The sequence below is a fragment of the Mustela putorius genome, unplaced genomic scaffold (genome assembly GCF_011764305.1).
Source record: "Mustela putorius furo isolate JIRA1106 unplaced genomic scaffold, ASM1176430v1.1 tig00000107_pilon_pilon_pilon, whole genome shotgun sequence".
Lineage (NCBI taxonomy): Eukaryota > Metazoa > Chordata > Mammalia > Carnivora > Mustelidae > Mustela > Mustela putorius.
The window spans coordinates 3,621,903-3,693,622 of record NW_025421284.1 but is presented as its reverse complement, the minus strand read 5'-3'; the positions used below and the strand labels follow the sequence as shown (position 1 = coordinate 3,693,622).

General features: G+C 51.6%; 1 pseudogene; it reads left to right on the top strand.

The window, feature by feature from the left end:
- The first annotated feature begins 31,698 nt into the window (after nt 1-31,698).
- On the top strand, nt 31,699-58,576 carry LOC101676958 (annotated as a pseudogene).
- The last annotated feature ends 13,144 nt before the right edge of the window (nt 58,577-71,720 follow it).

Below are 71,720 nucleotides of genomic sequence, written 5' to 3'. Positions count from 1 at the left end.
GGTTAGTATTTAAATATCTGAGCAAGGGTTTGACCCATGAAGCTGCTGTCCCTGTGCAGACTGGAGTTACCGGGGGCTGGGGGGCCTCCAGGGCAGGGCAGCAGTGGAGGGCTGAGCGTGTCCACACGGGATTACAGGGAGAGCTACGTGTCCCCACCGCCTCCCCCGAAAGATAAAGCGACACAAGCTGGAGAACAAGGGTAAGATATCAGATTTTTCATTTTATCTCTCCCAACCCCCCACCTTCCACGGTATCCTGTGTTGGCTCCAAAAGCTGCACATGACGGTTGTAGAAAGGACACTCAGCTTTATTCATTAGACATCTTCCCAAATTACTGTAGATCGTTTCTCTGGAAAGAAGGAAAGCGGAGTACAGGGACATCTTCATTATTAGCTGCTCCTGGGCAGTCTGAACCAAGCCCAGTAGGTTTCCTGGGATTCTCAGGAGGCTTTGGTGTGCCAGCCTTGTGCTCTGAGATGGACAGCACATAGGGCTTCCTCAACGTATTTGCCCGTGAAATCCTTTTTCATGGAATACTATTCATATCTCAGAACACAGTATGGAAAATCCTGGTTTACTCTATTAATTTGCTTACTAAACCCTTTCTCCATGCATAAGGCAGCAGCAAACATGGTCCTTGGTCAAGTCTGAATTTGTAACAAATTCTAAATTGGCAAAGACAAATTGGTGACATTTTACCCTTGTGACATTTCTTTTTTAGGATGTGCACGAAGCAGCAGCTACCATGATACCCCAAGTGTGCTCAGAGTTTGCCTGTTCTGTGAAGTGTCTTGAGAAAAAAGTCTTTAGTTCAAAATCTATTTGCTCTACCTGATGCCAAACTCACATCATGGAGATTCCCCCAAATAATAATAGTAATAGTAATAATGATAATAATAATAATAACAAGAAGAAGAAGAAGAAGAAGCTGCATCACAGAAATAAATGAAAAAACAACAAAACCAAACCCAACCAAAATCTGCATACATGTTTTAACCTAGTATTTCACAAACATAAGTGACATCAAATTGTTTTTTGCAAAGTACAGAATCACCTCCCCACAAACTGGTCTTCTGACGCGACCTTGCTGGCAAGCAGATGTCCGCTGGAAACATCTTGGAGAAGGCGCAGTGGTCATAGCCGCCTGCCCTCGCGATGCTTAGGAAAGCTTGAAGCGGGAACAAGGGGGGGGGGGTGCTAACCATGTCATGCCGGAAACTCTTCGTGGAAGTAGAACAAAGCCGGAGATACAGTTTAACTACATTGTTTTAAACTGAGCTGCTGTGAAGCCCTTTGTTTTATGACCCGGCTGGGATGGGGGGGGGGGGTCATGGCTGAGACACACCCGGTTCTCATTGAGCTCATTAACACTGTTCAACACTCGCCCTCCTCTGTACGCAAGAAGACACTGGATCTGGGTATGGGTATTTCTAGGGTGCAGCTGTTCTATTTTACAACATAAACAAATCTCATCTCCGTCTGTTGTAGCAAACTGACTCGACCAGATACATGCGGCACTGCCATGGCCAAATTCTGAGCTTGTTCACATATTTAGGCTCTTAGACTTATTAGTAAAATAGTAAAAATTATTTGTAGTTTCATAGCATGTGAAGATTTCCTAAAAACAATCTCAAAAATCGTCTAGCTGGACGGCAATGCACAATGACTCCTTGCTTTAGTATGTTGTCCAGGGCTGACAGAGAACGCACAAGTCCTGCTCCAACGTGAGATCTTCCTTTAGATCAGGGCCCTGCAAGCCCGCAGCTCTGTTCTTCCCCTCTTAGAGTCCAGCTTTTATCACCTTTTATAAGAGTGATAATCCCAAATACCAATATGTTCTCTCCATGGTGTGATTAAGTTTAATAGATAATGGCAGTGTGGTATATCTATCTGCAGGTAGAATTGTTTTACGATATCAAAATTGTTGTTAATGTTATCACCATCATCATTACTAATATTAAAACAAGTAGTATTTGCAACAACTCAGTAATTCCAACTGTCTTAATGTAGATATTTTTAAAACTAATAACCTAAAATTATTAGGTTTGATTAAAACTTTAAATAAGAAATAAACAGTTTTTGTCTTATTTTTTTGAAAGCCAAAATGATATAAAATAATTGATAATCCTCATTCATCTAATTATGCTCCCAGAAATATATATATATAATTACAAGGAAAATAGATTTACAAAAAGGACATCAGACTGTGTACCAACCACGTACTGGGGATTTTCCAGCTGTTGTTTCTAACATGTATGAAGACCGAAGGTGTTTCCATACAAGGCACTGAGTCTTAGAGTAGGAACAGCCCGTAAGGGTGACGCTAGGACTGCAGACTCTTCGGTAGCACTGGGCTCCTTGGCCGGCAGTCTCCTGGGTGACAAAGTGTTAAATGTACTTGAAAGAACCACGGTCACCAACAGAGCCACACTGGCTAAGGTCTTAGGCTTGAACTTAACCGTATCCTTCGGTTGTCCGTTACACGAGAAGTACTCAGTCATTCCTACTTATGGTGCGACGGGGTCGCACAGGGGACGTTCTAGGTTGCGGCAAGGCTGTCTGCTGCTCTGGGCGAATGCATATCTGATCACTTTTGCTAAGAAATCATGAGGAAAGACGTCCGAGCACTTAGACCAGTGCTACACTCTCGCGACCCGTAACCCAGCCGCCATGTACCGATTGTCAGAGTCCCGCAGCCAATCTAGAAACACGATGTCCACACCAAGCAGAAGATCAAGGACGTCAACACATGCAGCGTCCGGTGGCGTTTACCGGTGCGTTTCTTCTGCTGTGACTGAACCAGGCTTGGCCTGTGTGTCCCGTTAGGTGTCCTTCTGACGGTCTCTGAAGATGACACATAAGAGGGCCGTAAACATCGTCCCTGAGCCCCGAGCCCTTCAAACCTGATGGAATTTTATCTCCCCAATGATTGTTCTTGTTACATCTTATTTATTAATAGAAAAAAACTAAATAATACTTATTAGTACTAGTTTTAAAAAAGGGCAGATCAGTAATTTTTAAAAGTAAATATCTTTCCTCATCTTCTACCCATAGACTTGTTTCGGAGCTTAACCCATTAATAATTGTAATATCTGTCCGTTCCTTGGTGTGGCCAGGTGGTGAATGAATCCAACAGCGCTCACAGAGAGGGCTTTGTCGTTGTTGTCATTTAGGAGTCATAGGGAAAAGATCATACCAGACCCATTGCTCTATGATTCAGTTTTCTCAATACTGCATTATGGATATTTCTGTGAGTCAATAGCTATACAACCCATTCTTAGTAATCGTTGTATCAAACTTCAACATAGGGGTAGATACACTTTGTTTACCCACTAGTGGATAATAAGAGATATCCTTATGGATCCATGTGGAGACATCCTTACGTATTACTGATGTTTGTATTTCTGTATTTTATGTTCCCAAAAGAAAGACTGCCAGAACAAAGAAGATGCACTTCTTAATTTAATAAATGACTCTCCGATAGACTGTAAGAATTTAAATTCCTGGTAATTTGTGAAGATGAGTGTTTCTAAGTACTCTCATTCATACTGCTTATTACTGTGCTTTAAAACATTCAGGAACTGGTGAGGTTGAATAAAAATCTCCCACTGTTGCCTTAATTCTCATTCCTGTAACAGTAGGGTTCAGCATCTTTCCTTATGCGTACCGGTCATATGGACTGCTTTTTCTGCAAGGCAACCCATCATTAAATCTATCTTGTCTTTTTCTGGATGGTCTGAGGAATCCTGATGATAGTCAGTCTTTGCCGTGTGCATACACTGCAAGCATATTCCTGGTACATTGTTTGTCTTGGACAATGTCACCTTCCGCCACTTAAAAAAAATGTGATCAGATAGATTTTTCATTTCTGCATCTTTGTTTTTTAATAACACAAATACCTCCCAAAGTGTTCTCACACTTTCTATGTATTTTTTTAAAAGATTTTATTTATTTAATTTACAGAGAGATCACAAGTAGGCAGAGAGGCAGGCAGAGAGAGAAAGAGGGAAGCAGGATCCCTGCTGAGCTGAGAGCCCGATGCGGGACTCGATCCCAGGACCCTGAGATCATGACCTGAGCTGAAGGCAGAGGCTTAACCCCTGAGCCACCCAGGCACCCTTTCTATGTATTTTTAAAAAATTTTAAAAAGATTTTCCTTAGTACATAGTATAAGTAATGATTGAGTTTTGTTTCCCTCTAAATGAGTAACTAGCTATGTTTAAACCATTTTTAGGTACCCCTTTATCATGCTCCTGAATTGAAATGTCCCTTTTGTCATACTCTGCTTCTGCTTACACTCTCCATACACACTTTCCAGTATGTTCTTTCATGCCAGTGTCAGATTTCTTGTCATGAGTATGACCTTATGTACATTATGTACATGAGAATGACCTTACGCATTAAGGCAAGTGTCTGCTAAGTATTCTGATATTTAAAATTCTACCTGGGCTCCTCGGTGTCTCAGTGGGTTAAGTGTCTGCGTTCAGCTCAGGTCATGATCCTAGGGTCCAGAACTGAGCCCTCCTTTGGGCTCTGGGCCCAGCAGGGAGCTTGTTTCTCCCTCTTCCTCTGCCGGCTTTCTTTCTCTGTCTGCTTTCTCTCTCTCTCTCTCTTTCTGTCAAATAAATAAAAATGTTTAAAAAAGAAGAAGATAAAATTCTATCATCCATTCTAAAATATTTACTTTCCCATATTGTTTCAGTCAGATTAGTCTAGGCAAATAGGACAGAAATAATCCTGAAGTTTTAATGCTTAACCAAAACACAGGTGTATCTCATTCAAATCCCCCATGGGGATGAGTTAATGCAACTCTTCTCCACTTGATGACTCCCATGGGATCCAAGCCTTCCAACTTGTGGAACCACCATTTTAAAGTGAAGCTTCTGAATTTGTCTTCACAAAAGAAGAGTTAATAGAAAACAAAACAACAACAATACACACTCAGTCCTAAGTACTCCACTGTCCAGACTGGTCATGTGGTCTCAAATCAGAGTAGAGCAGATTGTGATATGCTGATAAGCACATGGAATTTGGGTGAGCAGAACTGTCTCTGCCTCATACCTGGCCTTTTAACCCACTTTGCTCTGTTCAAAATAAACTTTTATTCTAAATAAAATTACATCACATGTGCATGTTACATGAGAAAATTAAATTTGTTTTATGATTTTAAGATTTCCTACTCGGGAAAGTGACATTTGTAGAGGAATGTCTCCCTGGCCTCTTCTATATTCTTCAATAAAATTATGGTGCACATCTTTCTTCTTTCTCACTCATCTTTTCCCTAAGTATTTTATTGTTCTCGTTCATTTAGAAAGATAAAATAATTTGTTTCTGGTTTTATTGCTAATTATTGACAGTGTAAAGGAAAACTGTGCTTTTGTTTATTTAGCTTACATCCAGCCACCTTACCAGATTGTATGATATAGTCTATAATTTTTATTAGCGTCTTTGTCTTTTTTCTGGAAAAACAATATCATCCTCAGAATTAATGTGTTTCCTGCTCTGCACTGTAGTAAGACAGTTATGTAGCATTTTTTCTTGTACGACCTCGACTCTCAGAAACAGTGTGTCACAGCTGCATTTCTTCTTTTCATTGACGGTCCCTGACAGCCACAGTAGAAAACACTGTACTCTTCCTAACTTGAGATCTCCTCCGAAGCCCTCCTGTGATCCATCATTGAGTTTTGAGCTCTGCCTCTTCCTCTGCATTCTTTCAGCTCAGACCATAGTTCCACCATTTTTACCAGATTATTAGAATAATCTTCTCATTGTCCTCTGGATGAAATCTAGTCTGCCCCTAGCACTGCGTTTCCATACCAAAATCTAACAATGATGCTCCTTTTGCTAAAATTCCAGTTGCTGACAGTCTTAAGAACAGGATTCTTAGCATTTACTCTCCATCTCCACTCATGTCCATTCACATTGGGTACTTATCTAATTTGGGGTCATTATGTCTAATTTTTTGGTCAATATGCACTCAGAGTTCTGTCAGCCTGTCACTGTGAGCATGCTTTCTCCTCAGCATAGAGGAGAAAAAGTGGTTCATTTTAGGCCATATGAGCAAGTCCTTTTTTGTCATTACAATGGCTTCTTTTTTGCAGGATTATGATGTTTTAACTGAAGTAACTTTCAAAAACCACTACAAAACCCTCTCCTCAGATTGTTAATGTTCCTCTCCGTTCTTATCATTGATGTGACTCATAATGCATAAGATGGGACCTGACCGACCACCAGATAAAGCTTTTATGAAGCACCAAGCTACTCAGTGCAACAGAGTAATGTTTCTACATTACTCTACGGAGCTTGAAGTAGCTGCTCAATTCAAAAGGTTCAGAAAATGGCATATTACAAAAGAAAAGATTGTGGACTTTGTGAAAAAGCAACTATTGTTACTTTTATAATTTTACAAAATATTATAAAATTTGAAATACAAAATTTACCTTTTCAAATTAGTTGTTGTTGTTATTTCTAAAGGAGATAGAAGTGAAAACAAAACAAGACAAAAAACCCCTTGCAAGCTTAACATTGTTAAGGCCAGATATAGAAATACACGCAGGCTTCACTTCCATCCAGAAGCAGCGGAAAATATAATCAAGATGCAGTTTCATGAATTCAGATTTTTGTGTCTTTCTTACTCATGTACTGCTAAGCACTTTCTGCCTGCCCCAGAATATGGAGGCAACAATTCTTTTCCTTTTCAGCACTTTCACTACTGGGAGGAGGAAGAAAAGCCCAGTCTCAAGCCAGTTGCCAAGGTAGCTACCGTCCATTCTGTGCCGTGTAACTCCTCTAACATCCCCCATGCTGTGCTTCTCCCAGTCGCCGGATACTCTGCCCTCCCTGAAAATTTTGAGTGAATATTTCAATATTGCTGTGATTCTGTTTTACAACAGGGCTATGAAATCTTGGCCACAGATCCATATCATCCAGTTTTTCATACGCGGAGCCTCTATGAGGATTCAAGTCCAGGGATGTCTTTCAGGAATGTACTCAGCGAGGCCCTTGTGATTAAAGATACTACAAACATGACCTTACCCTTATTCTCATCTAGAAAAGGAAGCACCAAAAATAGGCCTAGTGGCTCCCTCCAAGAGTAAAGAAAACAGTGGTATAGCTTGTCAGTTGTCATTTAGTCTTTGTTTATAGAACTTCAAGGTCACTAGAGAACCACTGATCCCTGCAGAGCTGTGTTCAACTTATTCCTCAGAAACTACGTTTGGATCCTTTAGTGGCAACTGGCTTAAAACCATTTTGCAAGACAGTCCCCTGCCTGACTTTCCTCCCCGTCTTTTCCTCGTCTTCTTTCTTCCTTGATGTTGTCATGTTCAGTTCCCAAAAAAGCACAAAATGATGGGCAAACTTGCAAGCATGACCCACAATGGAGGGTGAAAGCGTGGAGAGAGCAGGGCAGCCGGGCCTGTGTTCGCCAGGGCAGCCCCAGGCTCTGCATGGATACCGAGCCCCGAACCTTCTCCAGCAAGGTGTGAGCACCTGCCTACATTCCAGGAGGCCCATCTCACCAGAAAACCCACGAGCTTAAATGTGATACTTTGCCACTTTATGGCTCAGGCTTCTGATTCCTTCCATCTTCCCGGAAGGGGAAGTCAGCCCCATGGGAGGGTCTGACTTGGCACATGTTCCATCCCTCTTTCTCAGACTTTGGTCAAAGTAGCTAGTGTTTCTGATCAATTCCCATAACTCTTCACTGTTGGGTCGATGAACAAGTAGAGGCACAATGTGCCTCTGCTGATCATTTTAATCTAAAATGATGCCTTCTTCATCATGGATTTTTATGTTGCTGTGGTTACTGCTGCTGTTTTACTTTTGCCCTGTGATGTGATTTATCTTGCTTACCCTCTTCGGTCCCTTATTAAATTTTGCGTCCGTGTTTAGAGACTTACTCACCTCACCTCACGTGGGTCCCAGTCCTCAGATTAAGAAAAAGCCCAAGAAATGCTAAAAATGTCAAATGAATGGCCAGACTGGTTTAAAAATGTTTAAGAACAGTTAATTTTTACTTCTCATTCTTTGTTTTCATCTGCAAAAAAAATAAAAATACCTTTATTTTAGGTGAGAGGAAGGAAAAAGGATGAACAATGATCCCAGGTGGTTCCATACCCAGGTCAACACATCCAAGTAGTTTTTAAAATAAACAATAAGCTTCCCAAACAAGTATTTGGTCAGATGTGTGTTGAAAACAACTATGAAATTGATTTAGATTTTTTATGGATCTCATCAAACTTGTGGTCTCTCACTGATGAGACGGCGCTTGGAAACCATCTTCAGTGGTCCCTGCTGTGGAGGTCTGCTTTCCTCCTGGAAAACAAGTTACCAGAAGAGCATATCACGGAATTGTAAAGAAGACAGTACAGGTGCATTTCTTCTCTGTGGAGACCATTTTCATGAAAATGTAGAATGGCTTTAATTATATTCTATAAAAACTATGATAAAAAACATTCTAAAGTTTTTTTTTTAAATAAGGAAATTGTTTAATTGTCTTTTGTCTACCAAGAAATATCAAAATATGGATTTTGTGTGTGTGTGTGGAACAAGATTTTAGAACGCATCTAGCGCTGACCCATAACTTTACAGATGAGGAAACCAGGCTAAAAAGAAAGGGGCACTTTTGACTGGTTGGAGTTTTACACCTCATTAAGCAATTCCAGTTTATTCATGGAGAAGCTTAAATATCCAGTGTTTTATGGCTTAAATAGTGAAGTCTTATTTCAGTTAGTTGATTGCTGGGAGCTACTGAATATTTTACTTTTAATAGTAAATTTTCCCCTTAGAAATCATGGGAGCCAAACCATGAGAGACTGTGGACCCTGAGGAACAAACTGTAGGTTTTGGTGGGTTGGGGGAGCCTGGTGGTGGGTATTAGGGAGGCACGTACTGCATGGAGCACCGGGTGTGGTGCATAAACGGTGAATTCTGGAACACTAAAAAGAAAAATAAAAAATGAAAAAATAATTTAAAAAAAGACAAAGAGGGTACCTGGGTGGCTCAGTGGGTTAAGCCTCTGCCTTTGGCTCAGGTCATGGTCTCAGGGTCCTGGGATCGAGTCCCGCATCAGGCTCTCTGCTCCACAGGGAGCCTGCTTCCTCCTCTCTCTCTCTGCCTGCCTCTCTGCCTGCTTGTGATCTCTGTCTGTCCAATAAATAAATAAAATCTTTTTTAAAAAATAAAATTAAAATTAGAAAAGACAAAGAAAGAAAGAAAGAACAAAGAAAGAAGACATGATGCTGGCGCTTCCCCATTACGCTGTGCCTCCCCCATGGGAGGGAGCGCCTCCAGCTTTATTTCCCTCCCTCGCATTAGACTCTTTCTCCCCAAGTAGTAAAGGCTTCACGACCGGATGGAAACAGATGAAGGATCCCATTATGCTTGTTTATTTATCTCGCTCCACCAAAGTATTAGATAATGTAGCACAGTAGCGCGTTCATAGATGACAAACGGAGCGAGGCTAGCTCGTCGTCGGTCACTTCAATCTGGCCTCTGCTCTAGCCACGCCATCAAAGAGACAGAAACGAGCGGGCTCGCACTGGGGAGCGCGTTCCGTGAGGCCAGCCACCCTGAAGCCCCATGTTTCTGGCCCTTACTTCCTTCTTTTCTGATATACTTGAGAGTGACCTGCTGATGAGTATCTTTCAACATTCCTATTTTCTACATTTTAGCTCTTTCCCTCTTGAGCGTGGGTTCTTGAGCATATGTGTATGTGTAACATATTTAGTGCATATGAAGAGACATCTATTAATATAAAATATTTTCACTCTGCACTTTCGGAATAAACATTTAGGAAGTATTGCTAAAAATATTCATAGCTATAAGCCCCACTGAAGGTAGAATTTATGTCTTTTTCTGAAGACCTTCATACAGTTGCTGGCACATGGTAACCACTCCAGAAACCTTTAAGAATAAATGAATGAATATAGGCTGAATCGATGAATATCCCGACACTTCTCATCTCGTCCTTTCAGGGAGAACTTCAGTCACTTATAAAGCTAACAATTTCCGTAGATCAATGACATATTGTCACTTTATGTACCATCTTTCACGGACTTTGAAAGGCAGACAATTTTAATTTGCATTTAGACAGATCGAAGTCAGTAAAGAATAATAAAAATAAAAATATAATCAATGTGAGAATCGTTACTGAAACGATGGATTCAAGCACACACTAAGCTTTGTTGTTTCTCTCAGGTTTATCATGGTAGAACTATCTAAATAACACAGATTTGAATAACTCCCTTTTTACCGATTTGTCTTTTAGAATTCGGGAAGCATATTCTAAGGTTGTTGGACAGAGAGTACAAATCGGAAGGAGATCGAGGCAAAGTATTCTTTTAACGTCCTTGGTCCAAGCTGCCTCGCCACTGAGGAGGCGTCGGGATTCCAGGCTTGAAGCCGAGCTCTGCGGCAGCCAGGCTAGCCGCCTGACCGGTCCTGAGCCGTGCGGCCTTCCTGCAAAGTCTGCCCTTGGCTCAGAATTAAGGAGGCGCAAACGTGCTCCGTCATTGAGATCATTAATATTTCAGTGCAATACTTTTAAAAAAATATTTTAAAATCACAGCTTTAAGTAAAGGCGGGCTCAACGGAAGAGCTGACGTTTCTGACTGTCGTCCAGCCAGCAGAGAGGATTGTGCAAGCGGATGGCAAACACTAGCTGAGCTGACCAGAGTCAAGGGTGGACGAGTCGGCCTCCTGCTGCGTTCCGAGCCTCCCCACGCCAGCAGGCCACCGTGCCCCCCTCTCCCCGCTGATCAACACTTTCCTACCCAGAACCTCTCATCTGGGGCACACGCTTATTGAAAAATAATGCACATAGTATTTGTAAGCTTAGTCAAACAAATTTTGAAAATATCATCTGTGGGGAAGTATTTTAATACTTTGGCTTAAAAATGTCTTTAGAATATGAGATAAAAATATTAATTTTGTTCTACAGAATAACTCCGTCCTAACACAACCCATTATTATGTGACTTTTGGTGCGCCAGGCATCTAACTGAGCGACTCCAGCAAAAGGGCAGCATCTAATAAAATGCACAGCCGGCCCTGCCAGCCCATTGGCCGTTTCTAATTCTGAACATAAATATTCGAAGAGCTACTAGGGCAGTAGGATCTGCATTATTTCCAGCAGATAATGCATCCCTGGGACTGTCCCTATGCAGCCCCGGGAGACAGTCTACTCTCTGCTCTGGTGAAAAGATGAAGTGCGTTGAACGCGAAGACGTGTGCTGTGCTGTAGTGTGGGGGCCAAGGCCACAAAAGGTGCCCGAGGCAGGAGCAGTTGTGTCTGGGTTGCTAAGATTGCGTGCACTTGTGGGTTTTAGACACTTGGCTTCTTACAGACACGTCAGACAGAATAAAGCTGGTTGAAATGCTCATGTGTTGGTACAGCACATTCCCAGCTGCTTCTGGAAACTTCTGCAGTCTCCGCAGCCCTTCGGCAGCCCCCCGGGTGTCCTGCAGGGCGTCCAGGCTCCCTGGTCTAGGGGGCAGGTCCAGGAGTCCTCTGTGTGGCTCAGGGCTGCCATCTGCACAGGCTCTTCTGGAAGAAGGCTACACTGAGGCCACGGTGACCAGCAGCAGGCTTTGCCGGGCCGCCTGGGGACCTTGCTCTTGACGTACAAAGTTGGGGGCCCGGCCTCTTAAGCCGCTCCCTCCAGCAATTTCAGGTCTGTGCTAAGAGCGTTAAACAAATTATAGCCCTGGGGGAAACGCAGAGAGAAAGATGGAGCTCAGCCCTCCCCACGATTTAGGTTAAAAAGAAAATGAAAACACAAGAAAGACTTGGTCCAACCAGCCATGTCTACAGAAATCTTTTTTTCCCCCAAGTCCACAAGCTTCGTTACTGAACTTGCAGATGAATGTGGTTCTGGGCATCACACAGCCCCCAGCCCGTCCAGCAGGCCTCTGGGCACACGGTGCTGCCCAATTGGGGTCGACCCCAACAGGCTTTGGCGACTGCTTGTGCCCCGCACGCCCCACGGCCGTCAGACCTCTGGGGTCTGACCTCAGTGACCGGGCATGGCAGCGCCGTGCTGGGGAGGGTCTCTGCTGTCCTTACTCTGCAGGCCGGCCGTAGAGGCCCAGCTGCGGTGGGAAGCCTGCGGCCTGGCCCCACACCCTGGGGTCCCTGCTGCCTGCAGCGCAGCAGGCACAGGAGGGCCCCGGGCCGGGCTCACCCCTGGCTGGGCTCTGCTGCTCCCCTGCGGCTGAGCGTGCCCAGCTCTGGACTGGGTCGGCCACAGGGGCCCTGAGCTGCCGCGTCGGCCCTGATGTCCTCGGGCATCTCCTGGAGCAGCCCGCGTCAGCCCTGATGTCCTCGGGCATCTCCTGGAGCAGCCCAGGTGTCCGATCGCCTCCCCGGTAGCCCACCTGTTCGCTGGGGGCCACTGAAGGCTTGTGCGATACTGCTTGGAAGCGTGAGCTCGGCGGAGTCCCCGCAGCTTGCCAACCGCCGAGCCTGCCGCGGGTCTGCCTCGGACGGCCGCGCCCTGAGCAGGAGCCGCTGGCTGCATCTGTTCCCTGGAGCCACAGGAACAGAGGACCAGAGCCTGGGGGCCCGACGTCCAACATCCTGTCGTCCCAGAGCCGAGCTCCTGCCGGAGGCTGTGGAGGAGGAGCCTTCCTGCGTCCTCCAGTGGCCGTGGGTGCTGGGGTCCCTGACTCGTGGTCACAGGGCTTTATTCTCTGCCTCCGCCTTCACGTGGCCTCCGTCCGTGTCTCTACGTCCCCATGTCCTCACAGGGCCTCCTGACAGGGACACTAGATGCTGGATTCAGGCCACACCGACTCCGGCTCGACTCGGCTGGGCGCGTCTGCGAACACCCTGCTTCCCAACGGGACCCCGCGTGGGTACTGGGGGCGCTGCTTGTCCTCGCAGATGAGAACTAAATGCGCTTTTAAACCAGGCAGTGGCAATCAAGAAAAGGAATTGCGTTTTTACCCTCAGAAAATGTGAGACAATATGATTTAGAATTTGCCACTGTTTGGAGTTTTAAATACTTACCTAGTTGTTTTTCCTCTTTACTGATTAATTAATTTTGCAAGCTTATGTTTCCACAATCAGATGAAAGTATTTCGATGTCTAAGTGTTTGCTAGGTACGTAGCGGTCTTAAAACTTCTTTAAATAGAGAGCGTTCGCGTGAGGTACGCTGACGAGGGAGGGACCGGGGTCTAAGGACTTGCCCAGCCCCACGGCCCTTCCTCAGAGATGCGCTTCTTCTCCTCAGAGCCTGGAAAATCCAAACGGAATCCGTTCCCGCAAGAAGCCGGAGCGGGCTTTCTGCGCACACCTTCCTCCCACTCGGAGCAAGACCTGGCGGAGAAGGAGTGTGAGTCCCACCGGCCCGCATCGGCCAGACCCCGCCCTCGAGCGCCCTGGGCTTTGGGCTCCGAAGGCTGGCTGTCGTGTTTCAGTGACGTGAATTCCCCCACCCAGCCCGTTCCTGTGCCTCCTGCCGCGTGTCGAGAACCAGAGGCGTGGCGAGACCTGGACTAGAGGCCACGCAAGCAGAGCAGGTGTTGGCCGGCCGGCCTGTGACCGAGACACACGGGAGCCAACGGTGAGGGCTCGGGCACAAGTCACCTAATCCATTTCCCAATCCTTGGCAATTTGGAGACCCCCCAATAAAAACTAATCCAAAGATGTCTTACTTTTGGATGCTTCACGGAGCGTACGGACGTGGTGCACGCTGGGGAGGGTGAGTCTCAGGGTGTGTGGGGAAGGGCTGGCGAAGGGCTCGTTTAATTCCCAGAAAGTGTGTCTGAGCTCTGGCTTTACGTCGTGACCACAGTTGTTCTTCCGCAGACCGTCTGGACTCAGACATACCACTGCCTCGGCCTCCCTCCCAATGCCCAGACGGCCGTCCCGAAGCCTCAAGTCACCACGGGCGGTGGAACCCAGCAGGCCCCGCTGCTGCCCCACCCAGACAGCCCCCAACCCCAAGGTCTGGGAATGCAAGAGCCAGCTGAGGTCCTCGCAGTGATGCGTGAGGCTTTGCCTTGTCGCCAATCCAAAGTAAGAAAAGCTGACAGCTGGGAGGGATCCTCTCCCGAGTGGTAAACAGCCGGAGGACAGTGAGCAGATCTTGAACCAGAACGTGTGGAAGGACAGTTGGAGCCACAGGACAGGAGAACAAGTTGGAAACACCAGGAGGGAGAGGATGAGGAGGGCCAACAGGATGGCCCAGGAGAAGGAATGGGGTCCAGCGGTCGGGGGACCAGACCCCGGGGCTGCTGTAGTAGAGGTCGGAGGAAATGAGGAAGGCAGGGCTTAGGCTGTCTCTGCTTCTTCCCTGGCCACATCTGGGTGACGGCAAGGCAGAGAAGAGCTTTGGAGCCCACGGTGCTCCAGGACACTCTATGCACATGCTCAGGCAGGGGACCCCATCGTCTGGGGGAAGCCGTGGATGTGGCATCACGTTGTGCCCAGGATGGGGCTATGCTCAGCGCCTTTGTGTCCCACAGGGCCTCTTCCTCCCAGATGTCCTAACTCCCCGTTGGTCACCTACAGCGCCCCCAAGAATGAGTGTTCAATGCCCTGGACATCTACCGGATAATTCTTCTGAATTGTTTTACACGTTCCTGACCCAAGACTCAAAGGTGTTCCTTTGACCGACCAGACTAATCCACAAGTCCATGTCCTCCATGGCGCACCTGCCTCCGCACCTTCCTCCCTCCTGCCTGCGTTCCTGCCCCTCCTCCTCCCTCCCCCTCCCTCTCCCTCCCCCTCCCGCCTCCCGAAATCCCCTTTCCCTTCTCTCCTTCCTCACAGATATTTACTGAGGACCCACGTGGGCCCGGGCGCTGTTCGAGTGACTTGGAACTGCTGCCACAATGGCCACATCCACACCCATGAACTGAGCTCTAGGGCCTTGACCAAACACCCTAAACCTTAGTGCCCTGTAGGTCGGCAGCTGGACTACACACTCCCCAAGGGGTGTGGCTGTCACATTAAATTGAAACGAACCCGTCATGCACTGTCGTTTCTAATGCCTGCTCCGTAGGCCCCTGTCCTATCTGTACATGTGATTATCGGGGCGCCATGTCCTGAAACCACTGAGCGGGGCCTGGGCTTCCCTCCCCAGATGCCACCGTCCCTTAGTGCGATGCTCTGTCTTATTTCTCAACTCGACCGAGTTGCGGGGTCACAGGTGGCCCAGATAGCTAGTTAAACGTTTTTCTGAGTGTGTCTGTGAGGGGTTTCTAGATGGGGTTAGCATTTAAATCAGTAGATGAGTAAGCCGGACGGTCCCCCCCAGGGTAGGAGGGCCTCGTTCCAGCTGTTGGAGACCTGGAAAGGACCACAGGCTGCGTGACGGAGCTCGATCTCTCGGCATGACTGTCTTCAAGCTGGGACGTCAGCCTCCTCCTGCCTTCAGACCTGGGCTTGGGCTCGAACTGGGCTCTCCGCCTCTCCGCCCTGAAGGTTGGATTGCAGAGAGGCCGCTGGCTCTCCTGGGCCTCCACCCTGCCAGGTGAAGACGCTGGACTCCTCCGAGGTTGTAGGAGCCGACGCAATGGGACCGAACCCTTCGTGTAAGGACAGACAGAGTCCGTACGTCATTGCTTCTCCGGAGAGAGGTGACCCCCTACTCGGGTCACCGCGCTTTATAATCTCGGCACATGCACCCTTCCCTTGTTTCACGTTTTCATCTTTAAGTCGTCGTATAAATAATTTGCAATGATAAGCAATTTCAATCACAAGAAAAGACTTCTTCAAGATGCAGTTTCATATTTCGCCCGCGGATGTCTATAATGTCGCCCTTGGTCCGTTCCCAAACCTGTGTCGGCATGGAGAGGGCAGCACATGATCCTGCTGCGTTTTTCTTCTAGTTAGGTTTTGAAGAGTTTTTTTCCCAACACGAAAGAACGTTTTTCTCAATATATGTAACAAAAAATGAAAACCTTATGTGTATTGACTAGTAAATAGACACATTTTATTTTTTTATTTCCACATTTCACAAAAAGTTTACAAATAATGGCTTTTATTTTTATTTTGTTCAGCTTGAAAACATTGCCTTGGTGACCTAGTCTGATGTAATGCTGATTGCGTGTGGGGTCGTTGTAAGTCGGTCCTGAAACCGAGTCTTCCGCTGCGTCTTGTCGATGTGAGGAAGCGCTCGCAGTTTCGCGTGTTTACTGTTTGGGCGGCAAATACTAAGCCAAGGGATCGAGTAATCCTGGTTGTGCACAAACCAGGAGTGACGAGTTACTGTATACCGCAGGGTTTGCTGATCTTGCTACAGTCTTTGGTCGTGTGCACGTAGGGAAGTCACATGGGTTACAGGTTCTATCTGAGTCAAGTTTCGAACTGTAAACTTTGCAACGCAGGGTCTTTACCTAAGAGGGCCAAAGCCCTGATACTGTTCCTGTGCTCTGAAGACAATTGTAGGAGTTCTGTTCTTCTGATATTAAAAGTTACTTAATGCTTGTTTCCATTCAAGAAAAAGAAGAATTTTCACGTAGCAAACTCACGTTTTGATTCCATGTTTTCCAAGCTTCAAGGTCTATAGGCGAGGAATGAGTAAACCCTCTGAGTGCGCTCTCCGCTCCTACAGCGCCTGGTGCGGATCAGGGATGAGACTCCCCCGCAAACACCGACTTCGGACTGTGGACCCTCCTCTGGCACCTCCTCGCTTCCCATCACCTGGTGTTCAGCTTGTTGTCTTTGTGTGGCACACGCCCTTCAAGCGGTTCTCCGCTTGTTCAGAAGTTGTCGGCAGCTCTGTGTTTTCAGAGTAGGTAGCCCTCTGCTTTGCTCCCTCATGGCAAGTAATTTTGATTTTCGGTCTTAGGGCCACTCGTTGACAGGATAAACTGTTTTTTTCATTTCCACACCCTCTATTTCCTTCCCGGCGTTTTGTCACTTGCCTACTTTTGCCAACTTCAGAACAATGTCAAATGAATTTAGGACAAGCATCCCGGCAGCATCGCAGCAGCTGGGAAGACTCGGTCATGGGTCCGTGTGGCAGGACAGGAAGCTGCAGGTCTGGTCCCTGCGGATCGTGGGGTGGGGATTCTCCGCTGGACGGCTGCCCCGGGGAGAGCCGCACGTTTCCTCCTCGTGCGCGGACACAGGACTTGTGACAGATCCTCAGCTCTAGCTACGCGGGGGCCTCTGCACCAGTTCTGAGGTCTCAGAGCTGGCGTCTGTGGCCCATCTCAAACAGACTGTTTGCAAAACAGACTCCCGTTTCAGTGCTCTTCTGTTTACTGCTTGGGGCAGAATCGGAAAAACTCCCAAGTATCCTGAGTCTTTCTCACATCCCCGGAACGGTGGTCCAACACTTTGGTGATGCAAAAAGCCCAACGGATGTCGAGGTGAATGACGAGACGTGGATTTCATTGCTTCTTATCCTGTGGGTGACCCCATCACCCCCGCGTTCTGATCGCGTCGGGCGTCCTGAGCAGCGCCGGAGACGGTGAGGACAGATGGAATCGTGCCTGGAACGCTCAGATGGGGCAGGGCGTGCGGACACGGGGAAGCGGGCCCTAGATCCGGCTTTGGTGTCAGACTCGCGGAAGCGGCCCCGTGGCCCAGACAGTAACAGGAGGTGGAGCCGTCCCGCCGGGCTGACAATGGCAGTAAGTGCTGTGATGACGGACAGTGCAGCTGTTTCTAAATAAGTGTCTTTTCCTTTGTTCTGTGGGGGACCTGTCGCGACCACCGGCACTCCCGGACAGGGAACTGCCCACGGAAACCCACTAACGGACTGTGGGTGCATGGACGCTGGGGGCCCTGCGGGCTCTGAGCTCACGGCCCCCCAGGCCACTGTCCTGAGAGAAGCTGCGCTGGTTCCCATGTGAATTTTAACATGTGGAAAGCTGGGAATTGCTTGAAATGAAAGACGGAGACCACGGCCCGGGCGTGAGGCGCTCACCAAGGGCGGTCAGACGGGAAATCACCATCGCCACTGAAAACACGGCCCGTGCGGCAGTCCCTCGGTGCTGCGCCCGGACACCGAGTCCTCCGTGACCGGTTTTCCTGCGACCTGAGCCCGGGGCCCCTGGCCTCCAGGCCCGCCTGTCCACCCCTGCAGGCAGGACAGCCACGCCTTGCAGGGAGCTGTGAGCGCAGACCAGAAACATCTCACACTCTGGGATGCATTTGGTCTTAGTTGCCTTGTTATTGAATCGAATGTCAGCTCCCTGGTTAGAAGCTGAACTCTGAGACAACCCACCACAGCAGCAGCAAAGAGCCCTTCATTCAATTTCTAACTCAGTGAGGAAAGAAAGACAAAAGACTTCTTGCTGGTGACACATGTGGCTCCCGGGTCCCGGCGACCCCCAACAAGGATGAGCCAGTGACAGCGAGGGGGCAGGCAGGGTTCCGGATGGGGCCGGATGGCGTGGCACTGGCCTTTACAGCCCACAGGACCCCGGGCAGCGAGGAGGGGAAAGCAGAGCGGCCGCACGCAGCCTTGTGTGTCCCAGACCTCCGCGCCAGCCTGCGGGTGTGCGCCCCTGCTCTGGTATGACAGGGCCCCCACGGCTAGCGTATACACAAGCAGTCTGGGGCGAGAAAATTGAGAATGTGACCCAGTTGTGCCAAAGAAATATTCTGGATGGGTCTCCCATTTGCTCCCATATAGCTCTGAATTCTGTCTTGTCTTGTGGGAGTGATGCCTCAGGGACAGCCACTCCAAGACATCGTGAGTTTAGCCTGAATTGCTTTTATGAATCAAGGAGCAAAAACCAGAGAGAGAGAGAGACAGAGAGAGGGAGGGAGCGCTAACATGTTGTTTTTATTAAATTGAGTTTAAAGGAGCTTCTTTCAAAGATTCATGTTTACCCACATAATACCGGGCGTTAAGACCGCCCTGCCGAATGGACCACCTTTGGAATAAGTACTCCTGGAGCAGAGGGCTTTAGCACCAGTGCGTCAGACTTTCTGGCAATGCAGTGCTGCCGAAGCGTGAGTGTCTTTATTCTTTAGGGCAGGAGCAAAGAGGAACGAGGCGGGCGCCGTGGGCACCGCGGCTGGGCTCCCAGGGCGCTTGCAGGGCTCGTCCTTGAGCTGCGCCCCGCGTGCGGGAGACCGTCCCGGCAGCCCGGGTGATAGCCACACTGGAATAAACACTGGCTTTATGTGGAATAAAACTGTGCGAACATTTTGGGCGATTAAAAGATAAAACCCGTGTGGCTCACGGGACTGGAAAGGATGGCTTCTTGTGTCTTTTCTCCGGAAGAGCACTGAACATGAAAGCCGGTCCCCTCGAGACCCAGGGGAAGCTAACGGGGCTGTTCGCTGGAAGGTCCCTCGCAGGACGCCGGGCTGTTGTTCCGGAGAACAGAGCCGGAGCCCCCGCGACGTCAGCGACCCTCGTGGCCCTCGCACACCCGGCACCTCGCCCTCAACTGCAAGCTCCCACAGCCACGAGGGGCTTCGTTCTGGTTCAGAGAACAAAACCTTCATCTCAAAGTGATAATGCCTACATTTGGTTTACGTGTAACTTATCTTTTCTGATAAGCACAAACAAGTCATATTACTTTAGCATTAAAATAACGATCGTTTTATGTGCCTTCAATTCATTGTTTTAGAGCATAAGCCCACACTGAACCGTGGGGATGCTGAACTTGTATACAAACAAACGGAACAACCATTTACTTCTCTGGGCTCCTGCTGTTTCCTTCTGGGTGTGTGTGTGTGTGTGTGTGTGTGTGTGTGTGAGCCAGACGTTACCCAAAACGGACAAAACAGACCCACATAATTAAGTAACTTATCATCTTGTATAATAAAATAATAAACAGGTTTATTTAGCTGTATTAATCTTTTATTTGTTCTTAAATGTGGTGTTTACATTTAATTTCAACAAAACATACAGCATGTAATTTCAACAAAACGTGTAACAGTAACATTTTAATTTATAAAATAAACTTTGTTGATTTTGTCTTTCTCCTGCCTGTTCTCTGGGTGTACATCTCTACCCATACCTAGATCGTGTATATGTATGTGCAGGTACATGTGTGTCTGTAGGGGTGTGTGTGTGTGTGTGTGTGTGTGTGTGTGTTATATGCAGATGGGTAGGTAGACAGATGGACAGAAAGACAGACAGACCAACAGGCAGACAGACAGACAGATAGATAAGCAGACAGATAGGTAAATAGGCAGACAGGTAGATAAGCCCCTACCCTCACCCGTACCTACACCTCCGTTCCTCCGAGTACCCTGTCAAAAGTGTTGAGCATCTACGCAGAATTACTCAGTTACCAGAGTTCCTGTGTTCGGCTCGCGGGCGTCATAAACAACCAAATACACTTTGCGTGCCTTTTCCAGGGTTTCAGAAGAGTTGCGCTGGGTTCCTAATGGAAGCCACTGTTTGCTCAGATAAAGCAAATCACTCTGGGGCTTCCCAGTGCCCGGACAGGGCACGGTGCAGACGTTAAAAGATAAAAGAAAATGGAGCTGTTGGCCGAGCGTGTCAAGCCTGATGCTGTGCAGATAAGGTCCGGGTTCTCTACGGGGTCTGAAGCCAGCCTCGTGTGAGGAGCTGCAGCCCGCCCCCCCGGCGCCCCCCTGAGCCCCATCTCTGCCGAGCCCCGTGCGGTTGCCGGACGACGGGCGTCGGCTCTCTAGTACTTGCCGGTTTTCCAGGCACGGCCGGTGCACTTTTACTGATCACGCACTCGCTCAAAAAGCTCCTTCACTGAACCAACAAGCCCCTGGGGTGCGGCTTCACCTTATGTACACAGGCCGGCCCTGGCAGTTCACCGTGGTCTCCACCCTTCCCCGGCGGAGCGAGTCGGGTTCGGAACTCATCGATGCCAGGAGGGCAGAAGAGCATTAGGTCCGGGTCTGTATCCACAGGTGGGTCATTGTCACGGAGTCTACCGTACAAAGCTCCCGTCATAAAGCTGATGAGAACGAGACTCAGGAGAACGTGGCTGTATCTGCCAGATGTCACTGGGGCCGTCCAGAGAAAAAAGAATTCTGTGTCAGGATAGTACCAGCTCCTGCCTGACCCGCCAGCCTGCAGGCCTGTATGCCCTGTATGGTGCAAGCTGTCCAGGAAACCCTGGTCACCCAGAGGAGAAACGTGGTGTACCTACGGAAATTAAGTGGTCGCAAGTCAATGTACAACAGAATAATTTACATACAAGGAAACACAATGAAAGTACCGACATCCCCGCCCCAGAAACACATCCGTAGGCTTTCCCTATGGACTTTAGACTTGCTGGCTCCAGCACCGTGAGAGCCAACTATTGAAAATGAACTTGTTTTTCTAATGAAATCATATAGACCCCATAATGTTAGATCTGTGTGTATCTAGATATATAGAGAATACATAGAAATGTGTAATACATACAGATATAACTAAAGATACAGATACCGCATGGGTCCTATTTCCCTGGAGAACTTGACTGAGGGTCCTCCAAGGCTACGACTCCGTCCCTGGTGGGAAAGAGGGGTCCCAGAGGAGAAGTGGAGGTTCCTTACTGCTCTCGGACAGGTTCTGACCAGTTACAGTGCGAAGTAGCCTGTGGACTTCATAGTGGTCAGTCGGGACTCAACAAGGCCCAGGGAGAGCAATAAAGGCAAAGATGACCCATCCTCACGTCACCGCGGGCATCGACTAGATGACCCATCCTCACGTCACCGCGGGCATCGACTAGATGACCCATCCTCACGTCACCGTGGGCATCAACTAGATGACCCATCCTCAAGTCACCGTGGGCATCGACTACATGACCCATCCTCACGTCACCGTGGGCATCCACTAGATGACCCATCCTTCACGTCACCGTGGGCATCGACTAGATGACCCATCCTCACGTCACCGCGGGCATCGACTACATGACCCATCCTCACGTCACCGCGGGCATCGACTAGATGACCCATCCTCACGTCACCGCGGGCATCGACTAGATGACCCATCCTCACGTCACCGTGGGCATCGACTAGATGACCCATCCTCACGTCACGGTGGGCATCGACTACATGACCCATCCTCACGTCACCGTGGGCATCGACTAGATGACCCATCCTCACGTCACCACGGGCATCGACTAGATGACCCATCCTCACGTCACCGCGGGCATCGACTAGATGACCCATCCTCACGTCACCGTGGGCATCGACTAGATGACCCATCCTCACGTCACCGTGGGCATCGACTAGATGACCCATCCTCACGTCACGGTGGGCATCGACTACATGACCCATCCTCACGTCACCGTGGGCATCGACTAGATGACCCATCCTCACGTCACCGTGGGCATCGACTACATGACCCATCCTCACGTCACCGTGGGCATCGACTACATGACCCATCCTCACGTCACCGTGGGCATCGACCTGATGACCCATCCTCACGTCACCGTGGGCATCGACTAGATGACCCATCCTCACGTCACCGTGGGCATCGACTAGATGACCCATCCTCACGTCATGGTGGGCATCGACTACATGACCCATCCTCACGTCACCGTGGGCATCGACTAGATGACCCATCCTCACGTCACCGTGGGCATCGACTAGATGACCCATCCTCACGTCACCGTGGGCATCGACTACATGACCCATCCTCACGTCACCATGGGCATCGACCTGATGACCCATCCTCACGTCACCGTGGGCATCGACTAGATGACCCATCCTCACGTCACCGTGGGCATCGACTAGATGACCCATCCTCACGTCACCGTGGGCATCGACTAGATGACCCATCCTTCACGTCACCGTGGGCATCAACTACATGACCAATCCTCACGTCACCGTGGGCATCGACTAGATGACCCATCCTCACGTCACTGTGGGCATCGACTAGATGACCCATTCTTCACGTCACCGTGGGCATCGACTACATGACCCATCCTCACGTCACCGTGGGCATCGACTACATGACCCATCCTCACGTCACCGTGGGCATCGACTAGATGACCCCTCCTCACGTCACCGTGGGCATCGACTAGATGACCCCTCCTCACGTCACCGTGGGCATCGACTAGATGACCCATCCTCACGTCACCGTGGGCATCGACCATGCGTTTTCATCAGACAGAGCCTGTGAGGACAGAGGAAGTGTAAGCAGAGCACCAAGTGCCACTTCCATCCTCACAGCCAAACAGAAGGCCTGCAGTAATGTCCAGGAGCCTCCACACATCCCTCCCTCTTGAGCTGGGATGCCTCAGAGATGCCTTCACATAGGATGAACTTACGGTTGACCAAAGGACAGTGTCTCCTTCCCCGTGTCCTCATTCTGGTGCACTTGCCTGGGCTTGTCAGGCTCAGCCCCCCAGGAAAGAGGCGTCTTGCCGTGAGCACCAGGGTTGACCTCCGGACACGCCTGGTTCACACAAGTCAGACGGGTCTGCTGTCTCAAGCCTGGGCTGGTCTTACCTCACACACCTGAGAGGAACTGCAAAGGTATGAGCGAGTTGTTTATTAAGAGCAAAACAGTCACAGTGACTCCAGTTTCTGTGGCCGCTGTCACAAATGAGCTCAGCCTGGGTGTCTTAGAACAACAGAAGTTGTTGCTCCCACAGTTCTGGGGCGCAGCAGTTTGGAATGAAGATGCTGACAGGGCCACGCTCCATGCGGAAGCTCTAGAGAAGACCTCCTCCTCCCTCCACCTTCTGACGGCTGCTGCCATCCTTGGCACAACTTGGCTCGTGGACGTGTCACCCAATTCCTGTCGCGGTCAGCATGTGGCTGTCTTTTCCCTGAATGTTGGTCTTTTCTTCTAAGGACATCACTGGACGAGGGCCACCTAAATGCGCTACAACCTCATCATAATGGGTCATAACAGGAAAGGATCTGTTTCTAAATGACACCACATCCTCTGTTCCAGGTGGACATGACTTTGGGCGGGGGCAGGGACACTGCAGCCTGGAGAGCCACATGCAGTTTCCATAATCCCTACAGTGAGCGTGTGAACCCAGAGGAAACCTGAGCACTGGGGTTCCTGCTCAAGCAGAGCCCTCAGTAAGGACAGGATGAGGGGCCAGTCGCCCAGTCTACCAGAAGTGAGGAGTTGCCAGATCATGGACTTCCAGTGCTAACCTTACAACCTGAAAATCCCTTCACCTGCAGGGCCCTACTTAAGCACACTGGCCACAGGTGAAGCCACCATCCAGCCCAGCTCTGCCGTCCTGCTCTTTGGGAGAACGTGTGCCTCTCAGACTTGCTCTCTCCACTTCTTGGGTCTCAGCTTTTCTCAGCCTTGGGTCTTCTCCGTCCACTGCCCAGAACTTTCCCACATTGTGCTTATTGGTTTTAGCACTTGATTTCCTTCCCACAGAATCCTCCGCCACTGCTGGGTTTTCTCCGCCCTTCTATCGTCCTACCAGGACATTCTTTTTCCTCAGGCTTTCTTATTTCCTGAAGGAAACCTGGACCCTAGAGTTTACAAACAATGGAGCTGGAACAGAACACAGTCTCTCAAGTTCGATACTTCAGTTTTTGCCTGTTCTTATGGACACTCCAGTCTCCGTCAATAACAAATTCCGTATTTCTCAGACATCTAATGTTTGGTGGTTCTAGTATAGACCATGACCAAGACCTCATTTCATAACTCGTGGAGCTGGACCAGAGCACCAAGAACTCAATGAACCCTTCTCCTTTCCCAGAAGACCTTTCGAGAAGTCCGAATTTCTGACAGGTTCAACTTTCTGATGAAAGTGAGTTCCTACTGACCCTAGTTACTCTTCTGTCGGGAGTCACGGCTTTGATTTCTTGACGTATCCACCTGACAGGGGTTCTGTAACAAGGCATGGCTATTTGGCGATCTTACCTCAACTCTGATCACCTGACATGTGCCTTTGACTGAACGGGACTGCAGGGTTTACACACTCAGGTAACAAATTCAGAGCAACTTCATGGAATCTGTATGGTACACAGCTAGGTTAGCAGAAGAAGCCCTCATTGGTCCTTTGATATCACTGGGGTTTCACCAAAGGATAAAAGAGTAACCTTGTGGCTCTGTATCAACATCCCAAGCAGACCCCACACACTCCAGTCACAGTGAATTCCTATTATAGGAAAGAAATAGCAAGGTGGGAGCCTACTTAGAAGGCGGCTTGTTCAGAGGAGTCTTTTCAGCTCTAGGCAAATTAAGTATACAGTAATCTACATGGTGCGAATCACGGGGCATGGACAGCGGTTGACAGCAGCTTTGCTTGGTCCTTCAGTCGGTGGCTCACTAACCAGCAAGATGCCTGGTCAACACGGTGTTTCCTGCCAGTGATTCCTAAACCCTACCCTCGTGCCCAGAAGAAACGCTCCATCTCCTCTAGAGAACGAAGCACCTCTGTCCCGTGAGGCACTGGAAGGAGGAGCAAGTCAGACCACTCCTCCTGGGTAAGAGCCACCTCACTTTCATAAGGAAGTCAGACCTATCAGAAATGCGGTGTCTTCAAAGTGACTTCTAAGGTCCTTGGCAAGGGCGGCCAGAACCCACAAGAATGCAGTGCTGCTGTCCAAGGATGTTTGGAGCCGTGAGTCCCGCCACATCTTGCCTCTACAGCATCTTGAGCATGTATAATTGTTGTCTTTGTGTTTTTCGTATTCCTACTAACACTAAGATTTTCAGGAGAACTGAGGGTTTGTAGACCTACAGGTATCGTGTCCCTGGTTCTCCTGATGCGTGCGTCCTCAGGGCTCCCGTTAAGCACGAGGTAGACACAGTCGACATGTGAGAGCTGGAGGGACAGACGGTGCCGCTGCCTTGGTAGGAGATGGCCGCCCGGCCAGAGGCGCTCTCCGGCGACCACTGTGCTGAAGTCGGGGCCCGGGGCACCCATGCTCCCAGGGCTGCACACAGACTACATCAGAGCCAGAGAAACCTGGGCACCGGGGGTCAGGACGGAGGCCATCTGTAAGCTCAGGTCGCCTTGTCAAATCTTCCATGGTGGTGATTGGGGCATGGACAGTCCGCGCATGGAAAACAGTGTAGAGCCACAACGGGACTCTTGAACCGAGAAAGCTCGGGAAACCCACATCAGGAGGCCAGTGTCTTATCCATTAGGCCACGGGGGCCTCTGGAAACTGGTGTCAGAGCCAGGTTAACTGATGTCCTCATGGCCAGACTGCTGGTTGCCTTACTCTGCAGATCAGTGGTACTAGTCTAGTTCCCTGAGAGACGGCCAGGTTGCCGTATGCCTTCCAAACGCCTTGGCCATGAAAGCTCTGCTGCACAGAATGTCCCCAAGGTGTGGGAAGCCTGCTATGGGAGAGATTTTCATCCCTGGGTCACAGGAACGTCTGGAAGAATGCTACAGCATTAGTATCTTTCTTGAGGGGACACGCAGAGGCTGGTGGACACAGGGGACCAGGCCCGGGCCTCCCTAGAGAAGACATGTCCACCCCAGACCCTAAGTCACCACATTTGAAAGGACGCCGTTGTCCATCTTTCTACACCAACCACTGTTGAGTGTGATTCATCCTTTTGTGTCTGAACGTGTGTGAGTCTGAGTGTGCGTGCCCAAACCCATGTGTGCATAGAGACCAAAAGCTGAGCCTTTACAGAAGACTCACCCTTGAACCTAAAAACAATAGTGATGAGAAAGTAGAAAGGACTGGACAAGGTGAGTTCACCCCCACGGTTCACCCAGTACATTGCACACAGGGGGTTGGTGGGTATTTTGCACTTGACCCCTTGGTCTAAAGGTCAGAAGTCAGGCCTGCCCAGGCTCAAGAACAGACTCCCTCCCCCAGCCCTGATCTGCTACGGCCCTCCTACTGTCAAAAGACTTGGCCAAATATATGCATTTTGTGCCTACTTTTCTGCATATAACTGCATTTTCTAAATTTAGACCGGCCTTCTGAGATTTAAAGACAGCTTTGACATTTTTATCTTACTTTTGTCTCATTTCTACTAAGTTGTGTAAAATATTACAGTGAAACACTGAGTGTCGCCGTTGAAGGGCTGGGTTGAATTGGCAGTTCTAGAAATGAGTTTGTCCTTTTGGGGAAAGTCTAATTATTGAGGATTAAATGCTCTGCTACTTTCTAAAAATACTCAGCAAGGATTCAGAAGGCAGATTCCCAGAGTAGTATGACAACAGCTGACAGCGGAACTGAGCTCTCCCTGTGTTCTTCAAGGCGTATTCTCATTACAGCGGGGCCTCGCGGCGGAGCGGGGCACAGACGCCCGGCACCGTGGTAGATGCGACTCAGCAGATCCTCACGAAAACAGAATATTCTATGGAGTTAAAAATCAATAGATTTTAGCCAGTCTTATGCTAATGAACTACTCAGTTTTCTTTATCAGTCTCTCGGGGGTTTGAGAAAATTATAACAGCAAACCTCCCCCGAAGTCAGGGTCAGCACTTTTGCCGGTGGGTTCTTTCTAATGCCCCCTTTCGAACATGTGCTGCGGCGGATAAAGCCTGGATGCTCAGTTATGCCGTATTGATTTAAAGACATATTTGTTCTCGTCTGTTCAGAAAGAATACCGAATCCAAATGCAGGATTCTTGTAATTGGATTCAGCATGTTTTGTATTAACTAATTAGGAGTTTCGCCTTTTCGAGCTTGCTCCTTTTTGCCTGCTCAGCTCTTTTAATCCTCTTTACTCCGTGAAGCTAGAACGTAAGATTCATGATTTTCTTTTTCAATATTTGACGATGCACTTTCAGCCAGATCGGGGTGACTAGGGATACATTAAAAGAAAAACTGATCTAATTCCTCCTTCCCTTTTGAATGTCCTTTTTGTAAACTTTCCTGTAATGTTGCTGTCCCTCCCCTGCCTCCGACACACGCACACGCACATGCAGCTCCTCCTGACCTCGGAGCTCACATGTGTGTGTCTGAAGGCTCCGATCAGATCTTTAACAGATAATCTTGTGTTCCATTAATACAATGCCCTGGATTGCAAGAGAGAAGGTGGCTGGCCCTTGGTGCAACTTGCTGGCTACACCAGCCTCAAATTAAACGCAGTTACTGAATGGCTGTATTTAACTTAGCATTCCAGAGGCATTTGATCTGAGTGAAGCAAATTTTCTGGAACCAAGAAATCCTGAGTCTGACTCTGCATCGCCTTTGTCCTGGCTGAGTTCCCCGAGCCCGGAGCGTCTATTGAAATCCATGGGAGCCCTGAGCCTGGGCCAGCTCTGCAGAGACGGGCAGGGAGGGGCGAGGCAGGCCGTCGTGGGGGCCGTGGAAGAGGTGAAGGACCCCTGCGACCGGGTCATGCAAGCCAGGGCAGGGGAGCTGAGCTGGGGGAGCCGTGTGGGGGCAGATCGGATCGAGCAGGGACTCAGCGAGCTTTGCCCGCCTGCTGGACTGTACCGACACGGCGGACAGTCAGTCTTAGACCGCAGAAATTACAAAAGCGTTCCTCCCTGTAGGTTATATCCCTCAGTCCTTTCTGACAATTCTGACCTGACGTGTTCATTTTAACTGAAATCTGATAAGTGGTTCAATTCGGGGCGCCCCGTCAGCAACGAGCCAAGACGTGGCTTCCTGGCGCCCCGCGGCCCGTCTCTCTCCAGCAGCAGGACGCGGCTTCTCTCCGGGCGGGCTGAGTGGGCAGCAAGCACGGCTGTGTTTTCATTTTGGAAGTTTAAAATAATGCACTTTTTAAATCAGACAACGTCCATCACCACACCTCATGGATAATCGAGAACACGGGCCTGTGGCCGCGTCTGTGGTCCCTAGAGGTGGGAAGCAGGTTAAAGGTAGGCTCCTTGGGCCGGGCCTCCCCACGCGGGCTCATCTGCCAAAAGGAGGAGATAGCGGGCTGCCTTCAAAGGAGCGGCACGGAGTCGTGCAGGCCTCGCTGTGCCCGTGGCGTCACATCCGCCAGGCTTCTCAGCTCACCCGAACCTCGTACTCAAAGCACTTGGGGCCAGACCCGTTCGGACGGCTGTGAGACACCGTGGTGTCCTCTGTCACCTGAGAAAGTGTCCTGGGGTCAGAAGACCAGCATGCCGGGGAGCCTGCTCAGCGCCTGTGCTGCCTCGTCTTCCGGAGCTTTCGAGTAACAGAAGCACCAGACATGTTTCTCTCACTTCCAAAAACCCACGTTGAGCAGCGTTTCGTTTGTCAGATAAAAGGAAACTCTCCCCTTGTGGGAAGCCGTCCCGTCTGCGGACGGTGCTCTTTGCTGGGCTTGGCTGCCAGCCGCCGGGCTCCAGGATTTCTCCTCTCAGCACAAGGTAGGTCGGAAACGGATTTGCTCCATCTGGTTTGTCCGCTCCGTCTCCCTCCTGGGACGGCGCCGCTTGCTTCTCGCGGGAGTGTCTGCGGCTCCGACCCCGAAGGCAGGGCCCTTCCCAGCCTCCCGGGAGGTCACCCCTGCTCTCTGGACCCCACTCTCTGGACCCCACTCATCTGGGACCCGGTCGGGTCGCCCTGTCCTGAGTGCACCTGTTCTGCTTCACTTTGAGCAAAACGACGCACGACCTCGCGGGGTCCCTCGAGCCCCGGGTCGTGTGAGATCCCAGCGGTCTGAGGAACCACGTCGGCCTGGCTGCTGGGGCCGGAGCGGTGGGAGGCACGGAGGCCGGGCCGGCCGTGTCGGTGTGCCGTGAGGACATCGCGTGCCCCCCAGGCTCTGCACAGGGGTGCGAGTGTGGGTTGTGGCAATGAGCATGCCTCCGCGCATTCCATCGTGACGTCCTGCCCACGGACAGCTGAGAATCATGCTGGCCGGCTCTCCTTCGGCCCGGACCCTCCCGTCCAGGGCGGAGCGCAGAGAGGCACCGACGCCGACTTGAGGACTCAGCTGTGCAGGCCCCAGGGAGAGAGCTAGCTCTGGCCAAAGACCTCAAACTCCTTGCTCCTCCTGGTCCCAAGTCCCTCCATGGGGATCATAATGACATCCTTTGCCCAGAGTTGCTGTGAAGGGCAAACGTGGTGACGCGGCTAGATTTGCCCCGTGTGGTCTCTCGCACAGAGCACATAGGCAGTAAATTTTGGCTATTACTGTCATTGCGCTAGAAGCTGACCTGCTTACCTCTGTTTTACTGGGAATTTTCTGGAATGGGAAGGGGGAGAGGTGCCCTCTTAGCCTCTTATAACTGTTTTTAATGATGTTTCTTTCTGTCACCCGATTCTTCCCTATGTGGTCCTTCTCTTGTCCTGAGAACACAACGTAAAGCATATATGAAATACTCATCCTCGCTCTTCAGCCTGAGAGAAAAAGGAAGGAAGGAAGGAAGGAAACCCTGTCCTTGGCAACAGCACGGATGGACAGAGGGACATTGTGCTGAGCGAAATAAGGCGGACAGACCCAGACCAGCACTGTGTGATCTTACGCACGTGGGGAGCTTATGGAGTTGAACTCAGAAGCATGGGGTAGAGCGGGGCTTCCAGGGACGGGTGGCGGGGACAGCGGGGCAGGCTCGGACGAGGTACAGTCTTCTGGGTGTGAGATGAGTCCATGCTCGGGACTGAGTGTGCAGCGCGGCCGAGGTAGTTAGCAAGGCTGCTGTACACCTGGAACCGGCTGAGAGAGCAGATCTCAAGTGTTCTCACCACACACACACGCACACATGCACACTCTTGCGCACACTGGCACACACACACACACACACTCACGTGCACGCACACACGCCGTGACCGAGCGAGCCGACGGCTGTGCTGACCCATGCGACGCTGGTAACTATTCCCTGTGTGTGTGCTCGCGCACATGTGACGGTCATCGCACTGCACACCTTGAATATATGTGATTTTATGAAAAAACAAGAGAAACAGATCCCATTCCTTATCAAACCCCGATGTCTAGGCCTATTTAACAAAATCCCAGCCAGGAAGTAAGACAGGAGGAGGACAGCAGAAGGTCCAGGTGGTGACGCGTGGGCCTCCGGCAGCTGCCACAGCCTTTGCCTTGTCGGGGCCCTGTGCTGGGGCGCACCCGGCTTTCCTGCGGGCGGGTTCCCAGGCGGGGGCCCTGGAAAGGTTGCCTGCCTCCTGCTGTTCCGCTTCCGCTTTGGGAGGTAAACGCCACAAGGCAGAAGCAGCGTCTTTGTGTGTGCTTAACCTGGGACTGAAAACACGGACGAATCAGACGATAACAAAGTACAGGGACAGGGCCGGGCTCCCTGTGTAGTCCGTCTGTCTGCCAGGGAGGACGGCCTTTGCAAACCTTCTCCAATGGTCATGCTGCTGCCCCTCAGGGCCCTTCCTGTCCCCCATCCTTGGAGGCCCTACGTCCGCTCCCTGCAGCTGGTGGCTCCGCTGGGGTCGGACGGGAGAGCTCGCTGCCTCTGTGTCCCTCTGTGCCTTCCTTCCCCCACCCCACGTACACCCACAGGCCAGCCCTGTGCACATGGCCACTTCTGTCCCCGCCTATGAGGACCCCCCCATCTAGTGCAGGACACACGCAGGGAAGTGTGTCCTCATGACGGCAACAGGATGCAGGTGACAATCCAGACGCAGGACTCAGGAGCGGAGGACGGATTCCCCCGCGGCGTTACAGTGAAGGTGCTTCCGACCCGACTGTAAGGAAGGAATAGTAGTTTGACCGTTAAGGGGCAGGAGTAGGTGTGTGAAATGCCAAGGGATGAACCAGCACGACGGATGCAGGGGTACATGTGACCAAGTGTGTGCCTCGGGTGTGTACGGGAACAGTGAGCTGTCCCAAGCTTTCAGAGAACACAGAGCGAAAGACAATACATGTCCACTTACCTACCAACTAAAGTTACCATTCTGTGACAGTTCTCCAGGGAGAAGAAGGCCGATGAGGTGTGCGGGCTGAGGTGTGCATAAATGAAAATCCCACGCTTCTCTGCTGAGAGTATCCGCGCATGAAGACCACTGGAGACAACCTGGTTGAGGCTCATGGCGTCAAGGGGTTCACCCAGCAACGTCCCTCCGGCAAGTCCATCTCAGTGATCCTGGCACAAATGCCCAGAAGCTCATGAAATAAGATGACAGGACTGGGTGAAGGCTGGCCCAGGTGAGTGGAAGGAGCATCGTGCCAGGCAGGTGGAGGAGGTCGTAGGACTTGCCTTGCTCCTTGTCTGGGAGAGCTGGCAGTTTCCAGGAAGGGCATGGCTTGGTCACATTTTGTTTTTAGAAGATGTACCGGTCAGGTTGTGCTAAGTTCAGGTGTGGTGACAAACATCCCCAAAAGCTCAGAGCAGGACAGGATGGTGGGGAGGCTTGGAACATGCCGGATCTTCCAATGGAGTGTCCAAACTCTCTTTAATCACTCCTAAGTTCTGTGCAGATTTTCCATCTTCTTTGTTGTCTATCCTGCACTCCCCTCCCTAGACACCCTTTGTGCCCGAGGCAGAACCATCCCCTGGGAACTGACAGACCCTCGGGATCTGAATTGTGAGAGGTGTAGGAAGGAGCGGGGTAAGAAGGTTGGGGTCAGGGGTTACTTAAACCTTCCTGATCCTCACACGTGAGATCCAGATTCTACTCAAGGTCTAGATATATATAGCCATTCACTTTCGAACTGCATCTGAAGGAGTGATCTCACTGTGCTTTAAACCCAGCAAACAGGTAATAATGATGTCCTCTAGAAGTGAGCGTGACTCCAGGGAGAACCTTCCACATTTCATACCGATGTGTTTACCACGCAGACGACGCTAACAGGAAAGCCTCCGCGCAGGTTGGAGCCGTGTGCTCCTATGCCAGGAAGTGGCCATAATATACCTATCTAGAAGACAGGGCAATTTTAAAGTTGATCCGAGGAGATCTTACTTTTGTGCAAAAAAAAAATGAATTAATGTCAACATACTCTGAATTAACATCAGACAGTGAAGCAGAGGTATTAATGCAAAACCAAACTGACTTCTCAAAGGCTCAAGAAAGCACATACATTTTTTTAAAAAAATGTTTTATTTAATTATTTGAGAGAGAGAGAGAGAAAGATTGAGAGAACCAGCGGGAGGAGGGGCACAGGGAGAAGCAGGCTCCCCGCTGAGCAGGAAGCCCGATGTGGGACTCCAACCCAGGACCCTGGGACCCTGGGATGATGACCTGAGCTGAAGACGGGTCCATTCTTCACCCCCATGAGTGCCATCACCTTCACCCAGTGTGTTTACCCACAGGTTTGCACTCCCACACGGAAGGGAGGAACATGCCGGACTGCCTCAGGTGTCCTGGGGAGCACCATGCTCGGCAGGAGAGGGAGCTAATCACGCTGACTGACTCAGGTAAGGTCTTGAACAGGTGTGTCTACTGAAGTAGAGCCAGGATATTTATGCAAATTCTTAAAAGGTGTGAGATGCTTATCACTTCTAATCCACCAAATGAATCATTTAAATAAACTTTTCAGCACATCGAAGAAGAAACAGCTCAAATGACAGCCAAGATTCAATGTACTCAACAGATTTCTGCCAAGTCAATCAACCAAGAGGAGAAAAATGTATTTACTCTGACAGAATGTCAGGAACGGGTTTATGACGCGGCTGCTTCCTGCTCTGCACGTTTTCCACATTTGCACAGAGGGATTGATGGTCGAGGAAATCATTTCACAGATTTCATCAAAAGTGATTATCCAATAACATCCAATACAACTAATGACTTTAAAGGGGGCCTCATGTAAATGTATTAGCTAATACATTAGCTAATGTATTAGTTAATGTATTAGCTTAAATTAGTGAATTTAAGTTGAAATTTACTTAATATTATGTGCATATGTAAACATGAAGCCTCACTAGTTTTTCATAGTAAAGCTAAGATAATGTGCATTGTCATGAAATCTGAATTAGAGAATATTTGGTGATAATTTTTTGTTTATTTTATACAAGAATGTGTTTCTTAGGGACTTTGCTTTAATAATATATAAGAATGACTAAGAATGTACGAATTAAGGTGAATGAACTAATATTTCTAAATTAAGGGACTCTAAGTTATTTATTTTACTAAGTGCTTCATAAACTCTCTCTGATCTTATGTGCATTAATAATTTGTTGAATAAATTCCTCCTTTTGTTTTTGTTGAAGATGGAAAACCCACCCCCTGACCACACCACTCTTTGGCGGGCTCTCAGGAAGAGGGGGGCTCGGGCGCCAGACTGCCCAGTGGGCGCATCCCGGGTGAACCCTATGATGGCCAGTCCTACTCTGGTGGCCAGCTGCTGGTGGGGCAAAGACACTTCCTGGTCCCAGGACTGCAAGCCTTGGTCTCTGTGGAAACTGCCCTTTCTCTATCACAAAATCAGGTCACTTTCCACCTCAAGGTTCCACTTCACTTCAACTGAGGGAGACGGCTTCAACCCCGTTACGGGCTTCCTTCCTGTCCTTCTTGTCTGGGTGAAGGATCACAGTCCGAAGGCCTCCAAGCATCACAGCATGAGGAAAGCACCTGGTGACCACCAGTTCTGAACCCTGGCTCCCTTTCAAGGCATGCCCCTGTGTCCCCCAAGCCTGCTTTCTGCTTCAGGGAGAGGGACAACTCTGAACATCTCACCTCCATCTGGCCACCCGCGGTGCCCAGTGTCCCACCGAGTGCTTCATCCTCCCCCTCTACCCGCTCAACAGGGGGCAGTTCAGGACCTGCACACCCTTGCTGGCAAGATCTTCCAGTCCTGGGAGGACCGACCTGGCTCATCACCTTTTCCCCTGGGTCTGCTGGCTGGGGCAGGAGGGTGACCCCAACCCAACCCAATTATTGAGGATTTAGGCTGAAATCCAACAATGCAGAGAGCTTTACCTGTCACAGCTCTTATCTCTGGTGCGAATCTCAGAAGCTTACTTTGGAACTCCTAAAGCCCCGCTTCATTATCCCTTCCTGAAGTGTGAGCCTGGAACGCCTCCCCGTCCGTGGTGACTTCTAATGGGGAAAAGGGCCAGGGGGTAAAATAAATTAGAGGGTATGAAACACCTTAATTCATACACTTATCTCTCACTTAATTTAACAACTTCGGCTTATTTCTGAAAATTCTGCCCTTAAGAGAAGAAGCAACAGATTAAAAAGAAAAAGTTTTCATTAATTTCAGTGAGATTAATGATGATGTGTCCAAGCTTAACCCAAAAGACTCAAAACAACGTTCACAAAGAGGAAAAAAAAAAGTAGTTGAACCCCAAATGCAAGCTTATGTAAACAGTAAACAGCGACGCCGACGTAGGTCCGTCCAGTTTGCACATAAAATACGATAGATAAATGTACACATTTTTCTTCTTCCTGCCCAACATTCTTTACCAATTTAAAAATCTTTTTAAACTCATGGTTATATTGCATTCAACATGTGGTAAAAGCAAAGTGAGTGCAAAAAACCACTTGTAGGGGGTCATAAACTGTCAACACAAGAGCAGCCTCCACACCAGTGGACACAGGCAAGTGAGCCACGAACCCAGCAGCCTTCCAGGAGGGTCATCTTCACCTCCCGCACCCATAAGCGGAGCAGTGGTCCCCGACATGAGAAGGAAGATATCTCCGGCATGTCTGTGTTAGGTAGTCCCAGCTGGAGAGCATGGTGCTCCCCAGAACACTTGTTTCTTCTCTGGAAACTCAAAGCTTTCGTGTCATCTTCCACGTGAGAACCCATCCAGCACCTGTTCACCAGCTTTCCCTGTCCTGGGCAGAAGCACCCGTGCCTACCCCACGAAGACAAGCATTTGCTTCCTGAACAGGACAGCCTTTGATTCTCTGGATGAGGCCTTTTCATTGCAGTTAGTCCATACAACACAGTGCGCTTACGCAACCAGAGCGACCTTCCTTCAGGAGAGCTCTCCACTGTTGTGAAAGGCATTCTGATTTCTCTTGGAATGTCAAGTAAACTGGCAAGGATTTCTATCTGAGAACGTACCATGAGATGTTACTTTTCATAGCACACCTATTTTCTGTGTTTTCTGTTGAAGGTGTCACTACATAAGGGTCGTTATCCTGAGACCCTGTTGGGAAATGGTGCTACCCAAACACTCCTCGTACCAGAGAAGTGTATATTCAGATGCTCGGGGTTGCACTGGCAAAGTTGTCTTTCTCTATCGCCCAGTTCTTCCTGCTCTAAAACATACCCTTACCATTCTGCTTAAGTGAAGCAAAGACCTAGTCTGACCATCTTACCCACTTATACCATCGTATTATGGTATAAAAATTGTGTTGAGATACAAGTGAGGACAATTCAAATAAATTAATTGAAGTCGTTGCTGTTGCCTGAGTAAAGAAACCAGTATTTCATGAAGTCAGTCTTCAGACCACACCTTCACGGTCAGGAGATGCCTTTGCAAGGACCACTGCTGGAGACGTCCACTCCCGTGTGGAGGGTGTGGCACCATCAGCCGCACCACGTGCTCACAGGAAGGTTCTCGTACTACATACGTGGTCTTCTTGTCCAGGCAGCATCGGACAGCTTGGAGGACACACTGTGCTTTATGCTGAGATGAACATATCACCTAGCCACTTCGTCCTAAACTAGTCCTAACAGTACATATCTGAGCGAATGAAGTATCCATAGGTATGGGACAAACACAGTTTGGTAATGCTAGCTAGAAAAGCCTAAGATCCCGGCTGCATTTCGACCATTCATAACCGTTTTCCCAGGAGCGGTCCTTCAGGCTCTCCAGTGACGCCAATAGGCAGCTCAGCCCCAGATGAAGAGCTTTGGGTATGTGGCTCTAGCTCAGTGAGAAGGAAACTGTCCCCACAGGAGGGTTAGGAAGCAGAAGTGCGAGCAGTTCCCCAAACTCCCTTCTCCAGGCTAAGCAGCCAAGTGCAGCCTCGGTTATGATGTGGGTGGGATTATGCACCAGAGCCCTGGTCTAAGCCCTCCTAAGAGGATCTGGATTGCTGGGCCCTCTCTTGAAGCACCTGCCCGATGCCTGGGGCTTAACCACGGCTCGGCTGCTGTCGGCATCCTTGTCCAGGTGCAGAAAGTCGTTCTCATTCCTGAACACAAACCTCCCAGAAACAGAGGCAGCAAGCCACGCTGTGGGAAGCTTCATGCTAGGAACTCCTTTGCTAACATCCTGTGAGCCATGTTCTCCTCTATTCACATGTAAAGAGGCTAACACAGCGGACAACAAGTGACTTACCGTGGAGAGAGGGTCTCAGAGCAAGGCTGGAACACTGCAGCTCCTCTTGACGGTGCTCCACCTACATGGCAGCAATTAAGGGGATAAATCCACTTGTGGTGGACTAGCTAATCGAGGAATAAATGAAGAACTTGGGCATTTCCAAGAAATTGGATTAACTCGTCATAATACAGAGCTTGGCACTTATGCAGTGACTGTTCCAAAAATTTGAAAACGAGCCACAGAGACACACGTGGTGTCACTCAGCACAGAGCATCCTGGGGGCTGGGGAGGAGGAGGCTGCTATTGTCACCGCTTTGTGTGTATGGGGTGGCACTGAGGCAACTTCACTAGGAACCGACACACTGACTCAGTCAAAACTGGATCCTGTGAGCAAAATCCGCTCTCTTTAACGTGAAGTATCTCATCATGTCATTGCAAATAAACTATTTTTTTAAGATTTATTTGTTTATTTGAGAGGGAGAGAGAGCAAGCAGGGAGAGGGGCAAAGAGAGAGAGGAAGAGAGAGAGAGATGGACCCCCCACTGAGTGGGGATCCTGACGTGTGGCCGGATCCCGGGACCTTGAGGTCAGGACCGGAGGCGAATGAAAGAGCTGGATGGTTAACCAGCTGAGCCAACCAGGTGCCCCACAAACAACTTTAAATCATTTAATGCATTTTTAAAAGGCCAATGTCATATTACACTGGAAATGTGGTTGGTAATGGTGGTCAGCGGAGTTTCCAGAGATGTACCTTGTTGAGGATGGAATGCAGCTAGGTCCCGTATGATGGTAAGTCTTGAGCATCCTAATTCCAGTGACCTGTAATGAGATCAGAAAACAGAGGACAGGATCATAAGTGCTGTTGTTGGAAAGTTCTGGAGGCTTGGAATAAGCTGGGCTGTTGGGATCTGTTCTAGGAATAGGAGACTTAAGCAAACAGAAGATGAAATAGTTTTTTGCTGACTCATCAAACTGGAAATTTTAATGACACAAGGGGGTTATCGTGGATTATTCTGAGGGGCCCAGTCTAGGCCCTAAAGGTGTCATAACAAAGCACAACTTCCTGGGTGACTTTAACAACAGGAATGCTTTCTCTCATAGCCCTGGAGACTGTGGGTCTGAGATCAAGGGGTTCACAGGCTGGATCCTCTGAGGCTTGGAAGGACCTCTTGCAGGCTTCTCGCTGGCCATCCTTGGCATTCTGGTGGCTGCTGGCCATCCTTGGTATTCTTTGGCTTGTAGAGGCCCTCCCCCAATCTCTGACTTCATGTTCACATGGCATTCTGCTTGTGCGTCTGTGTCTGTGTCCAAATGCCCTGTTCTTGTAAGGACTCTCATCGTATTGAATCAGAGCCTGCCCTATGACCTCCATCTTAACTCAGTCATCTGCAGAAGTCCAATTTTCACATAAGGTCTCATCCACAGGTAATGGGGTTCAACAACTTTTGTGGAAGACGGGACACACTTCAACCCATCACAAGCCCCTAAAGCAGAGGACTTTCTCTGGCTGGCATCACAGAGCTGTCGTAGAGCGGAGGTGAGAAGGCCAAAGTCCAATGCGGGCCTGATGCATGTTAGTCCTAAAGACAGAGGACGCGGACAAGGAATGCTAGTGAGGGGAAGGTGCTGGGGGTGACTACCTCCTTTGTGGTAACTTGCCACAAAGCAAGTTAGTGTCAACCCTCCTTCGTGCAACAAATTAAAAAGGTCCACGAGAGGCTGAAGGCTTGGGGAGTGCCGAGGAGCCTGCTAGAACCGCAACCTGAACTTCTGCTCAGCCCCTGTCTTCCCTTGTACTTCCTCCTCGGCCAGAGCCCCGGCAGCACGCCCGACCCAGAGTCCCCAGTGGAGTGGCTGGGTTTTGACGGATCACCTCTAGGAAGAAAGTGTTGCTGAAGGTTGCCATCCTGGGAGATTCTGGAGTTGGTAAGACATCACTCAAGAACCAGTATGTAAAAAAGAAATTCAGTAATCAGTACAAAGCTACCACAGGAGCAGACTTTCTGACAAAGGAGGTGATGGTGGATGATAGACTAGTTATGAAGCAGATCTGGGACACAGCAGGCCTGGAGCGGCTCTAGCCCCTCAGTGTGGCCTACAGAGGTGCAGACTGCTGTGTTCTGGAGTGTGACGTTACTGGCCCCAGCACCTTCAAAACTCTCCACAGCTAGAGAGATGAATTCTCATCCCAACCAGTCCCCGGGATCCCAGAAACTTCCCCTTCATTGTGTTGGGAAACAAGACTGACCTTGAAAACAGACAAGTGGCCACAAAGTGGCCACAGGCCGGGTGCTACAGCAAAAACAACATTCCCTACGTCAAGACCAGTGCCAAGGAGGCCATCAGTGTGGAGCTGGCATTCAGACAATCGCACGGAATGCACTCACACAGGAAACAGAGGTAGAGCGGTACAGTGAGTTCCCCGAGCCCATCAGACTGGACAAGAACAGCCAGGCCATGGCCTCAGTGGAGAGCGGCAGGTGCCGAAGGGGCCGTGAGAGCAGGGCAGAGTCCTTCGGCAGACAGAGAACACACTTGGGCCTTCCAACACAAGCCCCTCTCCTCTTCCAAACAAAACATAATTCGTCTCTCGAATCCGGCTGCCTAAAGAAGCCCCATCAAGCACACCCTTACACACACACACAACCCTGACGCAAGCAGACAGACCCAGCCCAGGCCTGTGATGCGTCCATCGGGGTCTGCCCACCCACCCCATCAGCCCTCGTACGGCAGCGGGACAGGCAAGCCGTAGAAATCGTTCTGGTGTGCAGTCGGCATCGGAAGATTATTCTTTTCGTCCACTGGGGAGAGGGAACTGTTTACAGTTAATCTGTGTCGAATCAGTTATCCGATTTTTTAAATGGTCTTGTGGTCCCTTTACCCCCTCCCCACCCCCGCCCCATGATGGCTACCACCCGGGAAGGCTGGTGCCCCGCGCTTCATTGCGGGCTCACACCCCGCCTGGCCAGGCGGAGTTTTGTCTGTGTCTGTTGACGCTTGTGACTTTTAACTGATCAGGTTTTCTACAGTGCCCATTTATTATGTAATCCTTCTTAGAAAAGAATCTTATACTACATTGATATCTGCAACCAATTAAAAATGTATAAATTATCTCACTCAGCATGATCTCCTCCAGTCCCGTCCATGTTGCTACAACAGTTGGGTATTCGTCCTTTCTGATGGAGGCATCATACTCCATAGTGTATATGGACCACGTCTTCCTTATCCATTCGTCCGTTGAAGGGCATCTTGGTTCTTTCCATAGTTTGGCGACCGTGGCCATTGCTGCTATAAACATTGGGGTACAGATGGCCCTTCTTTTCACGACATCTGTATCTTTGGGGTAAATACCTGGTAGTGCAGTTGCAGGGTCATAGGGAAGCTCTATTTTTAATTTCTTGAGGAAAATTAAAAATAGCCTCCAAAGAGGCTGCACCAACTTGCATTCCCACCAACAGTGGAAGAGGCTTCCCCTTATTTGTGGAGCATAACAAATAGCATGGAGGACATGGGGAGATGGAGAGGAGAAGGGAGTTGGGGGAAACTGGAAGGGGAGGTGAACCATGAGAGACTATGGACTCTGAAAAACAATCTGAGGGGTTTGAAGGGGCGGGGGTGGGAGGTCGGGGTAGCAGGTGGTGGGTATCAGAGAGGGCACGGATTGCATGGAGCACTGGGTGCGGTGCAAAAATAACGATACTGTTCTGCTGAAAATAAATAAATTAATTTTTAAAAATGTATAAATTAGTGTAAAAAAAAAAAAAGGTCCACTAGACTTAAGGCCACAGTGTGCCACACCAAGTCAGCCTCGTTGTTAATTATGTGGACAGCTACATTTATTGAGCACCTACTGTGTACCAGGAATTAAGCTCAGAGTTTGTTTCACATTATTTGATTTAATACTTTGAGAACATGATCCTGCCTCTAAGAGCTACACCACTTCCTCTTTCTGTGCAAATACTGGAACCAGACATAAGTCACTCGGCTGTTCGTGCTAGGAAATACCTGCTCCAGGAAGATATGACCATTAAAGCAGTTTACTTATCAAGGCTGATCAAGACTTTTGCTCTTCAAGACCCCCCATTGCTGAATGGATCAACCAGACTATCAGTTGCTGCCTTCCAGCTCTTCAGTCTCAAAAGAGGGTGATGGCAGATAACTCCCTCACTGACAGGTGATGCCATGGCCCCATTTCACAGAGCTGGAAACTGAGGCAAAGAGAAGAAAGTTGCTCACAAAGGCAGAGCCTCCTTCTCCCCGACCTTATACATTGGTCTCTGTAACTGGGTTCTTGTTATTCTGAGCCCCTCTCCGATGGGTGGGTCTCCGTGTGGATTCTCATGCCGGGCTCTCTGCTGCAGACCTCAACGGCTGTCCCTAGGACTTGAGTCTGCCTCTGAAGCCGGTGAGAGGGCCAAGGACAGCATCCTCTGGGCCTGCAGAGCGAGTCCCCTGCCTCCTCACCACACTTCCTGGGACCGATCCCTTCACCTTGTCCCGCTCTGGGGTCTGTCTGCACCCAGCGGATAGTCTTTCCCAGCCTGACCCGTCCTGCCCCAGACCAAACCTTGGTCTTGATGTTCTTCACCTCAAGTGAATCCGTATTTAAAACACTTGAAAATATTCGCTCTCTGAGTCTCTAATCAGATTACCCCGTGCCATCAATGACAAGAAAGCTCAAATTGTTTATATATCCTTAAGTTAAGTATTTCGGGATGATTTCCGTCTTATGCTTATTTTGACCAGTCGTTCACTTTTGTGTTGGTGCTAAACAAATCACCACAAAGTCAGCAGCTTTAAATAACATGGTTATTATCCCTCTGTTTCTGGGGATCAGGAGTCAGGACATGACTTAGGGGGTCCTCTGCTCAGGGCCCCCCCGTGCATCACCCAGGATGGGCTCCCACGAGAGGCTAGACTGGGAAGGTCTCCTTCCGAAATCCCCAGCCTGTTGGTATAATTCATTTCCTTGATGCTATAGGATTGTCCTGACTGTGTTTTCTACAAATATATTTGTCCACTGGGCATCCATTCCTCACAGGACCAGCTATGCTAACTCTATTTTCCTTTTTTCTTTTTGGGGGGCTGGACTTATTTATTTATTTGAGAGAGAGAGAGCACAAGCAGGAGGGGCTGAGGGAGAAGGACAACCTCCAGTGGTCTCGGCATTGAGCAGGGAGCCTGATGCGGGGCTCAATCCCACGACCTTGTGATCATGACCGGAGCTGAAACCACGAGTCAGATTTTCAATGGACTGAGCCACTGCGGCGCCCCATAACGATATTTTCTATATTCTTGATACTCTGGAGCCCTTCCAGGTCTGGGCAGGGACGGGCTCTCCCAGGGCTGATCCCCGGACACAATAACTTGTCCAGGAACACACCTTGCTCTCCCAGGGCTGATCCCCAGACACAATGACTTGTCCAGGAGCACACCTTGCATTTGCAAAGCAACCCATCCCAGGCCGGCAGCCCCAGCGGCCTCCCTACCTGAGGGTCACACAAGAAACTAGAGTTTCCCCATCCCAACTCAACCAGGGACAGGTATCCGGCAAAGGGAGACACTAGGTGACAGCACCAAGGCTCACCGAAACCGCTCACACTGGCCTAAGCTGTTCATTTCTCGGTCGGGGGACCCCGAGAGAGGCCCTGGCCTGAGCCTGCCTCCTTCCCGCTTCCATCCCTGAGCTCTGCGCGGCCGGCGGGGTACGGCAGGGCCTGCCCTCTTCCCTCAGAGAATCTACGTAATGGGAGATGCCTTCCAAGGGCCTCAGCCTCTCCGCATCATCAGCGGTCATACCTCCATAAATTAAATCCCAGCTAGAGCCTAGAACAAGGACTTGCGGCCGCTTGCTTCTTCCAAGACAGCACCAGGGAGACAAAGGCTCCAGAGTGAGCCCGTCGGAGTCCTATGCAGAGCCGTGCTGCCCCGAGCGACCCCGTCCCCGGCTTTCACTGCTTAGACGTCCTGCTCACAGGTCCTGCCCCCACTCGCGGGGAGGGTGCACTCGGCTCGAGGGACCACCTTAACGGTTGCCTGCCCTCACTCAGGCGTTCCTAGAAAGACCAGGGGAACTGAGGTAAAGAGAAGGCGGAGTGATGTCCACAGTTTACCAGCCAGCACTTTTCCCTCTTAGTGACAGTGGCTCGGTAAATATGAGCTCTGCTATATTGTGCAATCGTCGATTGCTGGAAATCCACAGGAGCTGCGGGAGCCTGCAGGGTGGCGTGCCGAACCAGCTGGCACGCCCCGCTCCGTGGGTCTTCACTGTGATGGAGCAGATTAAGTGTCTGATTCAGCAGAAAATTTGTGTTGTGTCAACAGGTCATGATGTATATGGCTCAACTGGTGATCTATTTCTTTTTAGTTGGTGTTTGTTTTTCCTATGAATGATTTATCTGTGCTAGAATGAACTGTGTCAACTACTGCACGCGGCAGATTAATTTCCGTGTGTTCTGCAAACATTTCCTTGGTAATATACCTTATTCCGTCTTTATTTGCTCTCACTGGCAACATCATATCCTTTCTTTATTTGAATTAAATAGCTTTTTCAAAGTAGGCTATTCTCCTTGGGGATGGGGAATGCATAACACATGAAAAGGTAGTTTTTGTTAAAAAAAACTTTTTTTATTAACTTCTGCATGAGAGTGCTTAACACATTAAACATTTTCTCCAAATAGTCCAAGAGAGGCTGTCATTTAATTCCATAAAGCTGGAATGTATCTTTTTCTGTAGTTACAATAAAGATACCATATTGGAACACTAACTGAGTTTTATAAAGTATTTAGAAATAACCTCCTAACACAGCATGTGGCTTAATGCAGTCGGGGGTGGGTCAGTATGACTGTTCACATTGCAGAGAGACAAATGTGGTTTCCCAGATGAGGGAACAGCCACGGACAGAGATGCCAGGTGGGCTTGTCCGAGCACTGGTTCTCTTCCATTGCAGAGAAACTCTCTGGCTTGCTTCCCAATGCTACCACGTGTTTTCCAGATCCTTACTCCAAAATCCACAATCATACTGGGGCTCAATCCAGAACCATCAGTGCGTACCAGGGTAGTCCCTGGTCTGGAGCCATCACTGTGCACCAGGATAGCATCTGGTCTACAACCATCACTATAGTGGTGGTTGTGTCGGTGATCTCTCAGAGCAGGCTAGTGTCTGGTCTGCAACCATCACTGTACACCAGGTTAGCATCTGGTCTGGAACCATCACTGTACACCAGGCTAATGTCTGGTCTGGAACCATCACTGTACATGAGGCTAGCGTCTGGTCTGCAACCATCACTGAACACCAGGTTAGCGTCTGGTCTTGAACCATCACTGTATACCAAGCTAGTGTCTGATCTGGTTGCATTTATAGTGTATATATATATATATATATATAGTATATATAGTATATATATATATATATATATATTATATATAGTATATATAAGTATATATAAAGTATATATATATAGTATATATATATATATAGTATATATAAGGTATAGTAATACCTCCACAGCAAATCTTGAATTCAAATAGATTATATCTTTCATTTATGTCTATATGTGTACTATTTTTCTTCCTTCTTCTTTTTAAGTTAATTTCAAGTCATCTTGTTAATTTCTAGAAAAAATCTGTTGAAATTTTAATTAGAATTGCTTTGGTATAGATCAATTGAGAGAAAATTAATATCTTAATAATACTGAGCCTTCCAAAAAACAAACGAACATAATTGGATCTTCCAACATATGAACATGGTACATCTCTCCTTAACTTACATATTCTTCAATTTCTCTCTTTAGCACTTTATAATTTCCATTGTAGAAACTTATACTTCTTTTGTTGCTACTACAGTTGATATGTTTTTGTGTTCTTATAAGTGATATAGGCTTTGCAATTTCATTTTCTAGTTATCCATTTCAGGTACATAGAGATATAATTTCTTTCTTTCTTTTTTTTTTTTTTAAGATTTTCGTTTATTTATTTGAGACACAGCGATCACAAGAAGGCAGAACAGCAAGCAAAGGGGGGGGGCAGACTTCCCGCTGAGCAGAGAGCCCAACTCGGGGCTCGATCCCAGGACCCTGAGATCATGACCTGAGCTGAAGGCAGAGGCTTTAACCAACTGAGCCACCCAGGCGCCCAGAGAGATATAATTTCTTAAAATTGAATTCTGCAATATTGCTATATTTGCTTACTCTAATGATCTTCTTAGAGGTTCCTTAGGCTTTTCTATCTACACAATTATGAATAAATACAGTTTTATATCTTTCCTATCTGGATTCCTTTCTTTACTGTATTAAATAGAGTCTCTGTCTTCACTGTTGAATAGTAGTGAGGAAAGAAGATCTTCTGGTCTTGTTCCCCATCTCAGGTGGAGAGCACATCAGTATTTCACGGTAAGTATGGCACGAGCTGTAGATCTTCCCATGTGTGCCTTTACCATTACGTATCCCCTCATGGTCATTTCATCTGTACAGTCTCTCATGACTTCACCTCTCTCATTCCTGTTATTAGTAATTTGTGTTTTCTCTCTTTTTTCTTTTACCAATCTTGCTAGAGGTTTGTCAGTTTTATTTATATTTTCAAAGAAATAACTTCTGGCCCTGTTGAGTTTCTCCACTGTGTCACACTATTGGTTCATTTGTTTCTTTAATTTTATTTCACTGACTTCCACTTTTATTTGTAAAATTGCCTGTCTTCTTATTTAAAGTTTAAGTTACTCTTTTTCCTTTTCCTTGCCAATTTAAGATGGAATTAGAAGGCATTAATGTCACAGCTTCTTTCATTTGAATATAGGCATCTAAAGCTATCAATATTCCTCTCATGACTGATTTAGCTGCATCAAATTTTAATGTCTTATAATTTCATTATTACTTAATCAAAATATTTTCAGCTCCTCTTGTAATTTCTTTGATTTGAGGGTTGTTTAAGGTTTTTTTATTTAATTTTCAAATATTTGGAAATGTTCTAGAAATCTTACTGGTACTGGTTTCTTTGTTAGTACTAGTCTTGTCAAAGAAAATATGTTGTATCATCTCCACCTCGAATAGACCTATCCAGCCAAATGCCTCATGTAGTTTGAGAACAGAGTATACTCTCAACAAGTAGAAGAATGGGTGCCGTGTTCCATAAATGATAGATCAAACTGGTTGATAACTTACCTTTTTAAACTTATGGGAAGTTTAGTGACACAAGCACTGTCGTATTCTTTTGTTGAGCGTTACACAAAAAACTAAAGAAAAGTGTCATAAGAGAAGACATCCTAGTCTGGTGAAGACATCACTTATGAATGGAAATGTGTGGTGAAGAATGAATCCTGGTGGAAGAAACTGAGTCATGGAGTGACATCCTGCCCTTGGGAGAGAGAGAGCCCACTCTGTGGAAAACGGGTGACCTCGTCTTCCTCCTCAGCCTAATCTAGGGTTTGGTGATCTTTTATTTTAAAAGGTCATGTAGTAAATGTTTTAGGTTTTGTAGACCAAGAGGAAAAATCAAGGCTATTCTGCAGGTGCTAATATAACATATAAAAATGTAAAAGCTATTCTTAACGTTGCAGGCTGTGACAAATCAGGCTACTGGCTGGGTTTGGCTCACAGACCCCAGTTTGCCGACTCCTGCATCGTGTCCTGAGTGCACTCCGCTGAACACCGTGGAGAGTGGCTAGAGCAGATGGCACTGGAATGAGGCCCCGGGTCAAACTGGGGGGGGGGGGAGTCTCTGCATGAAACACACTTGGGCAAACCGTGTTACTGCTGAAATTCACGGATGCTTCTGCATACAGCGTGCACTGAGAACTTCCCTACGAGTCCTGTGAAAGGAGGTCCCTCCTGGAAAGGTCTCGCAATAGAACAAGTTCATTTTGCTCCGTCTCCTGAGGGTCTGGAGGGCCTTCAAACACTCTTCAGTGAACGCCGGTCTGACCTATTTTTCAGAAGCCGGCTCTCCTTTTCACTCCTTGTATTTCTAAGGTGGAAATTTCTCTGATCCACTGTGTTTCACAAGTATTAGAAATTCTTCCCTTTCATTTCTAATAATGAAGGAAAGACATGAAGTTGCCAGAGGGAAAGCTGAATTCACATCATCATTTTATCTGGACAGATTCAGAACATTGGGCAGAGCTAACTCTTTTGTGTTGTGTCTGTCACCTCACACTAGAATGTAAACTTCTGGAGGGAAACTTTTTTTTATTTTTCTGTTTCCATCACTGTGATGCCCTTAAAACCCTGAAAAGTTTCTAACAGGCAGAGAGTGCTCAATGAATGTGCACTCGGTGAACAAATGAGGCCTCCTGACCTTCAAGAAGCTCTAGTAGGATGTGGCGTCAGGTTTATCTGGGAGCAGTATATTAACAACAACCTCAATGGACTAGGTACCCCTGGTATTCGCAACAAACCAGGGGACTTCAGACAACATAAATGAACTATCTTTCAATTCCGGAGTTTGCACGTCGGGAATCCAGGTGTCTGTAGGTGTGTCCCTTGGGAGAATGGGGGAGGACCCTTCCCGCTTCTTGCCGACTCTGCTGGCTGCAGGCGTCCCTGGGCTCGTGGCCGTGTCTTTCTCAGCCCCGTCCTCTCCCGGGTTTCGTCCTGGTTGTGTCTGTCTCATCTGCCTCTCGCTTACAAAAACACCTGTGACCCCACTGATGACCCAACCAGATATTTCAGGACAAGCTTCTCATCTCAAAATCCTTACCTGAACCACACCTTTAGCCATAGAAGGTGATACTCACAGGTTTGGGGATTCGGACGTGGGGTTTCTGGGATTCCCATCATTCAGCCACTACATCAGGCGCTGTGGAAAGTCTGGAACCTTGATTTCCATCTTGGTTTCCATTAGGAACTAATTTTGATGCAGAGATTGGCAGCTCCAAGAAAATCCCACTTCACGCTGCCTATGACAAAACTATGTGCAACAAAGAAGTCTGGCTCTTCAAAATTACCAACCGGTGATGAAAGACCAGCATGCTGTCACATTATCAGCTCCAAATTTGTTTTACATCCTTTTAGATGGAGTGTCTTACACAGCAAAAGGCAAGTTATTACTGAATACATTAGTAAAGAAAAAAATAAAGCTGGTTCTGAATTGTTTAAGGTGGTGATGTAAAACATAAAGAAAATGATAAATCCTTGCAAAGCGGGTTATAGAAACATAATGCCAGAGGTCTTGAATGTTTCTATCAGTTCTCACTGTCTGTATATCACATGGGGTTTTACATTTTGGAGCAGGTTTTAAGGTAAACAGAGACTGAATTCCAAACGGCTTCTGTACTCATGATGACCCTGACTTTATTAGTAATGAGATCTAATGACATCATCTTTTGACAGTCATGATCTTTAACCTGGTTTGATCTAAACCAGACTCCTCAGGAATGATATCATTAAGGTAAATCCCTGAAAAGAGACCCAGCCACTTCAGTATAAACCGTTGAGAGGGATTGAGTTACTGAGAATGACTTCACCCACCCCTCCATTCTTCCTTGGGCGATACAGAGCATATCGAAACTGCAGAGGAGGGCAGCGGATTAGTGATGTTGTTTTTAGTAATAACACTCAAAATCATACCAGAATTCTAATTATGCATATGGGCAGGCTTATTTAAATACGGTTTAAATCCTTTTTCGTTAGACAGATTTTAACTCTGAGAGTCCATACTTCTCGCCGTGTTTGAAAAGAATGGCTGGCATTTATGCAAAGGTAATTTTAAATAAACCTCATGTCTGGAGTGCAGGATAAGGCAGAGGTTTCTGCGTGAATGTGCCACCTAGCTGTAGGAACAAGTTGTGAAAATAATCTATAAATAAAATTTGCATGAGCCAAGAGCTGTGCATGCAAATGAAGCCTGTCTGTGGGTCCACGTCTCTCCGTCTCCAGCAGCACTGCCCCAAATCCTGGCTGTGACACCTGTCTCCTGCCCTGGGATGGCCTCCCTGCTGGTCTCCTGGCTTCTACCGGCCCCCTTCTAAAAGCATTTCTCTGCGGAACCACAAAGTGCTGACCTGGATGTGTCTAGGCAGAAACAGCGCCATAGGCGCAGACGACCACGCCTGCCCGCCTAACAACCCTCATCCACGATTACACACGAATGCTTGCACAACCACAACACGTACCATCGGAGTCAATAACTAACTTGACAAACTATTTCCAGAAAGAACTAACATGACTTTCTTGATCTGACTTCGTTCATACACGTGATTCTCCAAAGTTATCAGTGAACTCTTCAGAGGCAAAACACAAAAGATCTCAAATCACTAGAAAAAATTCTTAATACTCAGGATAAACGCAGGCTTAGTCCCGATAAAGATACGTTTGAACCCACAGTAGATTTTCATGTCTGTCTTTGCAGAGCTACTGAGAGAATTAACATGCCAACCGGACAAAACCCTAAACCATTTGGCTTAGGCAGAAACGAGCTGACGAGCTCACGGGAGACCTGGGTTCCAGAGCACGTGGCTATGTTCCCAGGGGTGTCCTCCAGACTCGGGGCTTGACTTTCCGGCCACAGTGTGCTCTGCGTCTCCCCACCTCAGCTCCGGGGCTTTGGAAGATGGTACGGAATCTCCAACCCCTGGTTCGAATTCTGGGCAGCAGCAGGAGCCCCCACCCCAGGAACCTGGGTGAATTTCCCCTTCTACCCCACGTTCGGATTGGGTCCTGGCCCATTTCTGAGCCATCAGTCTGTCGGTGCAGCTGGAGCTACCCTGTGGTTGTTCTCTGCAAGAAACCGGCTGGGGAGTGGACCATCCCCAGGGACCCGGATCCAAGCAGGCCGCATCCCAAGGGCATGGGGGCTCCGTCCACTGCCCTGAGCAGCTGTATCAGATGTGCCACGGAGGAAAGCCTCGCCTGTCCCTGAACTGGAGGGGGGCAACAAGCAGTTGCTCATTGGCTCCAGGCAGAAGACTGGGTTCCGTGGCCGTGTCTTCCTGGGGGGGTGAAGGGGTGGCAAGGCACCCAGCTTCTCTCGGCTCAGTTTCCTCCTCTGTGAAATGGGAATCACGACACGGATCCTTCCTCCAGGAGACGTCGTGCCACTCGGAAATGGGCACATCCCTGACTGCCGCTTGTACCCGCAAATTCAGAGCCTTCCCTTTGATGCCCCAAGCAGAGCCGGCAGATAGAGGGGGTGTGTGGAGAAGGGGGTGAGGTTTGGTGTGGCTCCTGAGCCCCAAGCTTGCCCGTGTCACCATGAGCACCCCCCCCCATTAAAGCAGGAGTTCCCAGCACTTTGAAACACTGTACCGCGCGGTAACTTAATAACATGTGATTTATGGAGCCTCAGAAGGAGTATCAACATCTCCATCCTGGAAACAAATCAAAGTTCAGACACGGGCGCAAACACTAATTACTTTTAACAAGTGCAAGCGAAAGGTGACGGAGGGCAGGGCGGCGTTTGGCCCCTCCGGACAGCGGACAGCGAGCCGGGTAAGCGGGGAGCACAGCCGCAGGGAGGGGAGCCCCGGGCCGTCCGCTGCCGCCGCCCTTTGAAGTCTCCTGTGCGCGAGGTGACCGACATCCATCTTTAAAGTGTGCTGAGTCCTGAGGGCTGCTTTGGGTTAGTGAAGGAATGTGCACTTATTTGAAACCTGACCCCAGGGCCCCTAAAAAGTTAGGCTTAGGCGGGGCCAGGGGTGACCTTGTGAATTTAGACAGCTGCCAGGCCACCGCTAGGAGCAAATTACCAGGGGCCTCGGGGATTTTCCACACTCAGAAAGCAAAGGGAGCCTCTGCAAGCTCCGCAGGGTCAGCTCCCGCCTCCGAGGCCTGTGTGAGAGCTGGAGCCAGAGGGCCTGGCCGATCCGGGTCGAGGCTGAGGGGCGCGGCGGGGCAGGCCCGGGGAGCGCAAGCGGGTTCCCCTGCGCCCCTGCCGGTGCGCCCCGTCGGAGCGCGGCCTCCCGGAGCCGGCGCCACGCGCAGGTGCAACACACACACCGAGTGGGTAGTTCCGGTGACTCTGCGGGGACCCGAGGGTCGTTGGCTTCCCAGAACGAGGCCCGGCCTACCCGCACCCTCGGAGAAGCCGGCCGCTGTGTGCTGGTGACCCAGGCCGTCCTCGCAGTCCAGCCAGGCGCGGCCTCAAGTGGCTCGTGAATAGAAGGTCTCCCTTTATTCAGGCTTACAGAATGAGGGACAAGGGAGATTCTGCGAAGACGATTAAAGATTGAACAGTGTAGGAATGGAAGTCAGGTTTCCCCTGGGATCCCCCAGTGAAGAAAATGCATGCGGGGAATTCAGATTTATTCCGGAGGTGTTGAAAAAGCTGCGGCCATGGAGCCGGGTCAGAGCTCCTGGGCCGCAGCCTGTGCGCAGGGAGCCAGGGTTCCCCCAGGGGCCCTCACCAAGCACTTCCAGTCCGCCCTCCGCACCCTGCACCCCGTGGCTGCAGACGGTGCCCCCGGGCTGAGGCGCGGATCCGGGGTCAGGTCGCGCTGGCACCAGCGGTGTCTGCTCTCCGCATTCTTCGGTTTGGGTCCTGCGACAGTGAGAAGCCCTAAATACTGTGAAAAGTCGGGGCTGAAGCAAAAGGCTGTGGAAACAGGTCCCGCCCACCTGTGCACGGCGGCTCCCTAGAGGCTTCCGGCCCTGCCTGAGCCGCTGGGACGACACCCATTCCAGGGCTGAGCCGATCTTGACTGGAACATTCTGTTCACTGTTTCCACCCCCAGATGGCTTGTGGAGCAGACAGGGATAGGGCTGGGGGCCGGCGATGTGCGGTGGAGGGGGTCGAGCCCACGTCTCCGTGCGGGTCTTGTTCCGCCGGCGCATCTCGCCACCCCAGAGGCACACAGGACCTGACTTGGTCACTGGGGCTCGCCAGCCCCGGCTCCAAGCTCCGAGCTGGGGGCCGATGGGGCGTCCCCTCCGTGTCGGGCCGGCTCCGTGGCAGAGCATTGCTCTCGTTCTTCCGAATCGGGGTTTGCAGTGTGGGTGGCCGGTCCGGCTGTCCCTTCTCTTGTGGACGGTCCCTTGAACCAGTTCTTTTCCCAGAGTGTTCGCGCTGGTGTCTGCTGTCAGGCCCGCCCTCTGTCGTTTCGGGCACGTGCACTGTGTGGTGTGGAGACGCCTGGCAACACGGGGAGATGCAAGTGGCAAGCTTGGTCTGCAGGCGAGTCAAAGAGAATGACCCAAACGGCCCACGCTGGGTCGCAGGAGGATGTCGGGGCCTGTGGCCTGTGTCGCCCGCTTTCTGCTGATAGACGCGAGCCGAGCCCCCAGCCCCTGGTGGCGATGGTGCGGGATGACGGGCGCCGCGACCCTGGGTGCAGACGGAAACACTGAGCGCTGGGAGCTCTGGGTGCATTCCCGCCTACCTCCTCATCTGTGTGTCCCTTCAGTCAGTTCACGTTTTCAGGTCTTCCACGGAAAACAGAAGTTGGAGGTCAAGCTCGCTTCCTTGAATTACGCTCCAGGGCTTCCCCATGAGTGCGGGTACAGTAGGCACCGTGGGGTTCCTGGGACCCATGCGTCCTGGGTCGCCTGAGGGGAGAGCTCCCCTCTCAGAGCACCCGGTGTCTGGGGGACCGCTTCGGGGGACAAACTTTGGGAGGTGCGGGCCGATGCATCTCCCAGGGTCGCCGCCGAGGGACCCACTTTGGCTGATCGTGAGAAGAGCCATTTCCTCAACCACAAAGTAGTTTGAATCACGAAAGCTGGTCTTCCCTAATTCGGTCTCCTAGTTGGTTATGCAAGAAACGCATTTCACCTTCCTAAGGAAAACTCTCAAACGAGGGCCAGTACCTGACAGAGACACGCGATACCTCCGACTGTGGGGCACCGGAAGACGGGCTGAGGGTGTCTGCGTCCCCACCCCAAGCCACTCAGAACGTCCTTGTGGCTCAGTGCTGCTGCCAAGGGGGACGCAGGACGGGGCGGCAGGGTCGCCATCGCAACGACGTCCAGTGACGGCGTCTGAAGGCTGTTGGACGGAGCCGTCCAATGCAGCCCGAGCGCTCCCTCGGCCATCCTCGACAAAGGTCTGGAAAAGCCGCTTCCAAGCATGCAGACGGGTGCCTCCGTTCCTGCCACTGTGGACCTGTCCCACGTCGCATGAGCCTTAGCCCGTGCTGGACCCGCGGGGAGAAGCAACACCGGCCTGCCATGCAGGTCCGTGCGCGCGACGGGCACGCGTGTGCGGTGGGGTCCGTCCACCCCCGGGGTCCTTAGCGGGGTCCTGCTCCTCACCCCGCCCCGACACGCCCGCCCCCACTGGAAGACATTTCCACTCCAGACCCGGGAGGTGATGCCGAGCGAGGGGCCCCTCATCTCCGACCCCGCCTGGCCCCTGCCACGGGGCCTCTTCTCCGAAGGGGGAGGCAGGGCTCCCGTCGGGGTGCTCCAAGCGGAGAGAACCACCAGCCCGGAAGAAAGTCCCTGCAGCGGCAGAGCAAACCGCTGACGTCAGACAGGCGTCCTTATCCCACAGGGCCGGTGTCAGGCGGGGAATCGGGAAACAGATTCTCCCAAATGTCAGCCACGCCGGTCTCCCCCGACCCCTCACCCCTGCGCAGAGCGAGCCCCGTGCCTGCTGGAGGTGACAGGGCCCCCTGGGCCCGTCTTGGCGCCATCCAGGGGGTGTCCTGGGAATGACACAGGCCTTTCGGTCGGGGACACATGTGATGTTTGGGGGGAAAGGAAAGGGTTTTGTATTTCTCCGGCACGCACATGCCCACATTTTTCTCTCCAGAAGAAGGAAAACGCAGGGACACAGAACCTGGGCCCACGTACTGCAGAGCAAAACACGCAGCAGAACCGGGGCGGCCAGTGCCTTTCTCTGTGGCCTCCACGCTGCGCCCATGGGCAGCCGGACACAGCCTTTTGGGTCCTGTTGGCTGCTGGTGGGTGCGGGTGCCTTCCCTTCGCTGCGGTAAGACTCTTGGCCCCTCCGGGCGCCCCTTCTGCCGTGTCCTAGTGCATGGCTTGGGGAGGGGACGGGCCGGACACCCCGAATCACAGCCTGGGTGTGTGTCATGTCCCTGGGGAGAGCTTTAATCCTAGATGAGGCACAGGTTCGCTGTGCTTCCAGGTGGACCCCAGGCCAATGGCCTGAGTCCACTTTCTGGCCCTGCCCCTCACCAGAGCACACTCTGTGGGCCTTTCTGTGCCTCAGCGTCCATACTTGCCGAACGGGGCCGAGACGGTGCCGCCAAGGCCAGTGGCTGCAGCGATGGCTAGTGGCGACCCTAGTTGGAGCCCGATGCAGAGCGAGTCGGGCAGGCGAGGAGGATGAGAGAGGGGCCCTGAGGGAGGTGACCGCAGGATGGGACAGACGTGGGGGACAGACACCTGGGGGACTGGAGGTCTTTCTGGGAAGGGGACATTCATGCCACGTGGTCAGCACGGCTCAGGAGAAGACGTTGGGGCTCTGGATTCTGGTCCGCACTCTGAGTTTCATTTTCGGGTGGAGTTTGTGGCAGTTTCTTCTCCCGCTTGCTCAGTTCCTGGGACAAGTCAGAGTGGCCGGACTGAGATTAGGATCTGCTGCGGACGCCATGAACCTATAACCGTGAATCAGAACCTTAGACAAAAACATAGTTATTGCGGGGCTAGACCCAACCCTCCCGGCAGGGGCAGGGGCAGGGGTCTTCCTTCTTCTGGGGAAGTCCCGTCTCCCAGGCACTAGAGGAGGCACCAGAGGGGGGCACCGGCTTGGTCATGACCTCCAGCTTCTGTGTCCCTGATGGCTCCTCGTGGGGAGATGACCTGTTAGGCAGTGGCCCGGTCCCCAGAGCTGTGAGGGTGTGGGACCGCGTGGGTGTGAGGACAGAGATTCCCTTGCCTTCTGACGACCTCCCTGGCCAGTGGTTGGCCCCTCCCAGCCTTAGTCCCTGCGGGGGCAAGCAGACATTTCTCTGGAGATGATGGGGCTCGGGGCAGCTGAGGGGACAGGAGCAAAGGCAGTGGCTGTTACTGGGGTTGGGGGAATAGGGCTCTCACTGTGCAGACTGTGGGTGAGGGTCTCGGCCCCAAAGCCCGGGAGCCCAGGGGGAAACCGTGTGCAGCAGCCATGAGGAACCCTAAGCTGGCTGGTGGGGCTGGGGAGGGAGCCGTGCCGTCTCTTCTCTACGGAGGGTCAGAGCCGTAGAGGAGATGCTGGGAGAAATCGCAATCCAGGACTCCGAGGAAGGATGCCGCCACGTCCCTGAGACGTTGTCTTCTGAGACAGGACTGGCCGCTGGAGGGAACACAGCCCTGCTCGCTCTGGTTGACAGTGGGTGGTTCCCGGCAAAGCTGAACACACTCGGCCACACGAGCTGGACGTTGTACACCTCAGTGTTAGTTGGTGGGGGCGGTGGGGGCAATGAGTAAATATGCTGGGGCCCACCCCGACAATGGGGTACTTTTCAGCACTAAAAAGAAACGAGCTTTCCAGCTGTGGAAAGATGCCGGGTGAACTAAATGCACGTTAACGGTGAAGGAAGCCGGGCTGGTCTATGTCCCCTGAGGTCCCAGCTTGGATGACTCGTGTCAGCTTGGCCGAAACGCCAGACACCGGACATATGGCCGAGCATTCTACTGGATGTGTCCACAAGGGTGTTTCTGGGATGAGTTTAACATTTGAATCAGGAAATTAAAGAAAGCAAATCGGCCACCCCAAATGCAGGTGGGTCCCATCTAATCAGTTGAAGGCCTGAATGCAGCAGAAGCACCCAGTAAGAGGGAACTCCTCCTGCCTGACCACCGTGGCCTGGGGCATTGGTGTTTTCAAGTCCCTGGACTCAAACAGAAACATCTCCTGCACCCGGGCTTGGGCCTGCTGTCATCTGGACACAAGTATTCCACTGGCACTCTGGGGTTTCCCACAACTGATGGCAAAGCTTCAGACTCATCAGTTCCCATAATGGCACGAACCAGTTCCCTATAATAAACCTTTCGTTACGTGTATGCGTTCCCTTGACCCTCCTTCTCTGGAGAGCCCTGATTCCGGCAGCCAGGGTACGGCATTCTGGAAGAGGCAGAGGGCCGGAGAGTGTGGGAGCCTGGGGGTCGCAGGAGCTAGGGGAGGGGAGGGTGCATGGGGACATCACAGTGGACCCGCGGGGCAGCCCTCACATGCACAGCCCCAAGAGTGACCTGAAGAAAGCCGCGGGCTCTGGTGACGTGGTAAATCTTTGTAGCTTCCCTGCTTTTAATAAAGACTTTTCAGTGGACGGGGTGTTGACAGGGGGAGAAGGTGCATTCGTGGGGTTGGGCGTGGAAATCTGTACTTTCCACTCGCTTTTACTGTGAACATAAAACTGCTGTAAATATCATTTTGATTTTTTTTGCAGTTTTTATGTTTTGTTTTGTTTTGTATTTTATGCTGCTCCTTCCAGCCCTGGATCACGGGCTTCCTGTGGAGTCAGTCCCACGGCATCTGGGAGGCAGAGGGCGGGCCCTCCCTGGTCTCCAGGCTCACAGCTCTGACCGTTTTCACATCAAGGTGGAGACAATCAAATGCCTTAACGTTGCTTCAGAGATGCTGGACTGCCTCGGACCTCCCGCTAGAGCTCTGAAATCCGAAGAAAGTCTGGAATTCATTTTTCCATTAATCTAGACCCAGGGATCCCCTTCGTCACTGCACGCTCCGTCCTGTCTGTGAGCAGTCGTCGAGAGTCCGGCTGACATTTCAGAAACGTGTCCCAGTAATTTCATTAAGATGCATTTGGCTTGTTCTCTTCCGAGAAGTTGAGACCTCAAGTCTTGCACTTAGGTTTGCCTTGGCCTCCAGAATTCCCGGCTGGCTCATCGTCCGTGTCAGCTTGCAGGAGCGCCCTTGTGCCGGGGGCGTGACGGGGGAGCCTCGCGTTCCTCCACTGGGCATGGAGCGGAGGCCCGACGCCGTGAGCAGGGGGCACGGACACAGGTCTTTCGCTCTAACTTACATGCAAACAGTGGCGCTCAGACCAGACCCGCCCACGTGTGTTTCCTGCCCCCCCCCCCCGCTTTCTCTATCTGGGTGCAAACGGTGCCAGGACAAGCACTGATTTTCAGCTTTTCATAGGCCGGGCTCAACCACCTCTGTTAGTGAGAGGCTCTTGTGCACCGTGCTGAGAACTCGAGGAGACCCCTGGACGCCGAGGCGGGACAGAGGCACGGGGAGCCTCTGCAGTCCCCAGCGCACACTCACCTGCCCGGTCCCGCGGAGCTCTTCCCTCGCTCACAGCTCTGGCTCGGTCAGTACACTGTGTACGGAAGTACACGTGCTCGCTGCTGCCTTCAGATTCATTTGCACAGGGAATGCTAACAGCAGACGTGCAGTGTCCCCTACACCCCAGTGAGGGTGCGGTGGCCAGCCGGGTGGGTGGGAGCAGGGTCCACGGTGTAGCTGTATCAGCAGCGGATACCTGTGGCTCCTCACCCCATGCCCAGGCCCCAGTGCTGACCCCGGGGGCTGGCCCTGAATTCATCCAACTGCAGGGCTGGGTGCCGGTGGCATTTCTTCACGGGCTGACATGTTTCTTGCATCCTAGTAAACACCTCCGTGGCTTGACTGGTGGCTCAGGCAGGACCCTCCTCCCCGGCTTGCAAGCAGTTCGCAGGTTGGCAGAATGAGCCCACACCCTGGTTCTACCGTTCCCCGGGCCCTGAGGCCGCTCTCCTTGTCCCGCCTAAAGAGGAAGGGGGTCTTCAGAGCTTAAGCAGACACCAGGGAGCCTCCTCCCGAGGCCACACCCCTGCCCTCTGACCTTTAAGCCAGGAGGACATCTATAACCATGTCCTTGTGGTCCCTTGTCACAAGCCAGTGCACATTTGCTAAAAGGATCAAAATAACGTTTGAGAAATGTGGCTGAGAGTGAGCGATGACCGTGGGGCGCGGTCCGCAGCGGCATGCAGAGCTGGCAGGGACCAGCAGGGCTGACACACAGGTGCGGCATGGAGCTGCTGCCACCTTGGACCCCGGGGCGCAAGGTTCTACGGAGCTGCAGCTGGGCCAGGCTCATGGCTCATGGAGAACCGCTGGACAGGGAACCCACGGTGGGGACGCTGGGGGAGGGGAGCGGGAGAGGCTGACATCAACGGAACAGCAAACACGGTCTTCCTTGAGGTTGGGAACCCACGTCTCACATCTCGGGCTCAGCCACCCGTGGAACTTGACAAACTGAGAATCTGTCTTGTGTGCAGGTCATGCAGTGCGGAGAGCCCTCGCCAGTGTCAAATCCACACCCTGTTCTGGAGTCCACCTGTCGGGTCGCGTTCCGCAGCCCAGGACGCTTCCTGCAGCCGGAAACACTGGATGCCGCGCTCAGCCTTGTCCCGCCTTCACGAGAGTCGTGGGTCATTTCAGCCTTTTGCGTTCGACATCGGATCTTTTCAAAATAACTGTTGAAAGTGCTTATGATATTCGTCCGGATTCCCCACAGATCCCGTGGGAGTGGGAAGCCCTCCCTGGGCCTGGGTTTTCTCCCCACCTTGCGGCCCCGGGCAGCGTGCACACCCTCGTGCACTTCCCTGACCTCACGCCATACCGCGCTGACCCCGCACGTTAGTCTCAGTGCTTGCCTGTCCAGCCCAGCTAGCCTCCGGCAGAGGCACCCTGGGTCTGTGGCCGCATGCTCTGGCCGAGGACGGGAGGTCCCGCTGGGACTGAGTCTCTGCTTTGACGACTTCTCTTTGAGCAGCGTGTGTTGGAGGCGAGTGGAGTGCAGTGCGTGGCCCTCCTTGGCGTCCGAGCGGCTCTGTGTCCTGCGAAGACGTTTGTGGCAGCGTTACTGCTCTGCTACCGAAGGGTCCTGTGCTAAAGCCAGGCTTTAGGAAATACGGAAAGCTTGAGTAGAGTTCGAACAGATTATAACGAAGCTCGGGCTGTTCGTAGGGCAGCCGCGGAGGAGCTTGCCGGGCGGCTTTGACAGCATTTCCTGCTGTGGGGAGCTCAGTCCCTAGGATGGGGGCCGCGGACCAACACGGGCCGGCGTGTGCCGCTCGTGCGTGGCTGCTGGACCGCGGGTCCGGGACGGCCCTTCCAGCCGCACTGTGCCTCCGCAGCTCTGAATTTCTGGCGGCCGCGCGGCCGAGCGCCCCTCGTCCGTGAGGAACCGTGGGATGTCAGCACAGGGAACCGGAACCACCAGGCCGGACACAGGTGCCAGCTCGAGGGCCACCCCGCTGGGCGCGAGAGCGAGGGGCTTTCAAGCAGGAGGATTTCAACGCGAAGGACAGAAACACATACCGCGCGGGGGCTCGCCGGCTCCCGTGGCCGCTGCTGGGGGTCCTCCCACATGGAGAACCGCCAGGAGGCCGGAAGCGCCGCGTCCTGCATTCCGACTTGTTCATCTGAAAACCAGCATCCTGTGTAGAGCCGACGGGGGCTCCAGCAAACCCTCGGGAACCTAACGGCGGCGGTGGCGAGGGCGACGGTGGCCCCGGCTTCTGTTCCTTGTGCTGGAGCAGGGGACACAGCTGTCCCTTGCCCTCCAGCAGTTTGTTCGCTTGGATGTCCCCAAGGGGACTCTGATGTGAGGACGTCGCGTTGGAGTGGCCTTTCAAAGCTAGAACAGGCACGTCCCAAGGGATGCTGAGTCACCTCTCCCGGCCTCGGGGGAAGCACCCTTCCCGTGCCGCAGGGGAGGCAGCATCAGGGTGAGGGCAGCTGGGTCAGCCTTCAGTCGGTCGTCCCGGTTATATTCTGGCAGCGCCACTTGTCCACCGGCCTCCCACGGAACGATGACCACACGTTCGCTGTTTTCCTCAAGAACACAGGACGGGGCAGGGAAGAAGGGGAGGCCCTCAGTGCGAGGGTGCCCAGCGCTGTGGGCAGGAAGGAAGGGCCATCTCGCTGTGCTCAGGAAAGCCTAGTGATATCGGAGGCCGCAGCTGGAGGAGGAGACCGATGGGGAACGTTCTAGGCCAAGAGAAGGCAGCAGGTTCCCCAAAGGTGGGTAATGCACTGAAAACTGTGTAAGTAACGTCGCCAATTATATTTCTGTCCAGAAAAAGTCAGCTGCGGAGCTGATCCGTGGTTCTTGATCTGGGGAGTAGGGCTAGAAGACGCCCTCCGGAGAGACGGCCACCTCGAGCATTGGGGGTCGCTGTGGACTGAAGGCACTGGCAAGGGGCTGGTTGCTCCAAGTTCAGAGAGTGAGCAAAGAGAGCAGAAGACTGTGTTCTGAGGAGCATCGGGACGGACGAGGTGGAGCCAAGACCGGCAGCTCGGTCAGACGCGGAGGAGAGTGTCCCCGGGTCATCGGGACCCCCGAGCCACCCAGACGTTAGCCCCACAGGAAAACAAGGCCAATAAAGACAGCAAAATAATGGTGAAATGGCCCAGCGTTCTGCTTCCTGGTGTGTTGATTAGTATTCTTTCACGTTAGTTTAGGGCTTTCAAGTTCATAAAACGCTTTCGTGTAAATTCTCTCATTTAAATATTGAAATACTTCAATAACCCTAGGAGAGACACTGAGAAAGCGTTTTTTCCAGGTTTTAACAACCAGCAAACTGAGACACGGAGAGTTGAATGGAAGGCGCTTCCCGTTGACGGTCTGGCTACAGAGCAGCTGTGGTCCTGCTGCTGAGCTCTGAGCGGGGCGTGCAGGACAGGGCAGAGAGGGGCCCAGCCCGCGCACACTGGCTGGGGGCACCCAGGGCCAGGAGGGTCAACACACTCACAGGCTGCAGGTCACAGAGAGTCCGTGCCAGGAGCTGTAAGCAGAGGCAGCAAGTCCACCCGCCTGCCAGCGAGAGAGAGAGACCTTACCAGAGCCCGAGTGTAAGCGGAGACCTAACAGAAGAGGCCGCGTGAGCCCTGCCGGGGAGAGCCAGTGGGGGAGGGGTCCCAGCGCAGGGAAGCTGGACAGACGCGCATGTGGGATGGGCACGTCCTCGGGAAGGTGCAGACGGATGCCCCCAGTCACACGGTTGCAAAAATCCGTGGTGGCTTAGACCGATGACTCCCCAGTGCCTGCCTCGGGGTGCTGGTTGTACCTCCCGTCTGGCCCCCTGTCCGTCTGTCTGTCCATCTGCCCGCCCACCCATCTCTCCTTCCCTCTAGCTCTATATTTATGTGCTCACTCCGCCCCGCTTCCGTCTGCCACGTGTCTCTCTACTTCAGTTTTTGAAACTTAAACTTCCGACGTCAAATGCTGCTGCTCTGTGTGGAGCAACAGGAACCGTCAGACGTCATCGAGAGTGTAAAATGGTTCAACCATTTGGGAAACCTCTTTTTTTTTTTTTTAATTAAACTGTATCTATTAATGACCCCAAAATTCCACTCCAAGGCATTGAACACGGAAACATGAGAACAGTTATGTGCGCTGTGATGTGCCCAGGAGTGCTGGTGGGAGTCTGACCATCCCGTCGCGTGAGCAGGTAAGTCCCCAGAGCTCGTCGTGGAGGAAGGCTGACACTGGTGGTTCGTGCGTACGAGGGACACTGCTTGGCAGCAGCCACAGAGGTAGAAACACTCAGAGCCTCCCCTGGAGGACCAGAAGCCGGTGTCCTGCAGTGTGGACATGCGCTCGCCCTGGCAGAGAGCCGGTGGCGGCGCAGGAGCGGTACTGGCAGGGGAGTCCCTGGGCTGCAGGGACAGGGCAGCAGCCCCGTCCACACGGCTCCAGAGGGACGCCTGCGACTGCGTGCTCACGAGCAGTACATTGCCCCTCCGTGCACGAGAAGCTGGACGTGAGGATGGCTCCGGTTGTTCTGTCTTCAGAGAAAATCCCCGCAGCGTGGCTCCAGGTGTGAGCGCCCCAGAAAGCGCCGGCCCCAGACGGGGGGTGGGGAGGGGACAGATCAGCCCGGTGAGGCTTTCAGCAACCGTGATTATCCGGTCTGCATTTTCGGCAAAAGCCCAGCTTCTCCTCTTTTGTGCCTTCTCAGTGTCACAGAAGTTGCCCAAAGCATCATATGCAGGAATGAGCCGAGTGCTTGGCGCAACCTCGAAGTCAGCATTACAGTTTTCCTGCAGACGCTGATCTGTTTTTCCTAACTGGTAGAGGTCACTATGCGTTTGCTGCTGACGAGGTAGGAGTTCCGGGTCACTCGCTGGGCAGGATGTGTGAGGGCAGAGCAAGGGGAGTGGGTGTCCTGGGAAGCAGAGCCCCTGCTCTCCACGGAGCCACAGCTGCGCAAGCCCAGGAAGGGGTCCGTCAGCGCAGTGGGGGTGGGGAAGGCGCGGAGCTGCTGGTGTTCGGTGACCTGACCCCCAGATAGGTGCCATGTATTAAGGGAAATAGAAATAGATGCCTTAAAAGTTTTTTTTTTTTTTTTTGAGACTTAGTCAGTTTTGTCTCAAGACATGCTAAGTTTAAGAGAGATGGTATTTCCACCTTACACAGAAAAAGGTCAGAAGCTTCCTCCCAGGGAAGCTGTGGCATCTCCTGTGGCCTGTTCTCCAGGAAGCAGCTCCCCACGTGTGCCAGTTTGTGGCAGGCACCAATCAAGGGGACTGTGTGTGCAAAGGTGCCAGGAAGAGGGTGGGCCTTCTAGCGTTTTGTTTGGACAAAGCAATAAGTGTGCACACAGACGGACCCCAGGAGGATCGCAGACCCAGAAATGCTGGCGGGAAACTCTGGGTTGCAACATTTCGTAACTGTCCCTCCTGTGCCACAAGCTGGGCTAGCAAAAGCTAGCAGACCCGGATGGAAACGGGCCAGCATGTCCCGGGGGGGTCAGCTGCCCGTGCCTGGGACCAGCTCACTGTGTGCTGTGTCCAGGAAAGCCAGGAGACCTCTGATTAAGGACCACACGGCCACACAGAAGGAATCCTTCGGAGAGAGCCAGCGCTCGTCCCGCACGGTGCCTGTACTAGGGTCATTCCCGAGGATTTCTGTTCATGGTTGGACAAAGGTCAGTTTGTCGTTAAAGTGGACACATTTCAGTGGTTTCTGTGTTAGGGACTGAAGGTTTGTGTCTCTTCCAGCCAGACTCACGTGCTGAAGCCACAGGTCCCAGGGGGATGGTGTTTGCAGGTGGGGTCTGTGCAAGGTAACAGGCGATGAGCAGGGTCATAAGGGCGGGGCCTGGGATGGGGTTTGTGCCCTTCCAATAACGCTCTTTCTCTCCACCCTGTGAAGGCCCCTGCAAGCAGGCGGCCATCTGCGAGCAGGAGCAGGTCCTCTCCAGACCCATCTGGCAGGTCCATCTTGAATGTCCCAGCCTCCAGAACCAGGAGCCGTGTCTATGGCCCCAGCCCACCGTCTGTGGGACTTTGTACGGCAGCCCAAGCTGATTCATACGGTGGGCTTACGTGATGTGCCGCTGGGCGATCAGAGTTGGGAGGCTCACTGAGCATTTGGAGCCAGGATTCTGGGTCCAAATAGCCCTGGGGTGTGTGTGTGTGCATGTACGTGCATCTGCACCTGTGTGCGCGTGTGTGGGAGCCCTGTGCACACCTCCCTGTGTCTACACCACCACCCAGCTGGCCTTCCCAATGGAGGACTCAGTACATCACTATCTCTTTTATCTCCTTCCCTGATGCACACAGCCAGTGCTGTCCGTTTTGAATCATGAGTCAAACCTTTGACCCCGTTTCTGTCCATCAGGGCCCTCGCCGCCACCCCTCGACGGGCCCTGCCTGGGAGCAGCCCCGGAGCTCCCTCCACCTCCACCGCCTCCACCTCCTCCCTACTTGGGTACCGCCCGACTCAGAAGGGCTGCCCAGACGTCCTGAGCAAGGCTGGGGCGGTGGAGGGTCGGTGTGTCTCTTGGGCGCAGGTGGTCTCACACTTGGAGAGTTTCTGGCCTCTTAGAGACGGGGATAAGAAATCAGAGCGAGCCCGTCACACCCAAAAGGGCCTGAAGTAACCCTGTGAGGAAGAGCGTGGAAGATACAGTCATCCCTGCCCACGTGGACATCTGCGAAGCCCAGATCTGCACACGGCAGGCTGAGACGTGCGTGTAACACGTGGTGCGGAGTTTTCCTGAAAGCCGAGATGATGGAAAGAGACACCTTGGGTTCAGTCGTCCGTGCGTCCTCCGTCAGCCGCCGACTCACGAGCCTCCGTGATCAGGCTGATGGGTTCACAGAGAGCCCGTCTTCCAAGTGGGACAGAACAGTACGGAACACGTGCAAGGTCAGGGGCTGGTTGGAGGCCACATTGACTGAAAATAAGTGGGGCAGAGCCACACCGGGTCGGGGCAGCAAAGGACACAGCAGCCCCGCAGGTGGAAGGGCAGGCGAGGCGTCCAGACCAAGGAGTGTGTGCGCCCTGGGCACAGCGGTGGGGGCGGGGTCTCAGCGGCTCGCTCAGGGCTCTGCGGGACAGTTGGCAAGGGTGGCGGCAGGGGGCTCTGGAGCAACAGAGAGGCAGTGGATGTTGGGCCCGTCTGGCCGGTGACCACTTCTTGGGGCATCATGAAAGCCCGGCGTATGGCGTGTTCCCTGGGTTGAGCCATGTCCTGAGCATGGAAGGGAGAGGGACGGGGAGCTTCTGGGCATGGTGGACATGCTGGCCCGGGCCCGCACAGACGCTCAAGCAACGGAGACTCTTCCCAGACTCTTCCCTCCTCAGGGGCCTCCTTGGGAGGAGAACAGGTCAGGATGATGTCTGCAGCCGGCAGCTGCGTCTATGGGAGAGAGCCAGAGGCAGGTGGAGACAAACACTGCCATGTGGACCCCGAATACATGGGAAACGGGATTCTCCTCTGGGTGAGAGATTTGGGATCAGGTTCCTTTCACCTTTTCCTTCCTCCCCGTCTCTCTTTTCTCATCTGTGTCGTCTGAACTTTCTGCAGCCACCAGTACTGTTTCTCTAATAAACACGCTAATTTCTTACAATTTGGGAAAGGATATTTATTGTACTCTGATGAGCTCTTTATAATTAAAGAATAAGGAACAGACTAAAACTTGGACAGATTTTGAATGTTTTATTCTCAGACACCGGATGGACGGGGAGGGACAGCCACTTGGAAACCGTGATGGACCCTGCGGTTCTCCACACAGGCCCCTCGTGCTCTCCGCTCCCACACCTGGATACAGCCCTAGCCCCCATGTCCATGGGCAGCAGCGTCTACTGTGGGGAGCTTAGGGTGACCAAGAACTAGGCATGTCATAGAGCAGATTTGAGGCAACAGAATCAGAAACGGGCTTTGTTTGTGTCTGACCGAGATCTGGTCGGGGAACAGAAGGAAGGAGAGACAGAGCCGTGGGTCATGCGCGTCCTAAGGAGAGTTCAGGCTTCTCCGGGAGACCCGCGGCAGGCATATCTGTCCCGGGTAGCGTGCTACTGCCTGACGGATCTGTCTTAGCGTCTTGTGAAGGGCTGAGGCATCAGGAAACACCCAATCGCGCCTGTAGGAATTCCGCACACTGGAAACGACTGAGATGCGTCCGGTCGTTTTAATTAAAGACGGAGCCCCTTGGAAGAAGTCAGTCACTGAACCAAAAGTAAGTGTTCCCCCACGAGGTAATTTCCCTGTAACGCTCTTTATTTCGTATTTGCTGATAGGAAGGGACTCCTGATGAACATTTATGGGCACTTCAGGCTTGAGCAGGGTTAATCTCTTTAGTTCAGGTGAGTTCATTTTAGCCGTGATTCACTTCATTGGCTATCTGTAATGATTATTAACAAGCTTAAAGACCTCTGGGAGATTGTGGATAAAAATGCAGCACCAGGGAAGTAGGCTATCATTATGCTAATAGGGTTGGAATAATAATTACCAGGCACGCACAGTTTCCACCGGAATCCTTGGGACCGGGATGGGTCACCGGGTTAGACAATCTCTCCCCGCGGTGGGTACGCCCCTCCCCGCGCACCGGCGCGCATCTCCTCTTCCAGAGAGGGCTGTGAAATATGTATTTATGTGCATTGCCTTGTCGTTGGCTTTAAATGAATTCAGAGCGAGATGAAGGATGGTGTAAAGAAATAACATTTGTGCTTTTCATGCATCAGTGACACGTTTTAATAGTCTTAAGTGTGGATTCTGTTAAAATATTTTAAACCTTTTTTTTTTTTTCCAGATCTGTCACTTATGTTCCAGGTGCGGATTTGCTGGAAGGGCTTCGATGCTTTCTTCGGGAGCGGAAGTGGGGAGTTCACCGCGGTCCTCGTTTTGCTCCCGGGAGAAGCCTCACGCTGCTGCTTTTCCTCTCCTGCGTCTTTCTTCCACGCGCACAGACATCTCCATGCCTTCCTCCGTCACAGTGCAGGGTCCCTGACCGCCCGTCTGACTCTGGGGTCTTGAGGGCAAGCACTGCTCCCGGTCAGCATTGTGCCTTCCTGTCCTCCTGCAGTGCGTTATGCAAATGCTTGATATGAAAGGGAATGTTGACATGCGTGGACATGTGGTGGTGGACATGCGCGAGTTAATGCCCACGTTTGCCATACCGGATCCATGACCCGTCTCGGGGCGTGCCAGCCCCTGCACCATCCTCGGAGGCCAGCAGCTGGGGCCCCCCGTGGGGAGGACACTGGGCTGCTTGCACATGTCGCCTCGTTAACCTGACGCAGTCCTCAGCGTGGTGAGGCCTCCCCTGTCCTGCCGGGAGGCAGAGGCGGTCACCCAACGCCAGGCTCTATGCACAGAGCAGGGATATGACAGGTGCCAGGAACGCCAGAAACAATCTCCTGCCTCACAGACCCGGCTGCAGGTCCTTGCTCCAGGAAGGAAGCAGGAAGCAGGTGTCTCCAGCCGGGGGTCCCGGCATGGACAAGCCATGTGCACCAATGAACCGGTGATGGCAAGAGCCGTCCTCACTGGGAAGACGGTTGCTACACCAATGCTGGGGCGGTGGCAGCCCTGGAAGCAGCCTCCCTCAGAACGGGTTGCTCCAACAACATGCTGTCACCGTATAGACACTCTGATCTCAAAGCCCACGTATTTTAGGTTAAAGCTGAAAAACAAGCAAACGAGCACCCTCCTGTTTGTGACACCGTCTCTGATGTTTGCTCACCTAGGTTGTCGGCAAGTCCGAGATGGGCAGCTGGGGGGGCCCCTGCACCTCTGGACTCTGGATTCTGTACAGGGGTGTTGTGCATGGAAGCCACAGCTCTGCGCCTGGGGCCAGAGGAAACAGCCTTGGGCCAGCCCTGCTCCAACCTGAGGCTGTGGGCACCTCAAGAAAGTGACCAGGCATGTGATGCTCTGGCGTCCTCTGGCGCCCTCCCCTTACCTCCTGTGCACCCATCCCGCTCTTAGGCACAGTCCACAAAGGACGTGGGAGGTCTTCCTGATCAACTGCTCCTGCAGAGGGAAGGCGGGAGGCATAAGTGGGGGGCCATGGCTCAGGGGCTTGGGTGCTCTCTGCTGGAGCACTTCACCTGCGTGAGGTCTGGGGCAAGGGCAGGGACTCGGGGGGAGAAGGCCTGCAGCCCTGGGACACACCATCCCCAAGAGCACAACACTGCTACAGGCTAGGGCAGGTCCCCCGGCCCCCGCAGCGGCGGTGGATGCGTGTGAGGAGACAGAGGCAGAGGGTCTGGGATGCAGCCGCCGGCGGGCCCTGGCCCGTGTGCAGCAGTGAAGCCGGCAGAGCCTCCGAAGACATCGGGCTGGACAGGGCTCCAGCCTGGCAGAGCCAGCTCGGGAGCTACGGCCGTGGCTTTCTGTAGTATCATCAGCAGAGGGTTTGATTCTGATCCTACAATCCAGGAAGAGTTGAGAAAAAAAGGGACGGCCTTCCAAGGCCCAATTTTTATACTTGATTTGTTAACACTTTGATATCTCAGATTTGATGATATTAGCGATCGGTTTCATGGATGCCCCCCAAAATGCCCAGGAAATGTAACAAATCCAGACTATTGGACAGTTGGTTTTTTCCACCTCTAGATTTTATTTATTTATTTGAGAGAGTGAGAGAGAGAGAAAACATAGCAGGAGAGCGGCAGAGGGAGAAGAAGAGGCAGATCCCCGCTGAGCCGGGAGTCGGACATGGGGATTGATCTCAGGGTCCTGGGATCGTGACCTGAGCTGAAGGCAGACGCTTAACCAACTAAACCACCCAGGTGTCCCAGTGCAGTTTTTAATACCTAACTAGCTCCCTTGATCAATAAGTCACGTACATCAACCTGCGAAGGGTTATTGGTGCCGATATTTTACCTGGGATCTTGACTTGGGCCGCTACGTACCAAGGCAATTTGTTCCGTGTTCCCAAATCCAAGTTTTTGGTTTTGTTTTGTTTCTTAAAGCACCTGGCAGGACAGCAAAACGGAATCAACTTATTGCCTCATCTTGATTTAAATACTTTAGATCAGCATTTTCAGTGAGTTCTTCTTACTTCTCTTACGATGCCAACCTGGGAGAATTACTGATTTCTGACTCGGAAGTGGAGACGCGCTGATGCATGGACAGTAGGAAGGAGGCGGCTGCCGGGCGGAGGTCAATGGGGCGTCCCTGGAACCGGCTGGCCTGAGTATGTGCCCAGCACCTGTATGTCTACACCAGTGGATCTGGCTCTGTGTTCAGCACATTCTAAAATGCAGCGTTTTCACAAAGTCCACAGCTCGAGCATCGATCCTAACGGGAGCACTTTGTAGAATAGGGGACTGTGCACGTCAGCAGCGCAGATTATGCTAAAAACAAACAAACAAACAAACAAAAAAAAAACCAAACAAAACAAAATGCACATGACTGACAAATTGCTGGTGCTTCCCCGGGGAGACGGGGAAGTGTAAACACGAACTTGTCATTACAGCAGGCTCATCAGAGTCCGCTGCTGGGGACCCATAGTCTGTCCCCCCAAAATGAATCTTAAACTTACTGTTAATGTTGTGATAAAGTCTTTGCAAGGGCCATTTCTATACAAACTTGGAACTTTTACCTAAAAGCTTTCATTGAAAATTTAATACACTGGATTAAATGGTCACAAAGTTTCTCTTCCAGTAAGGTTACGTGTTGCCAGTTAGGGCGCATGGAAATATAGACTGTTTCAATTTGTCTGCATTGTACGAATGCATCCATACAGACCTTCCTCTTTATCTCTAGACATACGTAATCCCAGGGTCGGGTGGAAAGTTTAAAAGCTTTTTTTTCAAACGTATTTTCCTTACTGTCAGGCCCATCTTGGAGACTCCAGGTGAATCCGGCTGGAAGAGGGAGAGAAGCCAGGCTTGTCTATGGGGCTGGGATGGCCACGTTGGAAAAATGTGGGAAGAAGATTTTCCAAAGCTCGTTTCTCTCCCTTCTCCGTATCTGCGTAATAAATAGATCAATCGGTGAATATTTTCCATAAATTTGTTCCTTATGTGTTTTATGACTCCGCAGTATAACAGAGTCCTTTTGACGGAGTGACAAGGGTCTTAAATTGCGCGCCCGCCTGCTGGCGTCTCCGAAGGCATGCCCCTTCTTTAAAAGCTTCCCCCCCACAGCACAGCTATGATAAATTTCTCCTCTAATATAGAGTTGCAGGGGAAAGCTGAACAAGATGAAGACGATTTTAAGTGGATGTTCGTTATATCTGAACGGCCCTGTTTCCCCATCTGGCAACCATCTTTCGTGAAGATCAAAAGGCTTTCAACACAGGCCTGTTCATCCTCGCGGTTCGAGCCTGTGAGATGGGCCTGCTCGTGGGCCGGGTGGGGCTGCCACGATGCCCATCTCAGCATAACCCCACCTGCCTGTGAGAAATCCAAAATTGGGTCCCACCAACCGGGGCGGCCCTGCCCGGGGAGTCACCCTACAGAGTTTCCTGAGTCGGAAGACGGTTGCTCCTGGCCACCAGCTTCCTGAGGGCTTCCCTGGTTACTCGTCCAAGGCTGAGCAAGGACACTAGAAAATCAGTCCACGAACACCTACAGTTGCATCCGTGTTCCAGAGACGCGTGGCGGGGTGGCCCCACTTCGGTAGGTTCCCGCCCCAGCTCAGGTCTGCAGGCACCAGCCCCTGTCAACCGCCCATCCCTGGGGTCTGAAATGCAAGAACCACAGCTCCGTGATCAGTGCCAAGCCACTGGAGCTTGGCTCCACACTAAACCTGTTGGCGATGTATGAGAAAACCGTGTGTGAATAGTGCCAGTTATCACAAACAGTCTCCACTTTTAGAAAGTGCTGTACTGGTTTTTAGGTGCTTCCCCATGGCTCTCTGTCTTATCTGAAGACTATGTCCGTGGGATGTGAAGCATGAGCACACGCACGCACATGCACGCAGGCTGGCTTTGAGGGCTTGGGGGGCTCAAGTCGTGCCTTCCTTGCCCGTTCCTGGGATTGGGAGGAGGGGGTGGAAGGGGGAGCTCCAGGGGATCAGGTCTTGTCCAGGGGCCTCCGGGCTCCAGGAGCAGAGAGGCAGAGGCGCCCGCCCGCCTCACCGCAGCCCTGCAGAGGACAGGACGGAGCATGTCGGCATCACAGCGGGAGCACCTGGGACCGCTGTGACCAGAGCACGCATCCCCCACTGAGGAGACCAGCGCACCCTCCTCTTGTGACACCTGCGAAAGGGGCCTCCTGGGAGCCGGGACAGGCACACACGCAGGGGAGGGGTCTACGCGGTCAGAGTCCTCTCCGAGGGTGACACATCTGCGCCGTGTTCGTCCCCCTCCGTTTGCAAACCGCCACAGGCGAGTGTGCTGCGCCCGCCGAGTGGCCATTCTCCTCTATTGACCGCAGGCACCCGCTGTTCGTATTTTGAAAAGAGAAAGATCCCCCGTCAATTCATTGGGTTTCAAAAACTTAAACATAAAACTAAGTTCTCTCCTGTGTCTGGCCATGCGCAAGAGCGAGCGCTTCTCGCCGCCGGTCGCAGGAACTCCTCGCACTCCTGGTCCGGGCCGAGCCCCCGGCAGCGCGGAACCGGCTCGTAGGTGCGGGCCCGGCTCGCCGCCCGCATGATGCACGGCCGACCGGCTTCGTCACCAGCAGTGTGGGGGGTGCAGCCGGGAAGCTCGGAGTCCGGGGTGCCAGGATAAAAGCCCCCGAATTATAGTATCACATTCGATTATTAGAGCACTCTTCTCACCAGATGGTGTTCATGTGTCAGACGCAGAAAACCCGCTTTGTTTCTGCTGCGCCAGTGGGTTCTGGGTTTGCAGGCGAGTAGGGGAGGCCTCGGCCATGCGGGGGGCCCTGGGCTGAGCCGCGGCCCGGCCTCTAGGTGACCCAGGGCCCTCCGCTCCAGGCGGGGCTCCAGCTGGGTGCTGGGGTCTCGGAGGCGCCTGCCGCTGTCCCCGGGACCGCGGTGCGAGCGGGACAGCACCTTCAGTGCTCGGCCCCCGTCAGGCACCCGCCCGGCTGTCGCTCGATCTTCAGATGTGCCCCTGAGTGCGCCCCCGGAGGAAGCTACCTGAGCATAGCAGTCCTGCGGACGGGCCGCCCTGTTTATGAAGGTCAAAGCCTTCCTCCCAGGGCCACCAGCAGCCGGGACCGCGCTGGGTGCGGACGCCGTGGCCGCCCTGACACAGGACGGAAGGACGCAGGGGCAGGACAAGGAGGGGCTGGCCTGAGGCGGCTCCGGATCACAAATAGGGTTTCAGGACAGCGACGTGCGGACATGGGGTCCCTTAGGCCTAAGTGGGGGCACGACGCTCAGGCTCCTCGTCCTCGTCGGTCAGGTGGGACCAGCAGGGTTCACGGGGCACCCCAAGTCCCTGCAGACACGCTCTCGGGGCTCCCGCTGCCCCCGGACGCGAGAACACGCTGCCGCAGCTCTGATCTCTACTCTGACCTCCTTGCCCAGCAGCCGGACCGTTGTGATGTCATTAATAACAGCAACAATTAAATAAAGGCTGCTCTTGATTAAAAAAAAAAAATGAAAAAAAAAAGGATGGGGAGAAATGGTGGGAATGAGGAGAAAACTGTTTTCCACATACTTTATGCAAGAGTTGAGTGAAGTTGACGGCTCTGGGTGAGCAGAAAATCACGGAGGCAAACTAGCAGTGAACCACATTTCTGACAGTTTCTAGAACACAAGGGCCGCTGGTTTGTGGGACTGGAACAGGAAGCCATAAGGCTGCGGGCATGGTGACTGGCAGTGGGGTTTCAGACGCCCTCCGTGGTGGTGGCGGGGGGTGTCCGCGGAGCT